Source organism: Mizuhopecten yessoensis, unplaced genomic scaffold, assembly GCF_002113885.1.
Source record: "Mizuhopecten yessoensis strain PY_sf001 unplaced genomic scaffold, ASM211388v2 scaffold10333, whole genome shotgun sequence".
NCBI classification, from domain to species: domain Eukaryota; kingdom Metazoa; phylum Mollusca; class Bivalvia; order Pectinida; family Pectinidae; genus Mizuhopecten; species Mizuhopecten yessoensis.
Genome location: NW_018408494.1, coordinates 232,859 through 304,947, shown reverse-complemented (window position 1 = coordinate 304,947; position 72,089 = coordinate 232,859). Strand labels below are relative to the sequence as shown.

At 36.7% G+C, this 72,089-nt stretch overlaps 6 protein-coding genes and 1 long non-coding RNA gene across 7 annotated transcripts in view; 4 read left to right on the top strand and 3 right to left on the bottom strand.

Moving 5' to 3' along the window:
• Positions 1–2,294: 2,294 nt before the first annotated feature.
• LOC110460246 (28S ribosomal protein S22, mitochondrial-like) lies at positions 2,295–13,953 on the bottom strand. Its single transcript, XM_021513060.1, has 8 exons — positions 13,831–13,953; positions 12,016–12,269; positions 11,271–11,435; positions 7,886–8,029; positions 7,183–7,272; positions 6,300–6,445; positions 4,649–4,763; positions 2,295–2,506 (listed from the first exon to the last, which is right to left on the bottom strand). The coding sequence occupies exons 1-8, from the start codon at positions 13,916–13,918 to the stop codon at positions 2,399–2,401; spliced, it is 1,110 nt and encodes a 369-aa protein (XP_021368735.1). The 5' UTR covers positions 13,919–13,953; the 3' UTR covers positions 2,295–2,398.
• Positions 13,954–14,156: 203 nt separating this feature from the next.
• LOC110460245 (bud site selection protein 21-like) lies at positions 14,157–27,986 on the top strand. The gene is made up of 6 exons (XM_021513059.1): positions 14,157–14,400; positions 18,669–18,943; positions 20,513–20,624; positions 21,157–21,253; positions 25,791–25,906; positions 26,208–27,986. The coding sequence occupies exons 1-6, from the start codon at positions 14,280–14,282 to the stop codon at positions 26,282–26,284; spliced, it is 798 nt and encodes a 265-aa protein (XP_021368734.1). The 5' UTR covers positions 14,157–14,279; the 3' UTR covers positions 26,285–27,986.
• A 2,387-nt stretch (positions 27,987–30,373) lies between these two features.
• On the top strand, positions 30,374–36,179 carry LOC110460249. Its single transcript, XM_021513063.1, has 5 exons — positions 30,374–30,382; positions 32,080–32,137; positions 33,004–33,063; positions 35,222–35,311; positions 35,692–36,179. Exons 2-5 carry the CDS (start codon positions 32,107–32,109, stop codon positions 35,892–35,894), a joined length of 384 nt encoding a protein of 127 aa, XP_021368738.1. The 5' UTR covers positions 30,374–30,382; positions 32,080–32,106; the 3' UTR covers positions 35,895–36,179.
• Positions 36,180–39,971: 3,792 nt separating this feature from the next.
• On the top strand, positions 39,972–41,457 carry LOC110460238. The gene is made up of 2 exons (XR_002463990.1): positions 39,972–40,766; positions 41,153–41,457. It is a non-coding gene; the product is annotated as an uncharacterized LOC110460238 (long non-coding RNA).
• Positions 41,458–46,803: 5,346 nt separating this feature from the next.
• Positions 46,804–62,046, bottom strand: LOC110460242 (F-box only protein 42-like). Its single transcript, XM_021513054.1, has 8 exons — positions 61,823–62,046; positions 58,925–59,161; positions 57,913–58,016; positions 56,945–57,111; positions 54,823–54,919; positions 54,339–54,395; positions 53,757–53,873; positions 46,804–51,036 (listed from the first exon to the last, which is right to left on the bottom strand). Exons 1-8 carry the CDS (start codon positions 62,007–62,009, stop codon positions 50,128–50,130), a joined length of 1,875 nt encoding a protein of 624 aa, XP_021368729.1. The 5' UTR covers positions 62,010–62,046; the 3' UTR covers positions 46,804–50,127.
• Positions 62,047–62,235: 189 nt separating this feature from the next.
• Positions 62,236–66,562, top strand: LOC110460237 (coiled-coil domain-containing protein 115-like). Its single transcript, XM_021513040.1, has 2 exons — positions 62,236–62,367; positions 65,617–66,562. The coding sequence occupies exon 2, from the start codon at positions 65,625–65,627 to the stop codon at positions 66,249–66,251; it is 627 nt and encodes a 208-aa protein (XP_021368715.1). The 5' UTR covers positions 62,236–62,367; positions 65,617–65,624; the 3' UTR covers positions 66,252–66,562.
• A 4,814-nt stretch (positions 66,563–71,376) lies between these two features.
• The window catches only part of LOC110460247 (ER membrane protein complex subunit 1-like), a 20,208-nt gene continuing 19,495 nt past the window's right edge, over positions 71,377–72,089 (bottom strand). Inside the window, exon 25 of the mRNA XM_021513061.1 lies at positions 71,377–72,058. Within this exon, the coding sequence (XP_021368736.1) occupies positions 71,898–72,058 (161 nt within the window). The 3' untranslated portion in view covers positions 71,377–71,897. The remainder of the gene's footprint in view (positions 72,059–72,089) is intronic.

Below are 72,089 nucleotides of genomic sequence, written 5' to 3'. Positions count from 1 at the left end.
TTTATTTCAGTATTTGAATTTTGTCCGGCAATCTCCTCCTACATTTTTCAACGGATCTCTTTGAAACTTGGTATACATTACAATCATGATATGAAGTTGTGTCTCCCTTAATGGAAATTTTGATTCGATGATATTTGCAAAAGTTATTGCCCTTAGTTCATTTCAGTATTTGATTTTTTTCATTTTTTTATAGCATGCCAGCTAACCACTCTTAGAATGATGCAGATCTTATTTCAATGAAAGAGTTTATAACACTATATGGCATTCGACGGGCATATATTGCTCATTTTGAGATAAATCAGAAAACAAGATGGCCACAATGCTGCCATCTTGGATTATGACTGTTCTAGTTTGTTATCACTGTTTCTCAATACTTCACATTTTTTTCTGTATGTATTTTTGTATGTAGAGACAGATGAGTAAACAGTTCACAGAACCAGCTAGAGCTATCGCCAGGGTGGCTGACTAATACCCCCACCTCCGCCAAGTTATGTTTATTTGAGAGTTATACTTTTAACATATTTAGCAGGATAAATACTATTTTTGTTAAAGGGACATAACTCCATCGTCAAAAAGGGTCAATATCCCAAATTAAAATGCCGGTGCACAACTACATAAGATACTGATCATTCATGCAAAGTTTCAATGAAATCCACCTGTTAATTAAGGAGGAATTGCGCAGACAAGTATTTCGCACAAAGGGGCATAACTCCATCAAAAAGGGTGGAAATCCCAAATAAAAATGCCTGTGCACAACTACATAAGATACTGATCATTCATGCAAAGTTTCAATGAAATCCACCTGTTAGTTAAGGAGGAGTTGTGCGGACAAGTATTTCACAAAAAGCGGCATAACTCCATCAAAAACCCAAATCAAAATGCCGGTGCACAACTACATAAGATACTGATCATTCATGCAAAGTTTCAATGAAATCCACCTGTTAATTAAGGAGGAGTTGCGCGTACTTGTATTTCGCACAAAGGGGCATAACTCCATCAAAAAGGGTCGAAATCCCAAATTAAAATGCCGGTGCACAACTACATAAGATACTGATCATTCATGCAAAGTTTCGATGAAATCCACCTATTAATTAAGGAGAAGTTGCGCGGACAAGTTACTGCGGACGACATCCAGACAGGGCGATTCCCGTATACCCTCCCCCCTAACTTCGTTGCGGGGGTATAATGAAGGTATTACAGAAGGTACCAAGATACCTCTTGGGGTACTGTGTCAACAGGTTGTTATTACATAAAGTGTTTGACACACCTTTCCCATATTTCAGTTGAAGGTTACCTGTGATCCTTTAGTTATATTATTTATCTCATCTCTAAACTGATTGGAAGAATAAGAATGCTGCTAGATATTGGTCTGGTATGTTGCTGTACAGAGCTCCACAAGAGCTAGTATACCAGTGCATTTACAGTATTGATTTTCTTGAGAAACACCAATTTGTAAAGTTGGCCAGAGAAAATGAACAAACTTGGAGGTGGGGAGTCATAATAAAGTAATCCTCAAAAATCCTGTATACACATATATTGTTGTCAAGCAGCATAAATCATTTTAGCCAACACAAATACTAGATTGTGAGCAGGCATAGCCTGTATGTGTGAATTATGTTTTCCATAAAAATTTGGGATGTTAGAGGTTCCCAAATACATGACTCTAGACTGTTATAGGCTCCAAAATCAATGACTAGGCTGTTATAGGCTCCAAAATCAATGACTAGGCTGTTATAGGCTCCAAAATCTATGACTAGGCTGTTATAGGCTCCAAAATCAATGACTAGGCTGTTATAGGCTCCAAAATCAATGACTAGGCTGTTATAGGCTCCAAAATCAATGACTCTATGCCGAGATAAGCACCAAAATTCATGACTCTATGCTGTTTTAGGCTCCGAAATCCATGACTATGCTGTTACAGGCTCTAAAATCAATTACTAGGCTGAACTCAACAACCTATGACTCTATGCTGTTATAGACTCCAAAATCTATGACTCTGGACCGTTTTTGGTGTCCTTTGTCCTCCAACTCAAAGCCATTATTCCGTCTTTGCGTATTGCAGAGTTATCTTTTTTTCTTCTTGTGAGCAGGTATTGATTGTAACGTCATTGGTTTGTGAGAGTAATTTCATCAATTTTTGAAAAAACGACGTAATTTTCTCACACAAACCAATGACGTAACAATCGATACCTGCTCACAAGAGGAGATAACTCTGCAATATGCAAAGACGGAGTAGGCTCTGACAGAAACTTAGTACTTCATTTTCACTATGACAAACAATTTCACCAATGATGCATCAATAAATCACTTTATTTCTCGCATATAAAATTCAGTCTCCTCTGGGTAACTTTCACTCACACACTTTCCATACATAAACACAGTTTGTTTTAGCCTGAAGTCAGGAAGCCGTGGCCCGGTCAGTCAGAGACAGTCGGTATGATCTGATTGCTGACTCTACTTCTGCCCAATTCTGTTGCTTCTGGTCACTATCGGTTTTACAGAATCTCTGAAAGTGAAAAGAACAGGTTGTCAGAACATTAACACAAGATATCATAAAAATCCTTGATGTTCACATTATACAGTCAAACATAATCAACTTGCGACAACAACTTCGGAAACTGAAACCTGACTGTATTGATGGTTGGGATCAGCTGTCCCCACTGCAACACTTGTGATCTTTTTCCGGTTTCCTATTTTTCCTGTCTTCTTTCTTTTCTATTTTCTTTCTGTTTCAGGCGGTGTCTACCCAGACACCTTATGACCCTGCCTGTTGCGAGGGCATTGAACCAAAAACAACAAGAGGCCCAGAGGGCCTGTATCGCCCACCTGAATATTTAAGCAGTCATAGCAAAATATTCTCATTTAATATTATATTGCACTACAGATATTTCCCTCGCAAACTTTGTTGAATCAATCTTTTGAAACTACCAGCCAAATAATATTATAAGAATCTATGCTTTTTGGTTCTTCTTCAGAAGTTGTTTGAGATATTTTCCCCTGTGACCTTGTAAGTAGGTCAATGTCATTTTCCTACCCAAACTTTGTTAGCTCTAACCCAAAAAGCTACCAGCCAAATCTTATGAATCCATTCCTTTAGGTTCTTCAGAACAAATCCTTTGAAATGTTGTTGACCTCTGTGACCTTTAAAGAAAGTTGAGGTCATTTTCATTTGCAAACTTTGGCAAGCTCTATCCCAGGAAGCCACCAGGCAAATGTTATAATTTTATGCCTTTTGATTATTCAGAAGAAGTAGTTTGATGTTTTTGACATATTTGACCCCTGTGACCTTGAAGTTGGTCAAGGTCATTTTCATTCTCAAACTTTGTCAGGCTCTATCCCAGGAAGCCACCAGCCAAATTTTAAGATTTATACCTTTCAGTTCTTCATAAGAAGTTGTTTGAAGTGTTTGACACATTTGACCCCTGTAACCTTGAAAGTAAGTCAAGGTCATTTTCATTCTCAAATTTTGTCCCGCTGTATCCCAGAAAAAGAGACCATCAGCCAAATATAAGGATTCTATACCTATTAGTTCTGCAGAAGAAGTTGTTTGAAGAGTGTCACATATTTGACCGCTGTGACCTTCACAGTAGGTCAAGGTCATTTTCATTCTTCAACTTTGTCTGACTCTATCCCAGGAAGACACCAGCCTAATTTGAAGATTCTATACCTTTTAGTTCTTCAGAAGTCGTTTGAAGTATTTGACCCCTGTGACCTTGAAACTAGGTCAAAGTCATTATCATTCTCAAACTTTGTCAAGATCTATCCTAGGAAGCCACAAGCCAAATATGAAGATTCTATACCTTTTAGTTCTTCAGGAGTCGTTTGAAGCGTTTGACATATTTGACCGCTGTGACCTTGAAAGTAGGTCAATGTCATTTTCATTCTCAAACTTTGTCTAGCTCTATCCCGGGAAGCCACCAGCCAAATATAAAGACTCTATAACTTTCAGTTCTTCAGAAGAAGTTGTTTGAAGAGTTTGACACATTTGACCCCCTTTGACCTTGAAAGTAGGTCAAGGGAATTTTCATTCTCAAACTTTGTCAGGTTCCACCCCAGGAAGCCATCAGCCAAATATGAAGATTCTATACCGTTTAGTTCTTCAGAAGAATTCGTTTGAAGTGTTTGACATATTTGACCGATGTGACCTTGAAGTAGGTCAATGTCATTTTCATTCTCAAACTTTGTCTGGCTCTACCCAAGGAAGCCACCAGCCAAATATAATGACTCTATACTTTTCAGTTCTTCAGAAGAAGTCATTTGAAGAGTTTGACCCCCTGTGACCTTGAAAGTAGGTCAAGGTCATTTTCATTCACAAACTTTGTTGGGCCCTATCCCAGGAAGCCACCAGCCAAATTTGAAGGTTCTATACCGTTCAGTTCTTCAGAAGAAGTCGTTTGAAGTGTTTGGCACATTGAACCCTGTGACCTAAAAAGTAAGTCAAGGTCATTTTCGTTCTCAAACTATGTCAGGCTCCTACCAACAAAGCTTTCAATCAAAAATCATGACTCTAGGCCTGTTCGTTCTTCAGAAGAAGTCGTTTAAAGGAAAAGTTGACGGATGACGACGGACGCCGCACCATGACATAAGCTCGCTTGCTCTTTGTGCAGGTGAGCTAAAAATCTAACCTATTTATTGTCTGAATACCTACCTGTATCGTAGACAACTGGGTCTCTTTGTTCTGTGATATTCCATATGGCGTAGGGATTTTCTCATTTTTGTAGATGTGTTTGTATAGGTGTATTAAACTGACAGCATCCGTCAGTCTAGAAAAAAATAAGTTCTGGTATTGAAACAGTAAACTGGAACACTATAATCATCCTTGTATCTAAGTAGTGTTTATTAGCTAGGAAAACAACTATTTTTTTATAGATGTAAAGGGCACTGCTACATTCATAAGAAGGGAGCAGTCTTTTTTCTGTTTGGCTTTAAATTTTCTCCTTTCTATAATATATATATATAGAAGCAGATATGCCTGCATTCAGAATAAACTAAGTTAAAAGCTATATATACTCCTATAACATACAAGGCCACTGGCTGGCTGTTATTTATCAGATATAAGTAATAATAATGATAATATACAACATCTATATAATTTGTAAAATTACTCTAAAGCGCTTTACAACATATGGATAATAGTATTAGTTATAATTGTGAAACAAAATCAAAGGCTTACAATCGCTTTTATACACAGGAAGGATATGATTATGATGACTGTGGCACAGCAATTGTCGAACGTAGCTTGCCGTGTTCAACCTCTAGCATTGGTGGAGTATCTTCTTTATAGAAGATAGAGCAACCGACAGGAGATTTTCAGGCTAAGAGTAACTTACCATAACGTGTTATGCATCTTTATAGTTTCTTGTTTATTTTTTTTCACAGGCTTTGCAGTCCATAAATTGGATAAATATTTTGATGCCAGGCATGAACAATCCTGAATAGCAACATTGGTAATGGGTGTATTTCTTTTTTGTATTATGCATCACGACATGTGATTTTCATATGCCTGTCGTATTATGGTATGGGGAGCATCTGTCCTTCTGTCCTTCTGCACTCTGGTTTCCGTAAGAAACTTGCCTTAATATTTTGATTTTGATGAAACTTGGCATACATGTACATTAATTACGTAAAGACTAAGGCATATTGTGCTCTGACTGGTCGACAGCCCTCACAAATATGACTGGATTCCGGGTAAACTTGGTCAATATTGACAATTTGTCAAAAAGCTAAATTGGACAGTAATTAATAAGTAATAGAAACAATCCTCTGTTTAATGGTTTAAGGCGAATTGATTATTGGCAAAATAAAAGCAATTTTTTATTTCTATTTTCATGAAAATGTATACATTCCTGAAATTGGTTAAGTATGTTTTCTCCTTTCACCACATTCCAGGAATAGTTCCCAACTTTACTGAGTTATACAGTACAAATGCTGTTTCTTCTCCTTATATTTCCATATTTTAACACATCTAGGTACAATAATGCAGACTTAAGTATGTCAGACTGGCATGGGATGGCGTATATTGTTCTGCCCTGCGGTACTTGTGTTATAGAGTACCTCTCCTCAAATGTATTGATTGTCTGTGTCATTGCAATGTGTTATAAGTTTGAATGTGAAATTAGCTATTCTTTGGAAAGCCTGGACAATATGACTAATTAATTAGTCAGAGTACAGACTGTATGGGTACTTTATGCAAGTTGTTAGCCAAGTCTTATTATTGCAAAGAAAGTGAAAATTTCCCACTAAGATCAAAATCATTTTTAGAATAGAACAAATATTATTAAAGACAGTCCAATACTTACAAATCGTGTTGTATCATGTCCACTAGCAGATATGTAATGTCCTTCTTTAAGATGAAATAGAAAGACATTGGGCCGAAGAATCGTGTGGACCCCAAATCATTAAAACATCTGTTCTTCCATACATACTCATAAATGGTACTTGTAACCTGTGGATGGATACAGAACATGTTGGTATCTTTCCCAAGAGCAATTAAGCTGTCCAGTGTTATGATGAATAGCAAAAAAGAATTACTATAGCTAGTTACCATGGTTACCTGACAGATGGCCTAACAGTACTAGTTGTTAAGGTTACATGACGATTCATGGGAAATATATTGTCTTTGTTATATGCTCAGCAATGACCGCTCTGTGATGATTTGCTCAGTCTATAAACTTGTGACTCAAAGCATTTAAAAGAATGCAATGGCATATTTCAAGGACATTTTAATGGTTATTTGTATATCAAGCATGCTTTTATCATTGGTAGAAATATATGCATCAGAAAATAATTGCAATATCAATAACTCATTGTAGAATTAATTATAACGATAATGCCATCTTATCACAATAGGTGCTTAAAGATGTGTCTTCAATAGTTTGATGGTCACAGATAAAAATACAAATGTGTCCCACTTTTAAGTACTTCAGGGGACAAATTTTGTCAAAAATCATCCTGAAGAATCCCACTGTTCAGGCGAAACCAAAAAATCAATTACTTGTATCTCAGTATCGGGCTAAGATTCTGTAACATCCCAACCTCGGCTTACGCCTCGGTTGGGATTTTGTTACAGAATCTTAACCCTCGACTAAGATATTCCGATCTCGCTCAGTTACAGGTAATAGATTTTATTAGCACGATTATTGTTAGGGAAAACAGATTCAGTTATTTTTTTAATGTTCTTACTCTGATGAAGTTCGGGTCATCTGGCTCAAACTGGGTACATGCTCGGTCCAGTATATATCTGATATCGGTCAATCTGTTCTCCAGCAAGTGCTACGACAAAACAACATCACATTAATATGCTATCTGGTTGATCTCATCCAGTTTTACTTTTCTTGTTTAAGTGCTTTTAATTGACTGAAATGAAGCCTGTCCAAGCTGAACACCATCAAAACATTACACTGTATACATGGTATTATTATTAAATATTTCAAATGGTATTATTTTGTTTTTGTTTTTCAATAAAATAATATGAAATATGAAAATTTCAAAACAGGAAAATTTAATTGTAAAAGCTCATATTTTTCAAGTAACTGTTAAATTAACAGAGTGAAAAGGACCATGTTAACAGATTTTGTTCATGTTGTTCAGAGAATGGTTACTTAATGACAATTTTATATAAAAGTTTTAATTTACAAAATGTTGAAAAATACACTAGTTTTAAACTAAAGTTACAAGAACAGGGATTTAAAATTGATGTTTGAAGTCAAAAGCACAGAAATATTTAAGATAAATTTTCATGCATTTTGTACAAAAACCTTATATATTTGACTCTTTTAACTAATCTGGCTTTGAGCTTGGATCAGGTTTAGAAAAGTTTCTTGAATAAATACTTAAGTTTTATGTTAGGTTGGCAATACTGTTGTAAAAACTGATTTATATGTACCTCTAACTGGTCTTGCTCAAACATTTTTGGCTGTACTATAGATACTCCAAATTTGGGGTAGTAAAGAAGGTTAGCCCGTCTTCGCTCATCAGGGATAGCTTTCCTCAGTTTGCCATCGTTATCCCGAACAACTATTATTCTATCCTGAAAAATAAGTCATAGAATCATGAACTGTTTGATCTCTCTTGATAAGAAGTATTCAAACATGTTGAACAAGGTCGACTTCAGATCGTCAGATACAAACATGACATAGCATTATGGTATTACATCTACATGTTGGACAAGGTCGACCTCAGATCGTCAGATACAACCATTACATAGCATTATGGTGTTATATATCTACATGTTGGCCAAGATCGACTTCAGATCGACAGATACAAACATAACACAGTATTATGGTATTATATATCTGTATGTTGGACAAGATCGATTTCAGATCGTCAGATACAGACATTACATAGCATTATGTTATTATATATCTATATGTTGGAAAAGATCGACTTCAGATCGACAGATACAAACATAACATCCCGAACAACTATTATTCTATCCTGAAAAATAAGTCATAGAATCATGAACTGTTTGGTCTCTCTTGATAAGAAGTATTCAGACATGTTGAACAAGGTCGACTTCAGATCGACAGATACAAACATAACATCGCATTATGGTATTATATAACTGCATGTTGGACAAGATCGCCTTCAGATCGTCAGATAAAAACATTACATAGCATTATGTTATTATATATCTATATGTTGGAAAAGATCGACTTCAGATCGGCAGATACAAACATTACACAGCATTAAGGAATTATATAAACATGTTGGACAAGGTCTACTTCAGATCGTGAGATACAAACATTACATAGCGTTAAGGTATTATATCTAAACGTTGGACAAGATCGACTCCAGATCGTCAGATACAACCATTACATAGCATTATGGTACTATATATCTGCATGTTGGACAAGGTCGACTTCAGATCGTCAGTTACAAACATTACATAGCGTTAAGGTATTATATCTATATGTTGGAAAAGATCGACTTCAGATCGTTAGATACAAACATAACATAGCATTATGGGATTATATATCTGCATGTTGGACAAGGTCGACCTCAGATCGTCAGATACAAGCATTACATAGCATTAAGGCATTATATCTACATGTTGGCCAAGATCGACTTCAGATCATCAGATACAAACATTACGTAGCATTAAGGTATTATTTCTACATGTTGGACAAGGTCGACTTCCGATCGTCAGATACAAACATGACATAGCATTATGGTATTATGTATCTGCATGTTGGACAAGGACGACTTCAGATCGTCAGTTACAAACATTACATAGCTTTATGGTATTATATATCGACATGTTGGAGAAGATCGACTTCAGATCATCAGATACAAACATTACGTAGCATTAAGGTATTATAGCTACATGTTGGACAAGATCTACTTCAGATCGTCAGATCCAAACATTACATAGCATAAAGGTATTATATCTACATATTGGACAAGATCGACTTAAGATCGTCAGATACAAAAATTATATAGCATTATGGTATTATATAACTGCATGTTGGACAAGATCGACTCCAGATCGTCAGATACACACATAACATAGCATTATGGTATTATGTAGCTGCATGTTGGACAAGGTCGACCTCAGATCGTCAGATACAAGCATTACATAGCATTAAGGAATTGTATCTACATGTTGTACAAGATCGATTTTAGATCGTCAGATAAAAACATTACATAGCATTATGGTGTTATATATCTACATGTTGGAAAAGATAGACTTCAGATCGTGAGATACAAACATAACATAGCATTAAGGTATTCTATCTACATGTTGTACAAGATAGACTTCGGATAGTCAGATACAAACATAACATAGAATAATGGTATTATATATCCACATGTTGGACAAGGTCGACTTCCGATCGTCAGATACAAACTTTACATAGCATTAAGGTAGTATATCTACATGTTGGAGAAGATCTACTTCACATCGTCAGATACAAACATGACATAGCATTATGGTATTACATCTACATGTTGGACAAGGTCGACCTCAGATCGTCAGATACAAGCATTACATAGCATTAAGGGATTATATCTACATATGGGACAAGATCGACTTCATATCGTCAGATACAAACATTAAATAGCATTAAGGTATTATATCTACACGTTGGGCAAGATCTACTTTACATCGTCAGATACAAACATACATAGCATTATGGTATATATATCTACATGTTGGAGAAGATCTACTTCACATCGTCAGATACAAACATGACATAGCATTATGGTATTATATATCTACATGTTGCCGACTATTTCCTAAGTGAAAGCAGGGTTAAAATTCACACAATACAAAATAAGTCTGAGGCAGTTTTTCCTTTCTTCCTTACAAGTCATTATACATAGAAAGCAAGGAGAAAAGTTTTTTGTTTATGTTCCTTAATCCCTGAAAAGTAGTTAACTACAGGCAAATTTGACCAAGCACTGCTCCATTGCACTCCTTCCCAAGTTTTCTTCTCACAGTTAGTGATCCCAGGTGACCTGATTAACAATGACAATCAAAGTTTCTGAAAGGACAGCGAGTCCTGTACTGTACACATAAAAGTTATTAATTAATGAGCTTATTGACATGATATTCAAAGTTCATACAATTTTAGTCCGACATCTCAAGTCAAAATGTTAAACCATACTACTACCTATCCAATGCCAAGTACCACTTTTCTGGTAGAAATGTTGAATACGATTGGTGTGGGCCTGTATACCTCATTGGTTCTGATATCACAGTGCTTGTCAAAAATATATACTATTTTTGCATGCAAAATAGAAATAGAAATTCTGGAACGGTTGTGTGGTGTACTGGCCTTCCTCATCACTGAAATCTTTTAAATGCATAGCTGGAGTTTTTTCTTTGATCAAATCAAATTATTTTTTCTGAAGTTATCGTACAGCTGATCCTTTCTACAGGTCTAAATGTTCACATGTAACACTTTCAAGATCTTGATGCATGAGAGTATGTTATTTTAGTGTATAATGTCCCCAAGGACGACTTTCTAATGCATATGTTCAGTAATTAGGGGTTTGTTTGTATTTCGGTCGTTGGGTGGCACTGTAGAAACCTCACTCGCCTTACCCCTAGCCAAAAGGTATGGGGTCACCTGCCCGACCACGTGGGTTTTCTCCGGGTACTCTGGTTTCCTCCCACACTTAGACCCCCAAGTGCTAATATCTGGGCCAACATAACTGATTAATATAAGTTGAAATAATTGTTGTTAAAGAAATAGAAGTTCAATTTCACAGTTATTATATTCCCTGCGCATTCGCTAATTTTGAATGTTATTGTTAGTTGTATTTACCCTATTGTGTACTCCGCTGGAGATGTCAACAAACACCCATTTTGATGTCAATGCTGGGGCAATCTCTGGATCATGTGACAACACTTCTACCTTTAGGTTTGGGGCTTTCATAAATGGTGGCATTTTCAGCATTTCTGTTGCCCTCTCCATTGCTTTCACTTCCATCTATGTATACAAAATAGAAGGTTATATATTCTACATACTGAAGAAGACAAAAGAAAGAAAGAAAAATAGGACACAGTAGCAGTTTTATCTTTTAAACTTTCCTTCAACTGAAGTATCATGAATGTTAACCAGTCACTGTCAGCCTCTTTGAAAATACATGTATCCGAGTTTGGAGAGACCCAAAGTAATGATACTGTCAGGAAATGAGAAATTCAAAGTATTAAAAGTAATGCTTTTTCACAAGAGATCCTTTAAGGATCTTAGCACCCATCATCAAAGGATCTTTATCAGATATACTAAAGATGATTTTTTACCTTGCTTGTTTTTTTTTTTTAAATCTGCTACATTGAGATAGAACTTCTGATATGAACATTGTAAATGTACCAGGTTACGCTGAAATCGACCAGGTGGAATTTGACAGGTAAAGAAGGAACCAATTCACCATTTTCTATAGAAAATTTCCCCACATTTGCCATCATGCTATTAAAAGATTGCTGGCTTATCAAAGCTCTACTGTGTGTTTTCCTTCATTGTAGGTAGTATTTTATATGTATTTGCACATGTGAAAACATATACCAACCCTTCGCAGCTCCACATCTGACATTAATTCGTAGCGAGGTTTCACATGGTGGTCTGTTTTACGGATTCTGACAAAATCATCCATATTAAGCCTGGATATCTTTAATAAAACTTCTTGAACTCTCCTCTGTAGAAATATTGGTAGAGGGTCTTGAGCAAAATGAGGCATTGTTGGCCCACCACCTGATGAGGGAGGTAATGTTGTTTGGGGATCTGACTTGTCCGTCTCAGATGAACTCAAGGATCCTTGACTGCCTGCAGTAAAAAGAACATTGTAATTGCATAATTAATAATCTGCTAACATGTAGTAATATCAGTATCAATTGAGACATCATAAGGTATATAACAGTGACATCACAAATTACCATTCCTTTGATTTTTCACTATCAGGTAAATGTGGGTTGAGATATCAAGATCACAAGGATTGGTCTGAAACTCATTCACATTCTATCTATAAGGTTGTTTCATAAAAACAATAATAAAAGAAACTTGTTTGAGACTGTCTTTTTATCTCTACGTCATTCATATATGGTACTGCCTTTAAGAAGGATTTTGAAATTTCATAGAAATTAACTAATTTTGATATATATGATATTATCATAATTTTTATTACGCATCTGGATACGACCTCTTCCGAGGTAGAATAGTTTACCATTAACATATACAGGTAATAATTATATAATCAGGCTATGAATGTGATCAGGCGATGTCTTGAGAAGTTACATGTCTGATAAAGATTGAGCAACGGCTGATTCAAAGGCAGCCGATCGCGCAATCTAATTAAAATTACCTAATGTAAGAGTATCGTAGAGGAACGGGATTTCGGATATGATTTTAACTAGATATGGATGATATTTGGCATGAAGGATGCATGCATTTAGTTTTTTTAATTTGGTGATTTCTTTGATATTTTTCCAACACATATGGTTTTCCATGATAAATCTGAAAGCTTGTCATTTTTCCCAGTAGCATAATTACAACAAAACGACCATTTTATTCCATTTGACATGATGACTGCACAGTAAACACCAAGTAAATTATAAGCGTGTGAGCTGTTGTTCTACTTATGAATAATTCATATCATCCTTGAGACTTTCTTGATAGGTTGGTAAATCAGTTGAATACCATATCACATTTAGTTTTTGTTTTTTCATGTTTTGGTGTTTTTACTCCTTTTGACCTTTCAGTTAAAAAAAAAACTCCATCAAGAAATATGTCCAAAAAAGAAACTTTTAGACCAAAATGTGTCATTTCAAAATATAGTTGCAAGACAGTCCGAAAGGTCAAAGAATTCCTAACATGATAACAGAAAAGGTTGTTGAAAACTCCAGGGTGCATGATATACAGACTTGATACTCCATGGGTTAACGTTACACTCTATACCCCCACCCCAACGCATCCAAAAGGTGGCACATATTGCCTTTGATTTTGTCATGACACAATCTTCCAGGGTGCAGAGAGCATAAGGGGACGTAAACCCTGGAGTATCGAGGATGCATGTCATATTGTCATCTACATGTACTTGACTTTATAAAGAGAAATTTAGTTTCAATTATTTTTATTTCCAACTCAACTCAATATTTTTTCCAATACATTACAGACTTGTCTGTAAAAAATATGGTAGTTTTGAACCATTATGAACAACATGGCGTTATACGTTCATTTTAAACTGACATATATTTAAATATCTCGTAGACAATCGCGGGTTTCTGTGATTATCTGCTCTTCCCGGCCTGTTCAAGAAGAGAAGGTCGAAGTGTTATTTTTGTCCAACTTATACAATTTTCGTTATGAGACAGATAGAAGCATATCTTACTATTTTGAGCATACGTTCGTGTTTGTAAACATGCTCTTCTTAAGTTAAATAATCGCCGAAATATCTTTAAATGATCTAAAGAGGCCATCTCATGTGTCTCTCTCTGCAACCGGAAGTTGAATGTTGCTCTCAGAACGGTGTGAGGATGTCCTAAAATTACAATAAACATAGATTTTTTTTTATTGTTAAACATGTTTTAATAAAGGTGTTTGTTAGTAATAAAACTTAATAATTGTGAATGTTTTTCTTAATCCTTTCTTTTTAACTTGAACTCAACGACATGCCGAAAACGCTACACTAAAATCTTAGTCATCAAGACTATTGAACTAAATGGGTCGAGAGGACAAGGGTGTAGATGATAGGGACTACCAGAACCCACGTGAATTGTAAACAAACTGCGTGAAATATTTTTTTCATATCAAACGAGAAGTTTTGCAAATAATCACAAAATGAGTCGAAGATATTCAACAGGAGAAGTAGAAGATGACGAATTTGAAAGCGATATTTTCAAAGATATAGAAAAGAAGACACAAGATGGTAATGGTACATCCGGATCAGAAAATGAATCTGGTAAATATCAACGGGGAAGATACATTGTACTCTGGAAGTTCTGTGTCAGCAAATATAGCATTTTTTTTGGACAAAGCTGTAATAAATTGTTTTTTTTAGATCTGCAAACGTCAAAGTTTACTTGGCACGAGGTATAGTCAACAAACATAGAATAGCTTTAGCTAAACATACATTTCAACAAAAATCATCAATATCATGACTGCAAAAAGAATAAGCCCACTAGATGCTTCTTGTTCATAATACATTTAATTCATGTAATTTTACAATACAACATATAACTATTATGATTGATTGTACACAACAAATATTCTTGAGTAATTAATCATACAAGTAAGTAGCACATACATATTCTATAGAGACTGACTTAAAGTAAAGTAATACATTATGTAGACTAAGATATATCTGTTAAATTTATTATATTAAAAGAATGAGTCATTGACAGCAAGTTTCTGATTTGTGTGTTATATGTAACATCTATAAGAAAGATGATAGTATTTGTTATTTGAGGTAATGACTGTAGTGCATATAACACAAGGATTTTGGTCCAGATTGCATAATAGAGCACATTTTTTTTCATCAAATATAATATGCCAGTAGGTTTCTGAATTCGCCAGTTTAGTTTTACCCCACTCGCAACAAATTGCAAGTTGCTGCAAAAGTTAAATTCTATCCCTGTGTTAAGTCTCTCTACGTTTTACCCCACACATGAAAATTATTTTATATGCAATAGGAACTTTAATGTTTAAATTTAATACTTTCAACTTTGTAGTTAGTTGCATACAAAATATCTGAGTTAATGCTAGGTTCCCACTATCAGGATTCGTGGCACAATCGATGTAAATCGTTGTCTTAATTGTTAATTGTAAAAACTTTTTGAATGGTTCAAAATTTCTCTACGATCAACAAGATCAATTGTCAATCGTGATCATCGTATCAGATCGTTTTGCATCACTATGGTGTGAAATGAAATAGTTGTCGATGTAAGCTGATCCAGCTTCTTGAGACACATCTTGATACTGTTCTATAGTTGTGTCCGGTTGTGAGAACCATGTAGGTACACAAAACAATCATCCAATCAGAAACACTAGCAGAATTCAGGACAGGCATATAACATAATCGAACTTAATACAAAACCTACAACATAACTAACACTCACTGCTTTAAACCTGTTTTTTGTATCCTATAGCAAATTAGAAAAAAAACAAACAAAAAAAACCTACATAACAAACGCACTACATGTACACAGCACAAGACCAAAAATAATTCCATAATCGTCAATATTGACTGAGGAAGGAATAAATATGAAGATGAAGTGTATTTTACTCTTCACTTAACATTTCTCCAAATGAGATCCAAGGGAATATGTAGCATATCTGTATTAGATTTTTCATGCCCAGCAGTTTTATGTATGGTTATGGGGTGGGGATCTCAACTGATTCCAAGCTGTGACTCAGAAACTAGGTCCCTAGGCCTAGGTTGTGACCAGACCCCAGGATCAATTCAAATATCATGACTGCATTCGTCTCTTTTTGCCCATCATTTGTATTTATAGTTTTGGGGTGGGGATCTAGACCATTTCTAAGTTATGACCAAGGGGTTAAGTCTCCAAGGGTGGGGCAGACCCCAAGGCCATCCTGGAAGCATATGTGCATTCATCTCTTTACACTCAGCAATTGTATATATGGTTATAGGGTGGGAATCTCAACTGTTTCAAAGCTGTGACTAAGAAACTAGGTCCATAGGGTTTCAGTCAGACCCCAGGGTCTATTCTAATATCATGACTGCATTTGTCTCTTTATGCCGAGCATTTGTATACATAGTTTTGGGGTGGGGATCTCAACCGTTTCAAAGTTATGACCCAGGGACTATGTCTCCAAGGGGGGGGCTAGACCCTAGGGCCATTCTGGAAGCAAATGTGCATTCTTGTCTTTATACTCAACAATTGTATATATGGTTATACAGTGGGGATCTCAACCAAGTAATACACTTTTTTGGATCCCACTCCTTAGCCTGGGGGTTGAGCCACACCATTTGTACATTTTTTTTTTTTTTATATCCCTGCCTCCCATGAATGCTTCCGACCAAATATGATTGATATCCATGGCAAAGTTCTGCGGAAGAAGTTGTTTGTAGCAATATAGCTGATTTGCCATCTTTTGGCCCTGCCCCCTCAGCACCCTGGGGAGTCAGCCCCACCATTTGTGGAATTGTGATCAACACCACCTCAGGGATGCTTCCAGTCCAATATGGTTGATATCCATCACTTAGTTTAAGAGAAGAAGTCGCTTAAAGCAATATAGCCAAATTGCCCACTTTTGGCCCCGCTCCTCAGCCCCTTAGGAGGTCAGCCCCACCATTTGTACAATTTTGAATCCCCACCACCTAGGGATGCTTCAAGTCAAATTTAGTTAAATTCCAATCAGAGGTTAAGAAGAAGAAGTCGTTTAAAGAAATTGTTGACGTACAGACGCCGAACGCCACAGTCTGGCATGAGCTCACCTTGGTCCTTCGGACCAGGTGAGCTAAAATTGTTCGCTTAAGATTAAACTGTCCTTTGTACAGTAATGATGTAATTTAATATGATCAAGCAGCACAATAAGTGAAAACTTTTTTAGTATAAACTCGTCTGATATGTTATACATCTTATGAATGGACCTGAGTTGTAGCATTTTTAGCCAATTCAGCATATTCTGTGTTTTAAAGAAGGCAATTATCATAATAATGGTTTTTTCACATAATACAATAATTGTGTCTTGTATTTAAGTATATGCCTGTCATAGACCAATAGTGTCTATATTTAATCCAACACTTGAAAAAGTTGGGGCAAAATGGTTTCGGGTGTGACGGTTTGGGGTGAATTGTGTGTTATTCATTATGGCCATTGTAGGTTTAATAGACTAGGAGATGTCTCGCGGACAATGTAGCACACAGAACTACAAATTTAGAGCCATGCATGTAGGATGTAATATAACTGTCTATAGATTGGCATTCACACAAGTTGTCATTGGATGATTGACTTATCACAAGATTTATACTAGAATAACTCAATTTAGCCGACATATTCTGGTCACTTCACCTTAATAAGAAAACCCTGTAACATAAATTAATGGAAACCATTTAATACCAGGTAATCCCCCGTATTAGTGTGACTTATTTTGATTCCTTAGTACTGTTTCTTCTGCCTGATATATCTGGTAAGAGTGAAGGAGACACATAGATAGCTTTCTCTCATTTCCGTGTGTGTAAGATAGAGCTGTCCAGGGTAAGAAAAGTGTGTTAGAAATTTCTATCTTACACCACATTTCACGTGACGTGACATCACAATGGCTTGACAATGATGTGACGTCACGAATTATAAAATTCTGATGCGGCAATGCGGAAAAGGCTATTTGATGTAATTAAAACCTATAATGATATATTTACCGTACACGTTAGAAAGATGAGATAAATTTTTCTGTGCAAACTTTGTTAATATGGGGTATGATAAATCTTGTTGACTGATTAATTTTCGTCAAAGAAAATCTGGGGAAAAGTTATTTTCAAAATGGTAGCCAGTCCAAACGCATTTTCATGGTTTCTAAGCTTATTCTGGTAGTGGGAATGAGAGAAAAATAAATTTTCAAATTAAAAAACCCCTTGGGTGAAATTTCCCTATCCTTCACCCCTGGGCATGAAAGAGTTTTATAATATTAATTGGCTCAAAACTTCAATACTATTTAAATGACGCAAGCAAAAAGCTATAGCAAATATTTAGAATTTTGCATAGAAATAAAATTATGAAAGAATCCTTAATCTTGCCTTCTGTATTTATCAACTGGTCTGCATTCTTGTGGCATTTTCAAGTGACAAAATTGGAAAATAGATTGATATTTTTTAAGCATGATGCATTCCAGTTTTGTGTTAATCGGACAATTCAACAACATATGGTGTCTGTTTTATATATATCAGGAGGTAGAAAACTCCAAAATTCATTATTTTTTCTTTGATACAATATATCAAGATATTGCTGTATTTAAACAGGACAATATATAAAGGCTTTGTTGTATGTAAACAATTCATGGCAATGCATCAAGTTTTTACAGTATATAATTAAAGGGAGGAAAAAATATCAGGGTTTCACAAAGGCAGTATATCAAGGTTTTGCTGTAGGTGCATTGCATGAGAATGTCGGGTTAATCTACAAAAAACGTAGCCATTTTCAGATGGATTTTGAATTGCTTAAGTTTTGAACTTTTTACTTACAACATTTATGTTCTGAATATTTGCAGATGAACCAGAATCCTCTGAAAATGAAGACTTATTGGTGGAAAGTGACGAAGAATATGACGAGGACAATGTTGCCACAAAGGTGAAAACAACTGACATTGCTTATGACAATGAGGAGGATAGTGATCAGGATGATGCTCCTGAGGCTGTTTCTTTTCAGTCAGGGAAGGAAAATGCCATACAGAGAATGAGGCAAGTCATGAAACAGATTGACACGGAAAAGATGACCCTCAAAAACAAGCGGAGACATCTTGATCAACAGTACAAGGACCAGAAGGTATTAATACTTAGGCATCCGTAGTTACTTACCCGGTATGTGTAATTGAGATCTGTAGTTACTTACCCGGTATGTGTAATTGAGATCTGTAGTTATTTACCTGGTATGTGTAATTGAGATCTGTCGTTACTTACCCGGTATGTGTAATTGAGATCTGTAGTTATTTACCGGGTAAATGTGTAATTGAGATCTGTAGTTACTTACCCGGTATGTGTAATTGAGATCTGTAGTTACTTACCCGGTATGTGTAATTGAGATCTGTAGTTACTTACCCGGTATGTGTAATTGAGATCTGTAGGTATTTACCCGATATGTGTAATTGAGATCTGTAGTTACTTACCCGGTATGTGTAATTGAGATCTGTAGTTACTTACCCAGCATTGAAGTCTGGTGTAGATATATCTATCTGTTAAAATACCAAAGTCTGGTTTCAGGGCCAGAGGAAACTCGGGCTAATGGACATCAGCGTTACCTATTTAACTTATTCCTTGGCTCTGCATCGGCTAAGAATCAAACCTGGGACTACAGATTACTAGTTGCTCTTCTGATCATGATTATGCTGAAGGGAAATTCCCACTGTTTGAGCCAGTAACAAACAAATGACTGCTTCACTATGTGTCATATATATCTACCATAAAACAAATACTGTGGCTTTATCATCCCCTAACAATAAAAGGGATATAGCATTCTTCCCATAATTACTCAGGTTATATCCTTTAGCTGGCATTGATAGTCATAACTTCATTTCTTACCTAATGGAATTTAATGAAACTTAAGGACTTGTTATGACATGCAGTAAGGAATAAGTTTGTGCTTCAGGGTGCTAAAGTAGGTCAAGTTCACAGTTAGAAAATAAATTTCAGTGCATTTTTAACACTCTTCATTGATCACAATTCACAAGTCAATTTAATATTTGTTGATATGTAACTACTGTATTTTACCCCCCTTTCCCTTACTTTAAATTTCCATGCACAGGGTGGGTACCCGGTTGTAAGCCCTTTCTTCAATTTTGTCAGCGTCAGTAAAAATAGTTTTTGCATAGTTGTATGATGTATCAATATCCAGGAATAAGCCCGCCCCTATATATGACATATTTTCATGCACAGGCCCTCTGGGCTTATCACCAGTAAAATATGGTAGTACTTTACCACGTACTATGTATCAGTATAACTGTTTTTGTATATACCAGTTGAAACAGTATGTTATAGGGCACAGAAATATTCTGTGATAGTTGAGCATACTTGATCTGTAAGTGTGCCAACCTAATATGCAGAATGTACAGTTTTCCTGCCAATCGTAGAAATCTCATCACCAGCTTGTATCCCAGATTGAATTATTAACAAGACAACACTCACAGTCACTCAAATCTACTTAAAGCCATTGTAATGTATAGATATGCATTATAAATTTGGATAGAAACCATAAATATTGATTCATGAAATTTAAAAAAATGTTGAAATAACATAATATGCCTTCTTACCTACTACATCTTTTCCTGATATGTAACCTGAAACACAAGTATTTTTTATTTTGCCCTAATCTCTAACGTTTGTTTATCAAACTGTTCAGAAAAAGAAGTTGGAAGAACTCTCTAAGAGAAAGCTACCTGAGGATTTCTTTGATGACCTGCCAGAGGAGACAAATGATGTGAAGTCCAAATTATCATCAAAGAAAAAGAAAGGTTTGTATATCCAAGTCAAAGTGTACCTGTCTGTTTGTATATTAATTTTCATTTCAACACATTTTATAGATAAATCCATCAGATAATTAGGGTATACATATGTATGTAAGTGTCAATGTAAAAAATATTATTCAAGGTGTAGACTATGGAGAACTGTAAGTTTCAATTTTGTTAATTAATATTCTATTGTAATATGTTAAATGGGGTGTATTAAAAATGATGGTAAAATACAAGGGTTCACTTTTTGATATATCATTGTGTGTGCTAAATAATGTCAATGTAGTTTTTTGAATGTTGAGAACTGAAACTACAAGAATGCAAAATATATTTCTTGTCATTGTTTACTGAACTTTAGAGGAGATGAAGATTTCAGTGGACAATATAGGGTTTGTGGACAATAGAAAGCTAAGAGAAAACGCTATGACAATGTGTTGGTGTTTCTGTTTAGTGAGATGTGTAGAGGATGTAGGGTTTGTGGACAATAGAAAGCTAAGAGAGAACGCTATGACAATGTATTGGTGTTTCTGTTTAGTGAGCAGTGTAGCAGATGAAGAGGAAGGGAGTTTGGCTGATACAGAGGAAGACTTCCAGGTTTCAAAACAAGATTTTATTTCCTTCGACAACAACAGGTGATGATGACAAATATTTTGTTCCCTGTTGACTGCTATAACACATTCATGCTAGTACAGTTGTATTTCTATTTTATTTAATGTTTTTGTCAATCATTAATCTGCCCATCTGACAAAAGCTTTTCCTTTTAAAAGCCTACTTCTTCTGTAAGGATGATTAACATTCAAATAAACTTGGCCTGAGCTGCAGTTTCATAGGGCCAACGTGCAGTGGGACTTATTATTGTTATATATAAAAAGAATGTCACCCCCTCCCCTCTAGAAAAACTGATGAGGCACAATAGGAAAAAAGAAGTAAGACTTTACTTAAAGATAAATCATTGAGTTAGTTTGGCGGGAATTTGACCAACTTTGGACTGAAGTATCACAGGGACAAGGACACACAATGCTTTATAAAAGATAGGTTTCAACTCCTTGGGGTCGAGAGCAGTTCTGACAGTAGTGACAAAAGTTCCTCTCATGGACCTGAACAAGATTTGATATTTTCCTAAATAATTTACATTCAAAGATGGCCAACTGTTCCTTGATTTTCTCATTCATTTTCAACTACAACCAGGTAAATGGCATCAAAACTTGATCTGAACAGTGCTCTCGAGGTTTAGAACAGGTGCTATTATTTTCTGGGTTGATTCCAAAAATCAAATAGAAAATTGCTACCCTATTATGCTGATTTAAGAAAGAAAAAAGGCTACACTGCCCTCAGATCTAGTTGAATAATTTGCAATTCCAACAGATCAATTTTAAACAAACATGTTACAAATGCTCCATGATTGTCCTTTCCAAGTTTCGTTATTTTTCTTCTTTATGTCTGTAACAAAACCTTGTTGCCATTATGATAGCAAGTTAGTTTAAACTATTTCTCGACTAGTTAACATAGTGAAAGCAAAATATCTGAGTGTTACAGACCCATTTGACCTATTGTTAGAATTTGTAACCAATTCATGTTTATTTTGTGTATTACCGGGTACCAGTATAAAACTGTCAACAAATCTCTCTGTGATGAAGGACAGACATTATAACATCTGTTACAGCATGTTAACATTCTGTGATAAAGGACAGAACATTTGTTGTGTAACATCTGTTACAGCATGTAAACATTCTGTGATAAAGAACAGAACATTTGTTGTGTAACATCTGTTACAACATGTAAACATTCTGTGATAAAGAACAGAACATTTGTTGTGTTACATCTGTTACAACATGTAAACATTCTGTGATAAAGAACAGAACATTTGTTGTGTAACATCTGTTACAGCATGTAAACATTCTGTGATAAAGGACAGAACATTTGTTGTGTAACATCTGTTACAGCATGTAAACATTCTGTGATAAAGGACAGAACATTTGTTGTGTAACATCTGTTACAGCATGTAAACATTCTGTGATAAAGGACAGAACATTTGTTGTGTAACATCTGTTACAGCATGTAAACATTCTGTGATAAAGGACAGAACATTTGTTGTGTAACATCTGTTACAGCATGTAAACATTCTGTGATAAAGGACAGAACATTTGTTGTGTAACATCTGTTACAGCATGTAAACATTCTGTGATAAAGGACAGAACATTTGTTGTGTAACATCTGTTACAGCATGTAAACATTCTGTGATAAAGGACAGAACATTTGTTGTGTAACATCTGTTACAGCATGTAAACATTCTGTGATAAAGAACAGAACATTTGTTGTGTGACATCTGTTACAACATGTAAACATTCTGTGATAAAGAACAGAACATTTGTTGTGTGACATCTGTTACAACATGTAAACATTCTGTGATAAAGGACAGAACATTTGTTGTGTAACATCTGTTACAGCATGTAAACATTCTGTGATAAAGGACAGAACATTTGTTGTGTAACATCTGTTACAGCATGTAAACATTCTGTGATAAAGGACAGAACATTTGTTGTGTAACATCTGTTACAGCATGTAAACATTCTGTGATAAAGGACAGAACATTTGTTGTGTAACATCTGTTACAACATGTAAACATTCTGTGATAAAGGACAGAACATTTGTTGTGTAACATCTGTTACAGCATGTAAACATTCTGTGATAAAGGACAGAACATTTGTTGTGTAACATCTGTTACAGCATGTAAACATTCTGTGATAAAGGACAGAACATTTGTTGTGTAACATCTGTTACAGCATGTAAACATTCTGTGATAAAGGACAGAACATTTGTTGTGTAACATCTGTTACAGCATGTAAACATTCTGTGATAAAGGACAGAACATTTGTTGTGTAACATCTGTTACAGCATGTAAACATTCTGTGATAAAGGACAGAACATTTGTTGTGTAACATCTGTTACAGCATGTAAACATTCTGTGATAAAGGACAGAACATTTGTTGTGTAACATCTGTTACAGCATGTAAACATTCTGTGATAAAGGACAGAACATTTGTTGTGTAACATCTGTTACAGCATGTAAACATTCTGTGATAAAGGACAGAACATTTGTTGTGTAACATCTGTTACAGCATGTAAACATTCTGTGATAAAGGACAGAACATTTGTTGTGTAACATCTGTTACAGCATGTAAACATTCTGTGATAAAGGACAGAACATTTGTTGTGTAACATCTGTTACAACATGTAAACATTCTGTGATAAAGAACAGAACATTTGTTGTGTTACATCTGTTACAACATGTTAACATTCTGTGATAAAGAACAGAACATTTGTTGTGTAACATCTGTTACAGCATGTAAACATTCTGTGATAAAGGACAGAACATTTGTTGTGTAACATCTGTTACAGCATGTAAACATTCTGTGATAAAGGACAGAACATTTGTTGTGTAACATCTGTTACAACATGTAAACATTCTGTGATAAAGGACAGAACATTTGTTGTGTAACATCTGTTACAGCATGTAAACATTCTGTGATAAAGGACAGAACATTTGTTGTGTAACATCTGTTACAGCATGTAAACATTCTGTGATAAAGGACAGAACATTTGTTGTGTAACATCTGTTACAGCATGTAAACATTCTGTGATAAAGGACAGAACATTTGTTGTGTAACATCTGTTACAGCATGTAAACATTCTGTGATAAAGGACAGAACATTTGTTGTGTAACATCTGTTACAACATGTAAACATTCTGTGATAAAGGACAGAACATTTGTTGTGTAACATCTGTTACAGCATGTAAACATTCTGTGATAAAGGACAGAACATTTGTTGTGTAACATCTGTTACAGCATGTAAACATTCTGTGATAAAGGACAGAACATTTGTTGTGTAACATCTGTTACAGCATGTAAACATTCTGTGATAAAGGACAGAACATTTGTTGTGTAACATCTGTTACAGCATGTAAACATTCTGTGATAAAGGACAGAACATTTGTTGTGTAACATCTGTTACAGCATGTTAACATTCTGTGATAAAGGACAGAACATTTGTTGTGTAACATCTGTTACAGCATGTAAACATTCTGTGATAAAGGACAGAACATTTGTTGTGTAACATCTGTTACAGCATGTAAACATTCTGTGATAAAGGACAGAACATTTGTTGTGTAACATCTGTTACAGCATGTAAACATTCTGTGATAAAGGACAGAACATTTGTTGTGTAACATCTGTTACAGCATGTAAACATTCTGTGATAAAGGACAGAACATTTGTTGTGTAACATCTGTTACAGCATGTAAACATTCTGTGATAAAGGACAGAACATTTGTTGTGTAACATCTGTTACAGCATGTAAACATTCTGTGATAAAGGACAGAACATTTGTTGTGTAACATCTGTTACAGCATGTAAACATTCTGTGATAAAGGACAGAACATTTGTTGTGTAACATCTGTTACAGCATGTAAACATTCTGTGATAAAGGACAGAACATTTGTTGTGTAACATCTGTTACAACATGTAAACATTCTGTGATAAAGGACAGAACATTTGTTGTGTAACATCTGTTACAGCATGTAAACATTCTGTGATAAAGGACAGAACATTTGTTGTGTAACATCTGTTACAGCATGTAAACATTCTGTGATAAAGGACAGAACATTTGTTGTGTAACATCTGTTACAGCATGTAAACATTCTGTGATAAAGGACAGAACATTTGTTGTGTAACATCTGTTACAACATGTAAACATTCTGTGATAAAGGACAGAACATTTGTTGTGTAACATCTGTTACAGCATGTTAACATTCTGTGATAAAGGACTGAACATTTGTTGTGTAACATCTGTTACAACATGTAAACATTCTGTGATAAAGAACAGAACATTTGTTGTGTTACATCTGTTACAGCATGTAAACATTCTGTGATAAAGAACAGAACATTTGTTGTGTAACATCTGTTACAGCATGTACACATTCTGTGATAAAGGACAGAACATTTGTTGTGTAACATCTGTTACAACATGTTAACATTCTGTGATAAAGGACTGAACATTTGTTGTGTAACATCTGTTACAACATGTAAACATTCTGTGATAAAGGACAGAACATTTGTTGTGATGTTTACACTGATAAAGTATGTCACCACAGATCTTATTCTCATTACAGATTGAGTGGTGTAGAAGTGTCGACAATACAGAACCATAAACAGAAAACGATGTCCTCCAGGTGTAAAGCGGCCAATTTCAGGGTAGCTCGGCTCAGCAATGTTCCTCGACACACAAGTGAGTTGCCTTACATTCAGTACTTTTGAAAGGGACATTTGGTATGACAAAATATATTGGGGGGAAAAAAGAAAGAACATACAAACTGAATTGAAATTATGCTTTTTTAAAAAGGCATGGTTGATCACTTGTATCAGTTGTGAAATTGTACAAATCATATTATTCAAGATAGAAATACCTGGTAAAGTAAACATACCGAGGTATTGTCACTTAGAACTTAGACCTATATACCACTACCACCACTATTTATGTAGCTATGTGTCGGAATACATTGGTACATTTATTTTCACTTTTTTTGTAGGTAAAACTTACTTTGCCAAGCTGGAAAAGAAGAAAGCATTGAAGACCGGATTGGAGAAAGAATTCATGATTAAATGATATGAGAGAAAAGGGATTTTTAAATATGTACACATATGTATATTTATATAAAAGTATCAGCAAAAACGGTGAAAAAAGTACAAGGGAAGTAACTCTGTTATATCCTGCCAGTTGATTGACTGATGTCCTGATTACAATAATTTCGAACATGGATTAATGTGGTACATTTTGTATTTACATGTAAATCGTGAAAGATTACTGCTGCCATTTCAAATTAAAATATAAAGTCTTCTTCAATAAGATATGTGAAGGAAAGATTTTGTTATAATTATACATGTTTGTGTATGAATGAGAGTGTGAGATTCTGTTTATCATATATGTACATGGTTTCACAAGTTTTAGTTGCACTAAGACTCATTGTATGTTAATAAGTAAAACATTCTGTATATGCAAACATTTAAGATCCTGTTCATCATATGAGTCTGTTATACAGTCTGTTAAGTTCGGAGTTGTGTAAGATTATGTATATCATAGCATGTGCATAAGAGTGTAAATATCTGTCTTACGACTTGTTATGGAATGAAGATTTCTGTTTATCTACAGAAGTATAAAATTCTGTTTATTCACATGAGTACAAAGATTATTTGTACAAGTATCACTAGAGTTCATGTATACTTTTCAGAGTATACTTATGTTGGTGTATGTGACAATAAGATTCTTGTAATGTACACGAGTAGGAAATTCTCTTCCAGAATTCATGTAGGGGAGGAGGGGTGGGAGGCACTTTCATACTTTTAATAGCCCATTTCATATAACACTGAATTTATATGCATCCGAGAAAATTCAAATAGAAATACCTTTATTGCAAAGTTAACCTTTATATTTGTCCAATAAACTCCCTACTGATGAGTTTTCTGTGTCGTCTAGTAGCCTTCTTTAGCTCTAATGAAAGGGGACAGTCGGAGGGGAGTAAGTCATAAGAGTCGGGGATTAACCCTGTTATGTGACTCAAAAAGACTGGCATATCAGTAGCAGGTACTTCGTGTCACCTTCTGTTTTGTCTCAGCTCTAGTAAAGCTGATGAAGTGGAGTCTGTGTTAATGACAAATTTCCTGAAAGCATAATCATATCTTTGGCACCAAGAACTAAGTGTTGGATAGTGAAACAGAGTGACAGTAGTTGGTATTGTTGGGGTCCATGTCGTCTCGCCATTTGTTTCAAGCCTCATCACTTCTCTGTCTTGTTTCTTTATTGACTCTTCTTCAGCAGAATTAGCTGTCCTCCAGACAAGACCGGAGACAGGACAGAGAGTGAGACACACTTCCAGCTTCTGATCATGATCATGATATGGCAGCCTTGTTCAGTCACTTCGATTAATTAGGGTTATGGTTTGAGTTAGGGTTAACCATTGAGTCAATTGAAATTGACAGACTCCCCTTAGGCAGTACCAGTTTTGACTCCAAGCTGTTGATCATTGAGTGTAATTAAATGGTTAACATTTGGTCATGGTTGCTTTCTGGTAACTTTACTAAAGATACATTATCATGATCATATTTAGAATGTAAGGCCAACATGATTGGAGTACCTAAGAATATCAATTAAACATTTAATCAGTATTCTCAGAATCAGTTGTAATTTATCATTGTTTTGAAACTGAAACACCAAAACTTTCAAACTTCCAAAACTATATGAACTTATGTAAAACATAAATCATGTGGTGCTCAACTAGCCAATGTTTGTGCTATTAAATATTGTCTTCACATTTTGTTTTGTGTTTTTTGTACTATTATTTTAGCAATAATGTCAAGTGATATTCTGCTCTTGGGCTGTACATGTGCAAGCGGAACTGGACTTGACTGGAGTCATCGGCGACCTGTGAGGTAGCTCAATTGGTAGAGCGTCGGTCTAGAGTTCGGAGGGTCCTAGGTTTGAACCCCGGTCTGGTCGTTACATTTTCTCTTCTTCTGTTACAAAATTGGCAAGCTTGCCGACCCTTGTTTCTGCATTGCAAGTACACTTAACAAAAGGATACTCTAACTTGGGTATCTCTTTCTCCTGTTACACATGAATGCTAAATACCTACAAAATCCCTCTCATCAGAGGGAGCTGCATGGCGATTTATTCGTTTTTGTTTGGGTGACGGTTGAGGCAATTTTAAGGCGGTAGGGTTCAACTTTTAAAATTCAACAATTTCAAAAACTTCTTCCATAGGCCTGTAAGGGCTAGATTAATGAGATTTGTCTTAAATGTGTTAAAATGAATTATAATTTTCCTGTAGCTTGTAAGGATGAATTGCTATCATCCAGCTTGACCCACATTCAAGATCACAAAAGGCTTATGTGAAACAGTTTTTTTCTAAAGCTTTTAAATTAAGGTAGAAAGTCCTAGTCATCTGTGAGTTATCTCCAAAGAAAGAAGAGTTCCAATTTATCAGGTATTTTACTGTGCTAACTGTCTTTTTTCATCGGCAGTTAACAATTGAACATTTTCTACTCAAGGACCACTCAAAAAATTACCCTGGCTGCTAATTGCACTCACTTAGACATGTTCAACTTCTCAAAAACCACTGAAGTTTTGAACTCAAAACTCGTTACAAATGAATGTTCTTTATTAGGTCACTTCTAGATATTGTTAAATTTAGCCAACTTGATACAAGAAACAAGAAAAGATGCTGGCAGAGACATTAATCACTTAATGACTTCAAAATTGTCCATGGAACTCACAAAAGCATTCAGGCCCAATGGGAATTATTATGATTATTTCTGCTCTAACTTTTAGAATTTTCTTACACTTGTAGTATTGATGAAAAGTTAAGATTTTATTGGATGCAAAGAATAAACATATAATACTATTTTATATTATGATTAGTAGAAGATTAAAAAAATAGTGGGAAGTCACTCTGCCCTCCCTGTTCCCACACACCATCTCCCCATCCTGTAAATATTGTACATTTTATCATACATTGTATCTTGACCATATGTAAGATGAGCTTCATGCTCAATATGTTATCAAGAATAGATAAAGCCTTTAATATTATTATCCTAAATCCTCCACACATTTTACAATTAAATGAAAGATATTGGCATACTGCAATATTGTATTAAAAGCTTGAATCCTTTACAACCCTGATACAACTATTTTCATTATTTGTTTTGATAATATGTTAATAATAATAATAATTTTATTCAGGTAAAAGGCATGTGTTACAGGGTTAAAATGCATTTTTACACCATTTGGAATCACAGATAGTTTTGAATCACATGTAGTTATAGTTATAGTTATATTTATCATCAATTGTTTACAAATGAATGAGTACAATACATTTTGGCACCAATCGTTTACAAATGAATGAGAACAATCAAACATGAATAAAATTTATGACAGTTATAATATAAAAGTTTTGAGTTTCAAATTTCAAATTTCCAGAAAAAGTTTAACTGATTAGGGCTACATTCGCGTTACCGGTTGAAACGGTTGAACCGGTTGAACCTGTAAAGAAAACGACAGGTACAGATTTGGACCGAGGCTGACCTCAGGAAAATTTGGTACGTGTAGATTGAGGGGTCCAGACGTACCTGGCCGAAACTAAACTGCTGAATATTGCTAGTTTGCGTTATTTCTTTCTAAAACAATGTCAAGCCACATGTAGTTTTTAAGATACGATATGTAATTTAGTGGACGCGTGAGAGAAGGGCATAATATTCTTGATACATTGTTTTTTATTCTCCGAAACTGTGCATTTTTAGCTCTGCTTATAGAACGGTCCAAGTGTGTTCGTTTATCGTGGAAAATTTCTGCGCCACACGTACCGTTTCAACCGGTAACGCGAATGTAGCCTAGCCTTTACCCAGATGACCCATAAAAGCTGATAAAAACAACTTATTTCCAATGGGGTCCTTAGTTAGTTTTGATAATATGTGTTTACTTTAAGTACAATTCATATATATTTATTCAACTTGTGTTTCTGACAAAGAAAGCAAACAAAATAAGTAGAATTATGAACGTATAATATGCCTAAAATTGGTTGCGATCCTGTAATAAATCCGTCTCCGGATCCGTCTCCAGATCTTATAACCAACCCGGAAGTAAACGTTAGCTATTTTTAGATTGGGAAATTCCGAGGAAGGAAAGGTAGGTTGTGTCGTATGATTGATTGTTGTATGTATGTTATGTGGAAAATCAAGCACATCATCTAATACTGCTGTCTATGTTTTAAATGGATCATTATAATATGTAACATTATGGGGAATATTCCTAAATTTAGGCAAAAGTACCGTCTGAACCGGCTCACTACTTATTTTCTGGATTTCCAAGAAATACCTTTTTGATAGATTTTTATGATACTTTACTTATTTTGTTCATCTCCAAAAATGGCACGAGAAAATATGTATTGGCTACACTACATCCTAGTTTAAAAAAAAAGACAAAAGCTGTTTCTATTTCACATTACTTCTACAAGGGAGATAACTTTTACCAGTTGGGCAAATCAAAGAGGAGGTTACAGTTTGTACACACAATTACAGTGAAATATCTTGTTGTTTCCCTGCAGTGGCGACTGGATCCTTAAGTAAAACATTTAGTGTCAATATTCAGTGCAGGGTCTTCAACTGATATTAGCAAGATTATAAGTTAGAATTTATATACACCTATACTATTATATTATAGGTTTATTGACAGACGAGGCTAGTACCTGTGCTAGCACCATATGTGACAACAACATCTGTGAACTTGCAGTATTTACAGTGTAAATTTCATTGAGTGAACTTTGAAGGGATTGAAGGGCACCCGTGAAGTACAAATTGAAAGCAGCATGAAATGGATGGAACACAGGGCCACGTTACAATCACACATATGCTATACTGATATGGGTCACAACACACATAAAGAGTGTATGTTTATGTGTGTTGTGCCCCATATCAGTATAGCATATGTGTGATTGTAACGTGGCCCTGTGGATGGAATGAAAGAAAATAGAACAAACTGAAAATAACAAAAATATGAATTAGAAAGAACAATATGACAACTTCAGTCTCTTTTTGTATAAGTTCTGATTTAATATCTTTTTCTCTTTTATTTGTTGCGAAAAAAGACGTCGCACATTACGACCCTCTTATTTTATTTCAAAAGAGGGTCAACACCCTCTTTCAGTATATCCGGGGTTGGCAGGTATGCTCAGATGAAATGGTAACATGTTAAAAAAGTAAATATATGTAGATATATTATTTTCCGTGTTGTAGACAATCAGAGCCTTAAGTTCTATATATGGCTTTATATGTCCCTGACACAATGTAGCTGTATGCCCTCCTGACCAGGATCTTCCTGTGTCCACTGATACTGAAAACTTGTATCTGAACCACATGTCTGGATCACATTCACAACTGTCACATTACAAAGTAGTGGTTTTAGATTGTGAAATCAGTAACCTAGAGTTTTCTTTAATGTTTCTTCCCTTTGACTTGATACCTCGATTACATCTGGGGAAGATTTTATTAATACATGTACATATATAGCCCTTCCTTGATACTCCAGGGTTATGTTCACTTTCACTCTCTGTACCCTTGGAATAGTTCATAGCAAAATTGAAGGCAGTGTGCGCCACACAGTGGATGAAACAAGAAGACTAGTATATTACATATATATACATCAAAAGAATCTTGCTGCCTCATAACGGTAAAATTGACTCTCTTTGAAGTTTGGTGTCGCTACTCTAGATCTGTAATCTTCAAAAGACAGGTGTCAGCATAGCAATTGGTCAAGTATTTTTACCTGAGACCAATCAAATACCTAGCTGGATGGTATATAGCCATGATGAACTGAAATTGATCATATGTAACATTACTTCATTTGTATTTTAGGTTTTCAGAAAGATAGAACCAATAAAAATGGTGCGAGAAACGAAGACTCTAGGAGAAGGTATGAAAAGAACGTTTTTATAATTGAAATTGGACCCTATTGGGGAATTCAAAATGTTGGCATTACTAGTAAGTTTGTTTGTTTGTTTGTTTGATTTTGTTTAACGTCCTATTAACAGCTTAGGTCATTTAAGGACGGCCTCCCAAGTGTGCAAGATGCATGCGTGTAGTGTATGTGTGTGTATTTTGGGAGGCTGCCATATGTTCGTGTTTGTCTCCTTGTGATAGCGCGGAACTGATGCCGACTTTATAGTGCTACCTCACTGAAACATACTGCCGAAGACACCTAGCAGGACGCCCCACCCGGTCACATTATACTGACAACGGGCGAACCAGTCGTCCCACTCCTAATTTGCTGAGCGTTAAGCAGGAGTATAAACTACCATTTTTTAAGGCTTTGGTATGTCTCGGCCAGGGGACAGAACCCAAAGCCTTCCTCACAGGTGCGAACGCTCAACAAATGGCCAAAAGTGAGGCATTGTCAAGGGAGACATTAGGAAGAAGAAAGTTATTTAGAAAGAAGAGAAGAGATAAGGTCCCAAATTTAGTCGCCTCTTAGGATCATGCAATTGGGGGCAGCAGGTACAATTCTTACGCCCTACCTGCAGGGTTGCATTACTAGTAAGAGATACAGGTACACACCAACCCCTTACAATGATGTGAACCAAAATCCCTCTGTGACTTTTTTATGGAGACTAGTTATCAGTTATCAAGCCTATAATTACATAATTAATTTACCTGTGGCAAGAAATAAAACATGATTTGACTTTTGACCTCTCTCATTGAAAACATTTGTCAAAAGTACTGTAGTAGTCGCATGTTTATCTTGATAACAAATTATAGTTATTTACTGAATTCCTGTTTCAGGTATCCCTGCCACCGCAGACCCTACAAAATTACCTAACGTCAAAAATATAGCTAATCATGGTAAGTACGATGCTAAGCAAATACCAACATCAAAAATATAGCTAAACATGGTAAATACGATGCTAAACAAATACCAACCGTCAAAAATATAGTTAATCTTGGTAAATACGATGCTAAACAAATACCAACCGTCAAAAATATAGCTAATCATGGTAAGTACGATGCTAAACAAATACCAACCGTCAAAAATATAGTTAATTTTGGTAAGTATACGATGCTAAACAAATACCAACCATCAAAATATAGCTTATCTTGGTAAGTACGATGCTAAAAAAATACCAACCTTCAAAAATATAGTTAATCATGGTAAGTACGATGCTAAACAAATACCAACCATCAAAATATAGTTAATCATGGTAAGTACGATGCTACACAAATACCAACCGTCAAAAATATAGTTAATTTTGGTAAGTATACGATGCTAAACAAATACCAACCATCAAAATATAGTTAATCATGGTAAGTACGATGCTAACCAAATACCAATCGTCAAAAATATAGTTAATCATGGTAAGTACGATGCTAAACAAATACCAACCGTCAAAAATATAGTTAATCTCGGTAAGTACGATGCTAAACAAATACCAACCATCAAAAATATAGTTAATCTTTGTAAGTACGATGCTAAACAAATACCAACAATCAAAAATATAGTTAATCATGGTGAGTACGATGCTAAACAAAACCCAACCTTCAAAAATATAGTTAATCTTGGAAAGTACGATGCTAAAAAAATCCCACCCATCAAAATATAGTTAATCATGGTAAGTACGATGCTAACCAAATACCAATCGTCACAAATATAGTTAATCATGGTAAGTACGATGCTAACCAAATACCAATCGTCACAAATATAGTTAATCATGGTAAGTACGATGCTAAACAAATACCAACAATCAAAAATATAGTTAATCATGGTGAGTACGATGCTAAACAAAAACCAACCGTCAAAAATATAGTTAATCTTGGTAAGTACGATGCTTAACAAATACTAACCGTCAAAAATATAGTTAATCATGGTAAGTACGATGCTAAACAAATACCAACCATCAAAAATATAGTTAATCTTGGTAAGTATACGATGCTAAACAAATACCAACCATCAAAATATAGCTTATCTTGGTAAGTACGATGCTAAACAAATACCAACCGTCAAAATATAGTTAATCATGGTAAGTAAGATGCTAAACAAATACCAACCGTCAAAATTATAGCTAATCATGGTAAGTACGATGCTAAACAAATACCAACCATCAAAAATATGGTTAATCTTGGTTAGTATACGATGCTAAACAAATACCAACCGTCAAAAATATAGTTAATCATGGTAAGTACGATGCTAAACAAATACCAACCGTCAAAAATATAGCCAATCTTGGTAAGTACGATGCTAAACAAATACCAACCGTCAAAAATATAGCTAATCTTGGTAAGTACGATGCTAAACAAATACCAACCGCAAAAATATAGTTAATCTTGGTAAGTATACGATGCTAAACAAATACCAACCATCAAAAATATAGCAAGTCATGGTAAGTACGATGCTAAACAAATACCAACCATCAAAAATATAGCTAATCTTGGTAAGTATGAAGCTAAACAGATACCAACCGCAAAAATATAGTTAATCTTTGTAAGTATACGATGCTAAACAAATACCAACCATCAAAAATATAGCAAGTCATGGTTTGTATTAATCTACAGAAATATCCAATATCCAAAATAAATATAAATTATAGTAAGTATAGCCCTACAAATTACCCACTGTCAAAACTATCGCTTACTATGGTAAATTTGATGCAACAGTCAAAAGAAATATTATGTAAATTACTTTATGGTAAATAAAACCATATACAATTACCAGATTTAATTTTTTGATAAGCCCATGTGACCACCACATAATCTTTGACTCAAAGTGAATTGATGTTACCTGGTAGTGTGATAATTTTCTTAAAACCTACAACTGTTCTTGTTGAACTTTCCTTCTTTGCTTACATGTATGTGTGTACTCTAAGAATAATATCCCATCAATCGGTGTTATAAATCTTCAGTACTGTTGTAAATCACATAAGTTGATTATTGTGTAAATTGACACATTGAATATATCTGAGCTACTGATGTTTTATCAGGTAAAGGATAGAGAATATATGTTTTGCAGATTCTACAAGACAAATAACCGACTTAGAGCTTGCAGATATTGTGGAGAAGGTGGCGTGTCAATCAAACAGTCATTTGTTTTATCATAAAAGTAAGTGTGTATTTAATCTGGGATTTGCTAAAATATATGATGGGAATCCCTGCTATGTAACTGTAACAGGAGAGGAAAAATGCAAGGCCAGACCGGGGTTCGAACCTGGGACCTTCCGAACTCTAGATGGACGCTCTACCAATTGAGCTATCTGGTCACTGATGATCGCCCCAGTCCAGTTCCGCTACATAGCTATATATTCTTATATGCTAGTTAATTGTATACTTTAATAAAGTACCAATGTAAATGTAATAAAATATGACATAAGTAAACAATATTGACATTACTTGGCTATGCATGTTGGCCTGCTGTTTATACATGAGTAATTTTCTGTAACATAATAATTTACGTCAATTTTATACGCTATCCCTTTTGTTTAGTGCAAACTCTCCTGGGTCGTGATGTAGCCAACACGTTAGACACCAAGGGTAACCGACTGGAACAGCCGAGGTCAAAAACCTTCTACCACATGATCATGACCTACAGAGGGCGAAAACAATTTGGATTGTTAGAAGTGGGGGAAGTGGTTAAAATGTTACATTCAATAAATATGTCGAAGATTGCAGAGAAGATAGAACCTTGAAAGAAATCCTGGAATTTTAACAAAACTCAATTTATCGCACATTTTAAAAACATTTCATACTAAACTCATCAATGTAACTTGTGCAGAAGCACAAGATTTGTAGATCAACATGGACTAACTTATAAATGTAATGGAGCGATCAACATTAATGTGTACACAATATTTTTTTAATGTTATGGCAATGTAATCGATTGACATGTATGAATTTTTTTTGGTAACTTGTCATTTGCTTTTGTCCTATGATTTGTGTATAAAGTGGTAATAAAACAATGTTTGAGTATAAAACTGGTATCTGTTTATAATATGGCATCATGGGTCTCAGGGAGAAGTCATTATACTTACCACTACTTACGCTTATGTAATTCCCCCATGGGAATGAGGATGATAATATAGTAGCTTGTCTGTGTATACCTGTATACGAAGGTAGCTTGTCTGTGTATACCTGTATATGAAGGTAGCTTGTCTGTGTATACATGTATACGAAGGTAGCTTGTCTGTGTATACCTGTATACGAAGGTAGCTTGTCTGTGTATACATGTATACAAAGGTAGCTTGTCTGTGTATACCTGTATATGAAGGTAGCTTGTCTGTGTATACCTGTATACGAAGGTAGCTTGTCTGTGTATACCTGCATACAAAGGTAGCTTGTTTGTTTGTATTCCTTGTTGATTACAGTGTAGTGTATGCACAATCTGCAACAAAGAGACAAAACTATCTCTAATTTTATGTAGGATAATGAAGCTAGGACGAGTAGTGACTGCTCGGCTCTGCAGTAGAATCTCTAGAACTGACTAAATGATCCCTGGTTTGACCACTGGTGCTAGCACATTTATTTTGTCTTTGAAACAACACCTTTATATTGATTTTTTAAGCCAACCTTGCTGTAGAAATTAAAAACAGCATGCTTAATTTGGCATTTAATATTTCTCTCAATACTATTTGTGTCCCCGCGAGGATTTGTCCCCCAATAGCAACTTTAACTGATAAATAAGTTATCTTTTTACTGACAGGTAAATTGTACGCGGTTTCTATAAGATAGAGAAACACAAAAATAAGAAAAGGAGAAATTCTTTAAAGCAAAGTTGAATTTATTACTGTTTTTTGCTGAAAAAATTGTTTAATTATATATGTCACAGTAATAATGCCACATCATTAAATCATACATATACGGGTAGGTAATCTCGTCTAAGATAGCTTTGATGTACAAGCACATTAAATGATAGTTTGATATTTTAATATTAAACTATAGTTTATATACAATGAGTTTGCCTTGCTGCCTATGTTTTCTGTTTTCTGTAATGTAGGTCGTATGTATTTATGTAGTTGCCAATTAGCATGTATGTTAATGAGAGTAGAGGGATGCTGCTGATTGACCAATCAGCGTCTGCCTGAGGGAAGGGATTTGGAGCCCCCACAGCATAGTTTTCTGAATCGTTGAAGGATATTTTTGTGCATTATTTCTCGGCTTTTCACGTTTAAAATTCCTTGAAAAACTAAGGAACATCCTTGGATTTACCTGTGTAATATAGTCACTAACGATATTTGGCTAAAAAGGACACCCTACTAGCTACAGTTAAGGTCTATCTTGGTTACCGTAACCTCTTTGGACTTTCCTCCCGAGGAGTTAGAAGCGTTATCGCCATCTTGGAACGTACTTTGTAACATGATTTCTCAAGTGTTTCTGTTCGTACTAGCCTCCCCGCAACTGTTTATGTGACGTGTTTCCTTTAAACCACGCCTGAGTGCTTCGTATAGACCTACCGACGTTGTGTACGCTGTGCCTTCGTGATTAAACTTTGTGCTGTTTACGTAACTGTACAGAATACTTTGTTACTATCGTCGAAGACGTTTTGTTTACAATGGGCAGGAATACGAGGCCTGTGCCGTACGACCCTGGATTATTCTCTCAACGTTCCGTTTATGTTTTGATCTCGGCGTATGGGGTTAGTTAAGAAGTTACGGGAAGCGAGAACTTCTGCCCCAGTCGCACATCACAGGAGAGTTGCGGTATACCATAATGCATCGCGGCAAGATGGCGGACAGGAAGTTTCACGATAGTCTGTAACAACAAACACCACTGCATATCAACACGAATCCGAGTCGTCGAGTAGGAATAACCATTTACTCTTTGGTACAAGCTTAACAGATAGTGTAGCTACACTACAGGAGTGCTATCAGCGACTGGAAATAGAATAGAATCCCAATCCAGGCTTCCAGTGGCAGCAGCCGCCGGTAGCGCGAGAGGGACTGATGGCCACATCAGTGAACCACAACAGGAGTACACTCCGGGTGCGGCATACAGACGTTTCGAGGACGAATTCACGCAACCACAAGGCTACTATGGAGAGTATCTACTTGACGGCTTCACATTCCTGCCAACCCTAGTCTGACGTGGAGGTATCTCCCTGGAATACTGGGAGCTACTCTAATCTCAGTGTCTATCTACTTCATCACTCCACTCTACCTCATCACACGTGCACACATACTTCCATTTTCAGTATTTCTTCTCCTCTGATTTCCGATCATAGTGCATTTTCTGTCAAGTGCAGCTTCTCCTAGTTTCCCATGTACAACTCAAACGCCGATTGTAATGATAAATTTATTATAACTCGGTCATTTTTTCAAATATCGAGCTGAAATTTGGAAGGTATATCAATAAAAGCCTTACTAATAACACATCTTCTGATGTCGCTTACTTTAGCAGGTAATTGTAACGATATTATCTGGCGACGCTTTCTTCACTTTACATGCTAATACACACATGTGCCACGCCGCGATCGTAAAAATTCAATTCATTTGTTCATTTTCTGCTGGTAAGCCCACTTAATATCTAGAGGACATGACAACTCACGACCCAACATAACTAGGTTTGGACTACATTCAGTACTACTATGCCTAGTGGCACTATACGCATACGCCATCATCACATAGGGTAAGTGATCATTCCTATTTTCATTGACGAAGGCCGATAGCATTTGAATTAGGGTACGATTCAACCTTTCCACAAGTCCATCGGATTGTAGGGGGTTGTACTAGTTTTATCTATCCCTAACTTCTCTCAATAGCTTTGAATAGGTCAGTTTCGAACTCACGACCTTGATCTGTATGGATACCGACAGGTGCACCAAATCATGCAGATACACTCTGTGGCTAATTTGTCAGCTACTGTTTGTGCGGTGTGATTTCATATGCTTCCGCCCACTTGTAGAAACAATCTCCCACCACTATAATGTAATGATTTCCATTCTCCATAGTTTGAAGCCCACCTAGGGTGTACATTTTATATAGCAATTCGCTCTAATGGAGCCCTCACTGGAACCGAAGAGGACAGAGGGGCTCGGCCTCTTGTAGGACCAGACTTCCTGCGGGCACATGAGTCACAGGCCTTACACCAGTTCTTAACATCCTTTACTAGACCGGGCCAATAAAACCATTTCTGGTTGCAGCTTTTCTGGTTTCACAGGAGTCTAGCTGCTCTCATCCTGCATGGCTTCTCTAGTGGTTTTCACGATCAGAGTCTAGTCACTCCTCTGGAGACTTTTTCAGAGTCCAGCTGTTTACTTCTCTGGGCTGTGTAGTCGCTTCTCTGAAGACATTTTCAGTGTCTAGCAGCATGGCTGCTCTAGGGGTGTTCACAATCAGAGTCTAGTCGCTTCTCTGGAGACATTTTCAGAGTCTAGCTGTTCACTTCTCTGGGCTTGGTAGTCGCTTCTCTGAAGACATTTTAAGAGTTTAGCATCATGGCTTCTCTAGGGTTGTTCACAATCAGTATAATCGCTTCTCTGGCGACATTTTCAGAGTCTAGCGGTTCACTTCTCTGAGTTGTGTAGTCGCTTCTCTGAAGACATTTTCAGAGTCTAGCATCATGGCTTCTCTAGGAGTGTTCACAATTAGAGTCTAGTCGCTTCTCTGGAGACATTTTCAGAGTCTAGCATCATGGCTTCTCTATATCTAGGAGTGTTCACAATTAGAGTCTAGTCGCTTCTCTGGAGACATTTTCAGAGTCTAGCATCATGGCTTCTCTAGGGGTGTTCACAATCAGAGTCTAGTCGCTTCTCTGGAGACATTTTCAGAGTCTAGCATCATGGCTTCTCTAGGGGTGTTCACAAGCAGAGTCTTGTCGCTTCTCTGGAGACATTTTCAGAGTCTAGCTGTTCACTTCTCTGGGCTTGGTAGTCGCTTCTCTAAAGACATTTTCAGAGTCTAGCATCATGGCTTCTCTAGGGGTGTTCACAATCAGTCTAGTCGCTTCTCTGGAGACATTTTCAGAGTCTAGCTGTTCACTTCTCTGGGCTGTGTAGTCGCTTCTCTGAAGACATTTTCAGAGTCTAGCATCATGGCTTCTCTAGGGGTGTTCACAATCAGAGTCTTGTCGCTTCTCTGGAGACATTTTCAGAGTCTAGCTGTTCACTTCTCTGGGCTTGGTAGTCGCTTCTCTGAAGACATTTTCAGAGTCTAGCATCATGGCTTCTCTAGGGGTGTTCACAATCAGAGTTTTAATCGCTTCTCTGAAGACATTTTCAGAGTCCAGCATCATGGCTTCTCTAGGAGTGTTCACAACCAGAGTCTAGTCGCTTCTCTGGAGTGGAGACATTTTCAGAGTCTAGCTGTTGGAGGGAGTAGCCCCGGATGCGCAACTTTGTTACACATTGTCAGAAGGCTTTGCATCTCAAATTTAACACCATTAAATTGTACCAGGCTGGTATCAGGTTTCATTACATTAAAAAGAAATTGGGTGACCCTACTGCCAACACCCTTAGACTGTCGTACATTTTGCGTGCTATCAAGAAGACGCAAGTGAATACTGCTTTTTAAACGTCTTCCTATAACATGTACATTAGTAACTAAATGTGGATGCTATTACACAGCATGGTATGTTTAACCCTCTTTTTTTTTTTGATCTCATGTTATCATGTATTTTAAAGCAGCTTTTTATGGTTTTTAGAATGTGGCAAGTTTTCATGTAATCAATATGTGATACCAATTTCATTCGTATTTGCGATATTTGTGTTTAACCAGATTTGTCCTGCTATACTCTCACCTTGAGGTCGTCTTAAGACAGACCCATGTAGGCCATTCGGCAGAGGAGTAGATATTAATATTTATGAAAAGAGTGTCTTAAAACCTGTGTTTACTATATGAGTAAATACTTGAATCTCAGGTTATCGTAAGGTGCTGTTCCTCCAGCTCCTTTGATTGTAGACTAGGTTCACCTTGCTAGACCTCTTATGCGTCATACGTTTATATCATGTTTATAGGTGACATTGTCTCGGATTGGCATTGATAATCAGCCCTTTAATAGTCATTCTTTTCGTATCGGAGCCAGTACCTCAGCCGCAGCAGCTGGGGTGGAAGATCACGTTATACAGACCCTTAGTAGGTGGTCATCTGATTGTTTCATACGTTACATTCGCATAGATCCTGCTACCATCTGCCGAGCTCAGCAGAAGATGTCCTCCCGATCTTAGAACAGCATGGTTGGGTTTTCTTTTTTCTTTTTCGGCCTGGGACAGATATTTATGATTTCCAGTTTTTATTGGGTTTTGGATATCAAAAAAAAAAATACTTAGGGTATTGACTACCAACTGTTTCAGTTGTTTTTAAGATCCTTTATAAATTCTATTATTATTTATTGGGGGCTCTCACTCTATGTTGAAACATATAGTTCAATTTTGGCATTTAATTCTTGGGGAATTCTACCCCCAATCTTATAATAATATTATACATGTAGTATTTTACGACAGTATGTTTCAGCTTCTCTCATATCGTTGAGGGTCTAGCTAACATATTCAGCTTCTCTCATATCGTTGAGGGTCTAGCCGTAGTCGTTGAATATTCCATTTCTCATGCAGCTTCTCCAGGGTCGCTCGCAGAGTCTAGTAGCTTCTCTGGAATCGTCCAGGGTCTAGTTGCTTCTCTGTATCTTTGGAGTCTTGCTCGATCATGTAGCTAGCTACTCTGGGACACCTCAGAGTCCAGATTCTTTAAATTTTAAATATCCTATTAGTAAGTTTAATCGTTTTGGTATAGAGTGAGTAGCCCCTGATACGCCAAACTTGTAGCTTGTATGTATTATAACTGTAGTAATAAACAGGTTAAACTGTTCTTGCGTGTTTAGTTGTATATAAAATGATAGTTTGATATTTTAATATTAAACTATAGTTTATATACAATGAGTTTGCCTTGCTGCCTATGTTTTCTGTTTTCTGTAATGTAGGTCGTATGTATTTATGTAGTTGCCAATTAGCATGTATGTTAATGAGAGTAGAGGGATGCTGCTGATTGACCAATCAGCGTCTGCCTGAGGGAATGCCCTGTTAGGGATTTGGAGCCCCCACAGCATAGTTTTCTGAATCATTGAAGGAGATTGTTGTGCATTCCCACCCGCCATCCCCTTCAGCACCTGTAATGGTACTGTTTATTCATGTAATATATATACATAATCTGTACTTTATATATGATTGTAATACCATATACGTATGCTATAACATTACTTTGGTGCTTTGGTTTTGCTATACCCTTAAACTGTCATATGAATGTCATCTCAGTTGGTCTCCTGATTTTGTTTTAATTGTTTGGGCTACTCACTCTTAATTTTAAAACATATAGTTTAATTTTGGCATTTAATTCTTGGGGAATTCTACCCCCAATCTTATAATAATATTATACATGTAGTATTTTACGACAGTATGTTTCAGCTTCTCTCATATCGTTGAGGGTCTAGCTAACATATTCAGCTTCTCTCATATCGTTGAGGGTCTAGCCGTAGTCGTTGAATATTCCATTTCTCATGCAGCTTCTCCAGGGTCGCTCGCAGAGTCTAGTAGCTTCTCTGGAATCGTCCAGGGTCTAGTTGCTTCTCTGTATCTTTGGAGTCTTGCTCGATCATGTAGCTAGCTACTCTGGGACACCTCAGAGTCCAGATTCTTTAAATTTTAAATATCCTATTAGTAAGTTTAATCGTTTTGGTATAGAGTGAGTAGCCCCTGATACGCCAAACTTGTAGCTTGTATGTATTATAACTGTAGTAATAAACAGGTTAAACTGTTCTTGCGTGTTTAGTTGTATATAAAACAGATAATGCAGAAATAAACCCTCTTCTCTTCCTAAAGAATTCTGTAAATCATTTCATTTTGTCAACTATTCCTGTAATTTTCCTTGCAAATATTTGACTGTTCTCAATTATAGTGTTGCCATTTCAATAGTAAACGTAATGATATAAATAGAATTCATAGAAAATTTCATTCACAAATGAATTTTCTCACAAATTGTTGAGAAAGTTTTAATATCTTGCAATTCAAATTACTTATTGGTGCTATTACTGCCAGGGATCTCTGTCTCAAAGTATGCATTTGACCTTATGACTTAGACCTTTGATCTTCCATCGTGAAGCCTTTAAATGTACTCCTACTGATGTTTTGTTATATTCTGTTTATTGCATGAAGACCATTTATGTACATATTCTTGTGCTCTGTATCTTTGATTTGTAGTCTTTCAAGTCTCAGTACATTCTATCTATGAATTTCAGAGATAAAAGGACACAAATCCAATATAGAAAAGGCATTATGGTTATTAAGTGACTGAGAAGTCTTCGACAAACTGGATTTTATTATTCCACAGAAACCTGGTAATAATGATTTTTGTTAATTCTTGGACAGAGCTTATAGCAACCTGTACAAAAAATGTTGTCATTGCCTTTCCCTTGACACTATCCTGTACAAGTAGCTTGTTTCATTGCCTTCCCTTGATAATATCCTGTACAAGTAGCTTGTGTCATTGCCTTTCCCTTGATAAGATCCTGTACGAGTAGCTTGTGTCATTGCCTTTCCCTTGATAATATCCTGTACAAGTAGCTTGTTTCATTGCCTTTCCATTGATAAGATCCTGTACAAGTAGCTTGTTACATTGCCTTTCCCTTGATAATATCCTGTACAAGTAGCTTGTTTCATTGCCTTCCCTTGATAATATCCTGTACAAGTAGCTTGTGTCATTGCCTTTCCTCTTGATAAGATCCTGTACCAAGATTAGTGCTACATTCGCATATCCGGTTGAACCTGTAAAGAGGTACAGATTTGGACTGAGGCTGACCTCAGGAAAATTTGGCACGTGTAGAGTGAGGGGTCCAGACGTACCTGGCCGAAACTAAAATGCTAACTATTGCCAGTTTGCGTTATTTATTTCTAAAACAATGTCAAGTCACACATAGTTTTTAAGATACGTTATATGATTCAGTGGACGGATGAAAAAAGGTCATAATATTCTTGAAACACTGTTTTTTATTCTCCAAAACTGTGCATTTTTAGCTCTGCTTATAGCACGGTCCAAGTGTGTTCGTTTATCGTGGAAAATTTCTGTGCCACACGTACCGTTTCAACTAGGATACGGGAATTTAACCTATGTGTCATTGTCATTCCCTTGATAGTCTTATATCAAGAGCCTGTGTCATTGCTTTTCCCTTGACAAGATCCTGTACAAAGAGCTGTTGTCATTGCTTTTCCCCTTTATAAGATCCTGTACCAAGATTATGTGTCAGTCTTTTCCCTTGATAAGATCCTGTACCAAGAACCTGTGCCATTGCTTTTCCCTTGACAAGATCCTGTACAAAGAGCTGTTGTCATTGCTTTTTCCCTTGATAAGACATGAACCAAGATTATGTGTCATTGTCTTTTCCCTTGATAAGATCCTGTACCAAGAGCCTGTGTCATTGCTTTTCCCTTGACAAGATCCTGTACAAGTAGCTGTTGTCATTGCTTTTCTCCTTGATAAGATGATGTGCCATTGTCTTTTCCCTTGATAAGATTCTGTACCAAGAGCCTGTGTCATTGTCTTTACCCTTATTAAGATCCTGTACCAAGAGCCTGTGTCATGGTCTTTCCCCTTATTACTAAGATCTTGTACCAGGAGCCAATGTCATGGCCTTTCCCCTTGACAGGATCCTGTACCAAGAGCCTGTGTCATTGTGTTTCCCCTTGACAAGATCCTGTACCAAGAGCCTGTGTCATGGCCTTCCACCTTGACAAGATCCTGTACCAAAAGCATATGACATTGTTTTACCCATGGCATGGCAAGATCCTGTACCAAGAGTCTGTGTCATTAGCGTTCCCCTTGAGTATAAGATCCTGTACCAAGAGTCTGTGTCATTAGCTTTCCCCATGATTATAAGATCCTGTACGAAGAGTCTGTTTTATATTGTCTTTCCCCTTGACAAGATCCTGTCATGGCCTTTACCCTTATCAAGATCCTGTACCAGGAGCCTGTGTCATGGCCTTTCCCCTTGACAAAATCCTGTAACTAGATTATGTGTCATTGTCTTTCCCCTTGACAAGATCCTGTACCAAGAGCCTGTGTCATGGCCTTTCCCCTTGACAAGATCCTTTATTACTGCCTTTCCCATCATTAAGGTCCTGTACAAAGAACGTTAGACCCTTTACTAAGATAAGATCCTGTTTCTGCCTTGGCCACCCAATAAGATCCTGTACCAAGAGTCTGTGTTACTGTCTTTCCCCTCGATAAGATAAAGTCAAATTACACACAGCATGGGTCTATAGGAAATTGTCATAATTTTATTTTGATAAGCATACATTTGTACATTCCTCAGTATTTACCAAAACAGACCCAAAAATATAAATAACAGCAATAACTGTTTCTGATTTGCAAGAAATTTTATTTCAATATTTTGGTAATACAGTGTACTCACTAATGGGCGTTTTTCATATACCGGATACAGCTGTGTATATTTTAATTAGAAACATTAACATTTCTCAAACATTGTCTCAATCAGTTCTATTTTTAAAATCAAGACATATATTTTCATAATTACAATAAAATCTTTCTTGAAGTGAAAACATTACACTTTGATTTCCAACATGGTATCCAGAAAGAAAGAAAAAAAAAGAAACAGTTTCCAAAATTTCCAGAACAAAATTGGTACCTGATTATTGAAAGTTCATTACAGTGTGGTTCTACAGTACTGAAGATGTAAAAAATTATATTATTATGTTGGACTGCAGTGTGCTAAATATCTCAAATGATATGTCATAGTAAATAGTGACTACTTTTATGAATGAAAAGTTTGATAGTGCAGTAGTTTACGTTACATCATGATAGCTCTACTGATATGATACATAAAATCTTGGACTAGATGAATGTCCCTCCTGAGTAGATGGAAATGCCACAAGTATTGTAAACTCGCATATTATGCAGTAAATAGCCTTATCTCATTTTTGTCATTTGTTAGTACTGCTAAAAACAGGTAGGTTTACAGAAACATTTCTAACGTTGACAGGTACAGATATATATGGAGTATCATCTCTATAACAAGTCATGGTAGATATCATCTGCGATTCTCCAGAGGGTTACGCTCACTTACGCCCTCTGTATCCCTGGAATATGTCCGAAAATTGAAGGCTCAGTGTGTGCCACCTTGTGGATGAGACGACTAAATTGATTCTTCGATGTACATGTATATCAAAAGAATCTTGTGGTCGCAGTGAAACTGAGTGGATTTGTGGTGCAGAGAATGAAAGTGAGCGTAACCCCTTGAGTATTGCGGATGGGTAGATATCTCTAACATCGATAAATAATATCTGTGTAAGGTGACCATAGTGAAACACTAACTGATTTCATTGTACGAGGGTCCCTTAAACAGCCTATACACAATATACAATATAAACAGCTACCAGTATAATAGTGTTTCTTTTCAAAGACAAAAGAGAGAATTGTATTGTGGCCAATTTACTTTTTATTTTTTTTATCATAAATTCCAATTTCAGGGAAAATTTATCAAATGATATTCCGTCTTTGTGTATTGCAGAGTTATCTTCTCTTGAGAACAGGGATTGATTGTTACGTCATTGGTCTGTGTGTGAAAATTACGTCGTTTTCTCAAAAATTGATGACGTTTCTCTCACAAACAATTGACGTAACAATCAATCCCTGCTCCCAAGAAAAGATAACTCTGCAATACGCAAAGACGGAATAGTGGAAACCTGTTTCTAGTTTCAGCTTTTCCGATAAACGTCATGGTGTATGAAACCTAAGAGTCAACGGGATCAAATTTTAATAATTAATGGAAATATCAAAAGGTTAGCAAGTACTATCTAATTACACAATTACAGGTCATAATGACCCTTGATGTAAACTTAGCAGTAACATGTACATCAATGACAGAACTATAATTCATTTATCAGCACATTTATATGTATTCATATTATGGTTGTGTGTAAAGTTACATTATATCAAGTATAAGTTATCATACTTGCTAAGTCCGCATACTGTATAGTGCTTTAAATTTGCGGAGTCAATTATTTGCGGGGGTTAAATTTCGCTGCATGTGCAAGCGAATCCCATGTGTTGTGCAAAGAATTTTGTTTAGTGTTTAGAATTCGCGGATATTAGTCCAAGTGCGAATATAGCGAAATCAAAACCCACACAAAATATAACCACTATACAGTACTTCAGAGGGATTTTTTCACCATCATTTTTCTCTTTTTGACACGAGCAGAACTCTGACTACATCTTGCTCTTTGCTCAAATTCAATCAAGTCAATCTATAAAACAGATAAAACTATGGCATTTTATTTTACCAAATTGAATCGTTTTGAGTACTTTTTCCAAATATGTATACACAGTTTCTCCGATACGAAAGTTTGAAAGGTTGAATTTGCAACTCCGTGTTATATCAAGATCAGAATAGTAATTCATTTGATGTTTATCAACAAATGTGATCCTTAGTCATTCTGATGACTTGATGTGAGCTTTGGTTGAATCTATTCAACTTTATGTCAGTTGCACAGTACAATGTTACAGTACTGACATCATAGCCAGTGGGTGTGATGGTACCATGAAGTTATAAACCGGGGTATGTGTATAAACATAGGGGTTCATTACAAATGTCTGAAATACACATATACTATATACTGATATGGGTCACAGCACACTTGAAAATGCCTGTGATATAACCATCCGAGTCCGAATAGCCATTTTTTTGTCAGATTTCACCATAAAAAGTGCAGTACATATACCGGGCAGAAGTTGCTATAACTGTTCCTTTTTAATGTGTCAGTCCAAGTACCTATCAAAACTTAGATGTGTCAGTCCAAGTACCTATCAAAACTTAGATGTGTCAGTCCAAGTACCTATCAAAACTTAGATGTGTCAGTCCAAGTACCTATCAAAACTTAGATGTGTCAGTCCAAGTACCTATCAAAACTTAGATGTGTCAGTCCAAGTACCTATCAAAACTTAGATGTGTCAGTCCAAGTACCTATCAAAACTTAGATGTGTCAGTCCAAGTACCTATCAAAACTTAGATGTGTCAGTCCAAGTACCTATCAAAATTTAAATGTGTCAGTCCAAGTATCTATCAAAACTTAAATGAAGAAGTTGGCATGCTCCCTTTCTGTGTTCAATCACAAACATAAAGGTTGTAATGATGATAGTTGTAATTGATTGGATTAGATATACTATACTCCCATGTCCACGAGTCTTTTAACTATGAAAGTTGGATGAGGTATTAAATACTGACCAGCTTGATAATAAAGTACATGTATGTCTGTTATGAATGTGTTATGAACATAACGGTGTCACTTATCAGGACAAGCGTCGATAGAACATGTCAACAAAATGATTAAGATATATTCACCGACTACAAACATCAACAATAGACATTATATCAAAACCCAGTAACATAATTATATTTCACCGATTATCGTATAATAGGGCCATACATGCATCAAGCACTTTGTCTGGAAAATATTGGCCTATCGTTACCCAAACAAATATGCACATGATACCAAAAATTCTATCTGAACGTTTGGATATTAGTCGCAGGGGATTATCCTGGGTACATCTGTATATCCCTTTCATGATTGACTGATACCACTCTTCAAAAAGTCGTGAAATTTAAATGAGGAAGCGTATTTGTGAAACTTCTTATATGGCACTTACTAGGTAACTGGAAATAAGTGATATTACACCTGAAGTTAGACATTAAAAATAATCAGCTATTTTTAGCCAAAAGACTTAAAACCTTACATCAATTAGAGTAGCTTTGTTTGACTTTTTGTGTCTACACACATGCACCAGTATCTAAATGATGACACACAATTTTAATTTTTATCAAATTGAACTGTGTACACTAATGATACGAAATATTTTTTTCAAAACACAAAAAGTGTTTTGCTGTGAGTATATATACCAATTATAGCAATGTATCATAATCAATATTCCTGCAGAAAACATAGCCAACAATTTACAAATGACAATGTTGCTATTTTAAGAAAAGCTGTTGACTACATACATTTACTTGCTCTTGTAAAATATAAATAATCAATTAACATTTGGCATAAAGTAAAACAATTAAATTCTAAAAACAATAATTGTAATTGTTCATAATAACACTCCAGGCTTCTTAACCAGACAAAACACAAAACTTAGGACTAGCTATTATAGACGCTAGGACTAGGCATGTATCATATCTACTATAAGGATGTATGGTTAATATCACACTTTCCTCTGACAAATGAGAAGTGACATTAAGCAAAATCTACTGTACATTGTCGGTACAAAATTTACCTACTTTAGCCACAGTGTTCCATGCACAGGGAGAGTTACTAAATCAAGAGAATCTTACATAAATCATAAAATTGGGACATCTATTATACAAATACCTGCTGTCATTTTTGTGAAAAATTGGTGACCTCATAAAAGATTTGTATCATCATGTTAAACACAAAAAAAACCCTTCTTAAAATTTAAGCTAAATTAATTTCAGTATGGATATGCTTTTAACAAGTAAGACTGGGAGATTGTTTATTCTCACTTCTTGTGTCACAAAACGGTAAAATATTGTACATATCAATGAATGCTGTCAAAAAATTATGAACGCATTGGAAGCATAACAATACAATAATTTACAAATGACTTATGTCAGAATAATCTGATCAAGAAAATCAAGAATTAAGGTTGCATTTATATATCTGGCGCAGAAACATTCCATGATAAACGAACACACTTGGACCGCACTGAAGGCAGAGCTTATAAATGAACACTAGTAACAAGCCCCAACTCAGTTTGAAGGGTAAGCACACAGTTGCAAATTTCTTTTTTTGCTGTAGAACATCTGTGGTTCAGCTAGTAACTCTAATCAAATCAGAATTGCCCCGGTGTCAGAATTCCGCAGTATAGTCTGGCGGTATGTAATGTTAGCGAGACGATAAACACTTTCCTCTAGTTATAAATACAGCTTACGAGGAGAAACGATATAGAGACTGTTACTAACAACTTGTGGTTTAACATCCATACCACGCTGCATGGACTGGATGTCCCGCTGAATACCACCGAAGACAATCAGTTCTCCTCGACCTTTTACCAGCGAGTAGAATATTGTTTCCTCGGGAGCATTAACAGAAATGTTTTCATTGATAGGCCGCCATGTGGCTGACTTTGTCTTGATCACATCACTTATGTCCAGAACATGTAAATGCATGGCAACACGATTATCACGAGAGTTAGCGGTGCTGCCTCCCCCTACGCCTGAAGACACATTCCCTTGTCCCCTTCCAGATGAGGATGACTGTCCAATGCGACTCTCTCGCAATTTTTCCTCAAACTTCCTCAGTGCCTCTAATTGTCTTTGTCTATTTTTCATAGCATTAGGACGTACCGAGGGCTCCCCTGGCCTCAGACTAGATGTGCCTCCACATGCCCCCTCCTCTGAAGGCCCAGGCTCAGCAGCATCTCCTATCATTCCGCTTGGAATAGGTCCCTGACCTTGAAGTCTGTTAGGTGACAAGTGACCCCCTTTTGCTCTAGGAGATTGATTCAGCTGACCTCTTGACCTTGATGACCTTAGCTGTAAATATGAGGGATGTTTGAACTCTGGTCTTTGACCTCCCTGACTTGGCATGTTATCCTCACTCTCTGCACCAGAACTATCATCACTGTCTGATACAAGCATGGGCCGGGCCCTATTGCGATTTTCTGAGGGTGAGGCTTGTTGTGAATTATCTCCCCTTGGAGGGACCCACACTCGGTTTCCCCTGAAGGTAGGACGCATTGTGGCCTGATTTTCCCGGGTATTATCCTTGGAGGACTGTAGCGGTTTATTGGGCTTACTCAGGACTACTATCATATCTCCAACCTACAACAAACACAACACATTTAAAGAAACAATCACTGTATACAGAAAATGAATCATCAACCTAATTTAATTTTATATGCAAATATTTTTTACCCGGTTCAATAGAACATACAAGAATGTTGGGCATAATCAATAAATAATCACAAACACAGTCTCTTATCTTTGTAACAAGTACATTGTGACATTATTATCGTCTGCAGCATACTGTATAATAACATGACAGATTTGTTGAGCATAATCATTCATGGTTTTCATGATTGCTATTAAATGAATTCAATGAATTTAATTGACATATTTGACTGAAATCAGTATTTTCTGGCTGTACTGACCTCAAGAACAGGCTGGGTGACACCACAGTTGGGGAGCAGTATTTTCTGTCTGTACTGACCTACCTTACAGGCTGGGTGACACCACATTTGGGGAGCAGTATTTTCTGTCTGTACCGACTTACCTTACAGGCTGGGTGACACGACAGTTGGGGAGCAGTATTTTCTGGCTGTACCGACTTACCTTACAGGCTGGGTGACACCACAGTTGGGGAGCAGTATTTTCTGGCTGTACTGACTTATCTTACAGGCTGGGTGACACCACAGTTGGGGAACAGTATTTTCTGTCTGTACTGACCTACCTTACAGGCTGGGGGACACCCCAGTTGGGGAGCAGCATTTTCTGTCCGTACTTGGGGAGCAGTATTTTCTGGCTGTACCGACTTACCTTACAGGCTGGGTGGCACCACAGTTGGGGAGCAGTATTTTCTGTTCGTACTGACATACCTTACAGGCTGGGTGACACCACAGTTGGGGAACAGCATTTTCTGTCTGTACTGACTGACCTTACAGGCTGGGTGACACCACAGTTGGGTAGCAGTATTTTCTGTCCGTACTGACATTCCTTACAGGCTTGGTGACACGACAGTTGGGGAGCAGGATTTTCTGTCCGTACTGACATACCTTACAGGCTGGGGGACACCACAGTTAGGGAGCAGTATTTTCTGTCTGTACAGACTTAACTTACAGGCTGGTTGACACGACAGTTGGGGAGCAGTATTTTCTGTCTGTACAGACTTACCTTACAGGCTGGGTGACACCGCAGTTGGGGAGCAGAATTTTCTGTCCGTACTGACATACCTTACAGGCTGGGGGACACCACAGTTAGGGAGCAGTATTTTCTGTCTGTACAGACTTACCTTACAGGCTGGGTGACACCCCAGTTGGGGAACAGTATTTTCTGTCTGTACTGGCCTACCTTACAGGCTGGGGGACACCACAGTTAGGGAGCAGTATTTTCTGTCTGTACAGACTTAACTTACAGGCTGGGGGACACGACAGTTGGGGAGCAGTATTTTCTGTCCGTACTGACATACCTTACAGGCTGGATGACTCCACAGTTGGGGAGCAGTATTTTCTGTCTGTAATGACTTACCTTACAGGCTGGGTGACACCACAGCTGGGGAGCAGTATTTTCTGTCCGTACTGACATTCCTTACAGGCTTGGTGACACGACAGTTGGGGAGCAGTATTTTCTGTCCGTACTGACCTACCTTACAGGCTGGGGGACACCACAGTTGGGGGGCAGTATTTTCTGGCTGTACTGACTTATCTTACAGGCTGGGTGACACCACAGTTTGGGAGCAGTATTTTCTGTCTGTACAGACTTAACTTACAGGCTGGGGGACACGACAGTTGGGGAGCAGTATTTTCTGTCTGTAATGACTTACCTTACAGGCTGGGTGACACCACATTTGGGGAGCAGCATTTTCTGTCCGTACTGACATACCTTACAGGCTGGGGGACACCACAGTTAGGGAGCAGTATTTTCTGTCCTTACTGACCTTCCTTACAGGCTGGGTGACACCACAGTTGGGGAGCAGTATTTTCTGTCTGTACAGACTTAACTTACAGGCTGGGTGACACGACAGTTGGGGAGCAGTATTTTCTGTCTGTACTGACCTACCTTACAGGCTGGGGGACACCACAGTTGGGGAGCAGTATTTTCTGTCTGTAATGACTTACCTTACAGGCTGGGGGACACCACAGTTAGGGAGCAGTATTTTCTGTCCCTACTGACTTACCTTACAGGATGGGTGACACCACAGTTAGGGAGCAGTATTTTCTGTCCGTACTGACTTACCTTACAGGATGGGTGACACCACAGTTGGGGAGCAGCATTTTCTGTCTGTACTGACTTACCTTACAGGCTGGGTGACACCACAGTTGGGGAGCATTATTTTCTGTCTGTACTGACTTACCTTACAGGATGGGTGACACCACATTTGGGGAGCAGTATTTTCTGTCTGTACTGACTTACCTTACAGGCCGGGTGACACCACAGTTGGGGAGCAGTATTTTCTGGCTGTACTGACCTGCCTTACAGGCTGGGTGACACCACATTTGGGGAGCAGTATTTTCTGTCTGTGCTGACCTACCTTACAGGCTGGGTGACACCACAGTTGGGGGGCAGTATTTTCTGGCTGTACTGACTTACCTTACAGGCTGGGTGACCCCACAGGTGGGGAGCAGAATTTTCTGTCTGTAATGACTTACCTTACAGGCTGGGTGACACCACAGTTGGGGGGCACCATTTTCTGTCCGTACTGACATACCTTACAGGCTGGGTGACACCACACTTGGGGAGCAGCATTTTCTGTCCGTACTGACATACCTTACAGGCTGGGTGACACCACACTTGGGGAGCAGCATTTTCTGTCCGTACTGACATACCTTACAGGCTGGGTGACACCACAGTTGGGGAGCAGCATTTTCTGGCTGTATCACATAAATCTGCTGCCATTGCCAGGGTTCACAGTCAAGGGAGAGAAGCCAGACATCACTGAAGATCTAGAAATAACAGACAACAGAAATCAATCACTAAAGATCTAAAAATAACAGACAACAGAAATCAATCACTAAAGATCTATTCACTAAAGATCTAAAAATAACAGACAACAGAAATCAATCACCAAAGATCTGAAATAACAGACAACAGAAATCAATCACTAAAGATCTGAAATAACAGACAACAGAAATCATTCTTTCTATCTCAGAGTTAAAGTTATGACAAAACTATTGTGCACATATAGTGCTTATTTTAACAGATGCTTTTTTTCTTCATTTGAGGCTGGAAAAAACAAAAACAAAATCAAAACAAGTTGTTTGCCAGATATAAAGTGTCATTATTATTGGTGTCTTGACAATTTTACAACCCACTGGAGCATGAAAAAACACTACAATATTGAGAAAAGGAAATACTATAATATTAAGAAAATTACATCAGGAAAGTATCATAAGTAAATTGGCCAGTACCTGGTTTGGTCCGCCACATCCTCCAATGATCAGAATGTGTGAGTCATCTATGGTCATCTGAAAACATATAAATGTCCAAAGTCTGTTTCAAACATGTTTGAGGCATTTAAAACTGCAGTACCTTTTTTTTTGGTACTGAACGAAAACATGTTTATTGTGGGCATGACTAATAATTCAAATTTGTAAGTAAACTCATAATTAAATGTAAGACATTTGTTAACACATGAATTGAAATATTCAAATTGATAGCTGAATTTAAATCAATAACTAGATAAAATTAAACACTGCTCCAGAAAATTCTATTTCTAGACCTAATAATTAGAAGAACTGAAACAGGAAACTAGATTTCTAGACTTTAACTTTAGAACAGGTATTGAAATCTCTATGTTTAAACCTGAACCTAAGAACTTGTTTCAATAACAACACTATAATATGAGCAATTACAGCAATACTTTGTTATTAGGAACTGTGTCCAAAGTCTTACTTGAGTTTGGCCATATCGTGGACTAGGTTTTTTACTCCCAGTCTGCTTCTTTTTCCACAATATTTCAACGAAGTCAAACACCCACACTTCATTCGTCCTACAAAAAAAGTCCTTTTTTTATAATGTTTCAACTAAAATTTTAATCAAATCAACATTTTTACAAAATTTTCACAAAGTGCCAGGTAAACCTCATTTGTTCATACTGGTACTAAGATTTTTTTTTCTATTTAAATGAGCTTATTTAGATATGATTAACTGTGAGGGTGAGGACAGTGAGGCCCAGAGGGATAATAAAGCAACCATGGTTAATTATTCTTATTACAAAAAATCCCTCCAATGGTACTGAACAAGGAGGGTTTTAAAGAATTTAACCTCAAATTTCCCTATTGGATCTTGCAACTCTGCACCAAGAGGGTCCACACCCTCTCTTTATACAAAATTAAGTTCCCTTTGCCCAAGGAGGTTCCGAGCCAACTGTTGATGAAATCCCTTCAATGGTACAGAGGAAGAAGGATTTAAAAGACTTAAACCTCAAATTCCAGTTTTAGGCCCCACCCCTCTTCACCCAGAGGGGCAACACCCTCTGTTTATACAAAATTTAGTCCCCTTTTATAAAGGATACTCCAGGAAAAATTTGGATAAAATCCCTCCAATAGTATAGAAGGAAAAGGATTTTAAAGATTTATAGTTTTGGGGTGGGGATCTTAACCATTTCAAAGTTATGACCCAGGGGTTAAGTCTCCAAGGCCATCCTGGAAGCATATGTGCATTCATCTCTTTATACTCAGCAATTGTATATATGGTTATAGGGTGGGGATCTCAACTGTTTCCAAGCTGTGACTAAGAAACTAGGTCCCTAGGGGTTCGGTCAGACCCCAGGGTCTATTATAATATCAGGACTGCATTCGTCTCTTTATGCCCAGCATTTGTATATATAAATTTGGGGTGGGGATCTCAACCGTTTTAAAGTTATTGCCCAGGGACTATGTCTCCAAGGGTGGGGCCAGACCCTAGTGCCATCCTAGAAGCAAATGTGCATTCTTCTCTTTATACCCAGCAATTGTATATATGGTTATATGGTGGGGATCTCAACCATTTCCAAGAAATAAACTTTTTTTGGCCCCACCAGTTGTACAATTTTGAATCCCTGCCTCCCATAAATGCTTCCGACCAAATATGATCGATATCCATGGCATAGTTCTACAGAAGAAGTCATTTATAGCAATATAGCCAAATTGCCCCCTTTTGGCCCCGCCCTTAGCCCCCTGGGCTGTCAGCCCCACCATTTGTACAATTTTGATTCCCCACCACCTAGGGATGCTTCCAGTCAAATATGGTTGATATCCATCACTTAGTTCCAGAGAAGAAGTCGCTTAAAGCAATATAGCCAAATAACCTTTTTTGGCCCCACCCCTCAGCTCCCATGAATGCTTTTGATTAAATATGATCGATATCCAGTGTATAGTTCTACAGAAGAAGTTGTTTGTAGCAATATAGCCAAATTGCCCCCTTTTTGCCCCGCCCTTTAGCCCCCTGGGGGGTCAACCCCACCATTTGTACAATTTTGAATCCCCGCCACCTAGGGATGCTTCCATTCAAATTTAGTTAAATTCCAATCAGTGGTTAAGGAGAAGAAGTCGTTTAAAGAAACTATTGACGGACGGATGTTGGATGCCTTGGTATGGCATAAGCTCACCTTGGTCCTTCGGACCCGGTGAGCTAATAAATAATGAGGTAATGCTTTATGCAAGATGTTCATTTCAATCTGTCAAAATTATCATCTATTGAAATCAGTCACCAACAAATGAAATCAACACTAGACAGTCTTACAAATACTGTTTCAAGTCACCTTTTCAATGAATGCGGCTGGTTAACACCCCTCGATTAACATCAACAAAGCCAAAATGACAGTAATTGTTGGCAGATAAAAACATGATATTTTCTCAGAATCAAATTTCTATTGGAACTAATTATTCTTTAAGGTTGATATAAATAAATTAATTCATTCTCATTCAGTTCTAATGTGTATAAAGTTGAAACATCTTGGCACATACACAGTATGTCGGATTCAGAGAGAAATGACGCTTCTAATCAAAGATTTGTTGTTTAAAGAACAACTTACCCAGCTCCAGGAACATGTGAGCCTCCGAACACGACCATGGTGTCGCTAACTACAGATGCTGAGTGACCAGCCGTCGGCTTTGGACTAGTAGGGGACATGGTTGTGATGTGAAACCACCTGTTTGTCTCCGGCTTGTACATGTGCAGCTCAGAGAAAAACCGTGCAGCCTGGAGATCAAAACATAAACTTTCAACAACAAACTCTACGGTTCCATTACAAAACCATGAAGAACACCATAATTTGATGTAGGGTTGTCTATTACATAAAAGAAAATCAACAATATTTTCTATGTTTGAAATATATCGAACGCATCAATAAACTCGGTAGTGAATGGAGGGCATGATGATTTTGAGATTTAGGTCCAAATTGAACTTGAGTGGGTAATTGATACTGCAGGTATTTGTAGAAATTTCAAGGTCTATAGCACGGAAATCGTTTGTGCAGATGCCGCCACAGAATGATCCCAACATGTCACTTTTAATTTGCTTTGCAAGCGACCAAAAAAAGCCTAAGGTTTAACATTGGAACTTTTTCACACTAACATGCTCTTCACTTCTGTGTAATGGTTTAAAGAATTTAAGTGGGATGGCCTCAGTACTAGGTAATGGACCATCTTCGTTAGCCAAGGGTTACGAACTGGTCTACATGCTCTTCGTAACCCTCGGCTTGAGAAGACGAATATGAACCTGATGCAGGGGATAAGAAGAGGGTTGGCTCAAGTCTCTAAAACACAGGGCTACTCACCAGATGCAGGGACTAAGGAGTGGGGTCACACCAGTTACTAAGACAGAGAATATTGGAGGATTAAGGTACAGACTTTATTAAGGGGATAAGGAGAAAAGCGGCTAAGTGGCTTAAACAGAGGAAGTTGGGACGGCTACAGATAGGATTTTTAATGTAGGGGATAGGAGTTGGGAGGGGTGGGGGCAGCAGCTATGAAACACAGAAAAGACTGGGAAATTACAGACCTGATGCAAAGGATAAGGAGTAGGATGGCTCCAGCCACCAAAGAGAACTAGGCTGTCTTTGTAGACTGTCATGCTGGAACATGCCTTTGGTGACGGATATGTGCCTGAAACATTAAGTAACATTTTGGCTGTAAACCTATATAACACCGGGTACCTTCCTTGATTTACATAAATCAATGTACATACCAGTAACTATTAAAATATTCATCAAACACATTGACCATATTATCTACTATTTGGTGAAATTCATATTTGAAGATATCTTTTTCACTTTTCTCTGCAGTTCACCACTAAATGAACTATATACAAATGAATAACACAGTACAGTTGTAAGTTGGTAATAATCCAGCCAGTTCAATAAAGTGAGTCCCTTGATATATATATATACATATTTCAGCAAAGTTGGTCATTGCACTAATTAACTTATTAAGTAATGCTGATAGGTTTTGGGAATATATGTATTGCCCTCTAATTTTACTTAAATTTACATAAATAAAGATCAAATCTTTCAAACTTTGCATTCATTCAATAATATATTTTATTTTACTGATATACGTACATTGTACCAACATTTTGTGAGATGCAACATAAGATAATCATATAAATCCAGGTAGGTTTCAATCACAACACGCTCAAGCGTTACCAATGCGTGGGTTTTTATTACGGTCAACTAGTTTCGACTCTATGTTGATGACGTCATGTAATAACTAACAATGTAAAACTGCACCCCATTTTTAGTACTTCAGGGGCTGAAATATCTTGAAAAAATGTCCTGATGAAGACTCGCACATAGAGTCGAAACTAGTTGACCGTAATAAAAACCCACGCATTGGTAACGCTTGAGCGTGTTGTGATTGAAACCTACCTGGATTTATATGCAACTTTTTATTCAATCGCCCTGCATACCTTTCGGTATCCACACTCACAGCGAAGTACCCCGCCTACTCACCCAACCTACTCAACATTGACGTTGGCTCTATCTCGCATGATAAGATAATCATATAACACAAACCTATGGCTAGTGGCCGAACCCATTGTCTGGTTGAAAGGTCAAACCTCCAAAGGTCATTGAAGGTAGTATTTGTAGAAGTACAGCCACCAAAGATGTAGGCTGATTTGTCGTAGTAGCAAGCACAGTGTGAGTAGCGCTCTGTGATGTTGGAGCCGACCTCGGGGAGGATCTCCGTCCAGCTGACCTTACAGTCCCACAGACTGTGTAGGAAGTCCTGGTACATCTGGTGCAGCACACCTACAGTTTACAGACAGATATCAAAGTCAGCCTTCGGCCTGTGTAATGATGAACAACACGTTGGGGATATATTACATGTAGATCAGATTATTTACATATATATAAAGACTATGAACACCCGATGACAAACAAAGGGAATCCATTCAGGCCTTCCATTTTTTGTTTAATTGGTCATGATTATTTCCATGGCATGCAAGCAAGAAGAAAAACATGCTATATTTTGATGAAAGTGAAAGAGATATTGATATTACAAAACTATCACAAGAATAGAACAATATTCAACGTAAACCCATCCATCAAATACAATCTATACATTCAAACTTGGTTTGTTATTTACATGTATCCTATTTCTATTACCGGCATGTAGCTATGACATTATGGTGATTTAAGGACGTGTCAGGTTTTTGTGGTGGAGGAAAACTGGAGTAAAGAGAGAAAAACCACTGACCTGAGGCCAGTACCTAGCGACTGCCCAACCTAGGCCTTGAACCTGCGACCCAGTGATGGAGGGCTTAATTTTTGTGATAATAGATGTCAAGACACCTAAACCACTCGGCCACCACTTACATTCAAACTAGTTACATGTAGGAAATTGTTTATATAGAAGTTCCAATCAAGGCATGGTTGACTTGCCTTGACTCAGTTCTTAATTTCAAGTATAAATCTGTTTCAGATTCAGATTAATTGGATTTTACTTAAGTATTTATGAGGAAAGTCAATGACTAAATATTTCATACATACAATGTACATAGAATTAAAACAGAAATATTTTCAAAAACAAGGCTTATTTAATATGACTGCTTGATTCAGGTAGCAAGCCACTGCCCATGCCAGTGTAACATATAATTATCTAATCAAGCAAAGCACTTTCATGTGCAGCTGCTGAGCTTTACATGGCCTTCCTATAGCTATTGATTGGACGTTAAACAATACTAAACCAAACAAAACCAATCCCTGCTATTTGTCACTTAAGTCAGATTTTCTTTTTGCACCACAATGTTGCTGCTTTTTTTTTTAAATTCCCATAATTAACATTTATCATAATACAGTTATTTTAAAACTATTTTACAAGATCTATCCATTTGGGTAGCCAGAGTATCCTCTTTACCCTGCAGACACCAGACTCGGACATTTTGAAAGATAGGACTAGGTGTTCGTCCACATCTGACATTCACAACCATCTGTCAAAGTATCAGAAAGTCTTTTCTCTTAACCTGGATAGGTGTATCTGCACTTTTACCGGTGTGAGATTTCCTTGTCTCACCCTAGGGTTGAGACGGGGGATTCCCCTTTTCATAACAATGGCATGACGTCACTTCAACAATACAATGATGTCACGTCAACAATCCATCAACGTCACATCAACCCTGAATTTAGCATGTAACGTTATCATTACATTGTGTATATGATACACAATGGGAGAACAGGGAAAGAGAAAAAGAATCATTCAACCCCTTGTGGGTGAGATAGGGGAATCTCAACCCTCGGGGAAAGATTCTTAAGTTGCCAAACAACTTAAGAATCTGCCCCCTCGGGTTGAGATTCTCCTATCTCACCCCCAAGGGGGTGAAAGATTCTATTAGTCTTTAAGTCATGTCTTCTTGTAGAGCACTGCTACAGCAGCTTCACCGACGACTGTGATGTAATGATGGGATGTTTAGAGCTAGTCTTTCCTGCTGTTCATTCACACCAATAATCCTGAAGGCTTTAACCTGGATGGATTCGAGAAGCTTAAGATTGATGGCTGAGGCATTCATCCAACACAGTGAGGCATACTCCATGACACTACGAACCTGGGCCTTGTAAACAGCAGTTCTCCCTTTGACATTCAGTTTGTTTGCAACTTTCCTAAGGGCTCCAAGCTTCTGTCTGTAATGTTGGAAATGTGCTTATTCCAGGTGAGCTTCCAAACTACAGTGACACCCAAGATCTCTGCCAATTTGATGGTTCCAAAGAAAATGTCAGACCTGGTTGGATTCCTCTTTCTTGAGATGGTCATGATCAGGGCTTTGCATTTTGATGTCACTTTCCATTTGTCTACCCAGTTCCTCATTCTTTCCAGGTCCCTGTTTAGTCTTGTGTGTCTTCCGGGTTGAAAACTATGTTTAAAGGAGGGAGGAATGTAAAGGGACTGGACTTGGTCAATCGACGGTGCCCTGGTAGCTCAATTGGTTAGAGTGACGTCCATTTATGAGTTCAGAGGGTCCCGGGTTCGAATCCTGATATGGCCGTGCATTTTTCTGCTCCTATTACATATTCAATGACATTGGTACCGTTGTATCATCGTTATCTATATACTTATGGGAGTAAAACAGTTGCATGTTTTGTCAAATTTAAATGAAACTAGATGTAAGAATTCACATATTTGTACACTAATGTGTAGTGTTGTATTAAATATGTGAATGTGTTTCAAGGAGGTAATTTATTGACAGTTGCTACAATGCAGTTTATGTGTTTTCATTCCAGATTGTAAGGGAGGATCCCCCATGTCACTTCATGCACGTGTTTATTTATACGTTGCACGTATATTATAGTAGCAAATGAGAAATACAAACGTTAATTAAGTATGAAAGCGTGATACAAAATAAAATGCTCCATGTCATGCATCGTTTTTCTTCTGCAAGTTCTAAATTAAAAGCCGAGAAATGAGTCACAATGTACCTTGAACTAGTCGATGCCACTGGTGACAAACCAGCATTGCTGATTTTAAATCCTTATACGGAGATAAATATCGTAGCATGTATTCTAAAATCTCCTCTGGAAGGTCTCTGATATTAACAAATTGTGAATTTGAATCCATGTCCATGTTTTGTCGTTCCATGATCGCTTGAGTCGGCGAAATGTCCATGCTGTTGCCTCTTAATCAAATGACAGCCGCCATAATGTTTAAACACCGGAAGTGAATATGCTGATATGTCGAAAAGTATAGATAAAAATCTAGAATCAAACGAATTTTTTCATTGTTTACATATCATAAATATCTTTATTAAATTTCAACTCTTCATAAGGTCTAATATGTATATTTATCATAGACATAGGTATCACAATAACGACACATACTTTTTGGCAGCAAATCTAATTTATAAAACGAAGACCGGAAAAATTGAGAAAAGGCACCATAATCAGCTGATGAAACGTCACATGTCAGCATTGAGAATTTTATCTATCTGAAGAACTGGAGTTAGCTTATTTGAATACAACAAAGTGTAAGTGTTCCATGTACTTTATTGTCAATTTGTATTTGGAATAAAAAAACACCCCAAAAACACCCAATTTCAACCATTTGCAGCTGATATGTGCCTTAGATTTTCAGGAATGGACCCGGTGGGGACATACCCAAAGTCATTTATGCTAGTACATCCCCCCCCCCCCCCCCCCCCCCCATTAAATTATATACGAGGTTTTATATATTCTACTAATTTGGTGGTTTTATCTATATCAAGTTCAGTTTTCATGTCTTTGTTTGATGTAAAACCCACATATCAAATTTGAGAAAATACAAAGACACCAAAAAAAACCACCACAAGAATATTTAAAAATGTTTTTGGTGGCCTGCTGGTATATAGCTACTACCACGGACTTCTAATTCCGTGCAACTACCTACCAAATTCCAAGATTCAATCCAATGCAAAAAAAACCAAGAGGCCCAATGGGCCTGCATCGCTCACCTGGTATAAATCTCACACTTGTAACCTTAAAAGTGATCATAAATAAAGCTACAGGCAAAATATCAGTATTTATGATTAAATTCATTCAAAAGACCCTGTTATTTTTTTTTTAAACATTTCACCCCTGTGATTGAAAGTCGAACAAATTATATAGCCTTTCATCTCAGTATGCAACTTGCAACATCATGGGACCCATGGTTATTCAGAAGAGGTCGTTTAAAGATTTTAAACAAATTTGACCCCTGTGACCTTGAATATAATTGAAGGTCATTCATTTGAACAAACTGTGTAGCCCTTCATCTCAGCATGATAAATGATAAATATCAACATCCTGAGCCTTTTGGTTATTAGCTCCCCTGGCACGAAGTGCTAAGTGAGCTTATGCCGTGGGGCGGCGTCCGTCGCCCGTCGTCGTCCGTCCGGCGTACGGCGTCAATATTTTACTTTAAACGACTTCTTCTTAATAACCGAAAGGCCCAGGGTGATGATATTTGGCCAGTAGCATGCTGAGATGCCAGTAGCATGCTGAGACGTCGTCCGTCGTCCGTCCGTCCGTCCGTCCTCGTCGGTCAACTTTTCCTTTAAACAACTTCTTCTGAAGAACGGATAGGCCTAGAGTCATGATATTTGGCTGAAAGCTTTGTTGGTAGGAGCCCTACAAAGTTTGAGAACGAAAATGACCTTGACCTACTTTAAAGGTCACAGGGGTCAAATATGTCAAAAACTTCAAACGACTTCTTCTGAAGAACTAAAAGGTATAGAATCTTCATATTTGGCTGATGGCTTCCTGGGATGGAGCTTAACAAAGTTTGAGAATGAAAATGACTTTGACCTACTTTCAAGGTCACAGGGGTCAAATGTGTCAAACACTTCAAACAACTTCTTCTGAAGAACTGAAAGGTATAGAATCTTTATATTTGGCTGGTGGCTTCCTGGGATAGAGCCCAACAAAGTTTGCGAATGAAAATTAGTTTGACCTACTTTCAAGGTCACAGGGGTCAAATATGTCAAAAACTTCAAACGACTTCTTCTGAAGAACTAAAAGGTATTGAATCTTCATATTTGGCTGATTGGTTCCTGGGATGGAGCCCAACAAAGTTTGAGAAAGAAAATTACCTTGACCTATTCTCAAGGTCACAGGGGTCAAATATGTCAAAAAGCTTCTAATGACTTCTTCTGAAGAACTGAAGGATATAGAATCTTTATATTTGGCTGGTGGCCGCCTGGGATAGAGCCCAACAAAGTTTGAGGAAGAAAATTAGTTTGACCTACTTTCAAGGTCACAGGGGTCAAATATGTCAAAAACTTCAAACGACTTCTTCTGAAGAACTAAAAGGTATAGAATCTTCATATTTGGCTGATTGGTTCCTGGGATGGAGCCCAACAAAGTTTTAGAATGAAAATTGCCTTGCTCTACTTTCAAGGTCACAGGGGTCAAATGTGTCAAAATTTCAAATTAATTCTTCTGAAGAACTGAGAGGTATAGAATCTTTATATTTGATTGATGGCTTTCTGGGATAGAGCCCGGCAGAGTTTGAGGAAGAAAATGACCTTGACCTTCTTTCAAGGTCACAGGGGTCAAATGTGTCAGACACTTCAAACGACTTCTTCTGAACAACTGAAAGGTATAGAATCTTTATATTTGGCTTGTAGCTTCCTAGGAAAGAGCCCAACAAAGTTTGAGAATGAAAGTGACCTTGACCTACTTTCAAGGTCACAGAGGTCAACAACATTTTAATGGATTTGTTCTTAAGAACTAAAAGGAATGGATTCATAAGATTTGGCTGGTAGCTTTTGGAATAGAGCTTACCAATTTGAGAAGGAAAATGACATTGACCTACTTCGTGCCAGGTGAGCTGAAAATGAAATGCTTAATAAAATTTCCAGAATAAAGGTGCAAAAATATTGCTTGTGAATAAAATATATTTGTAAGTGGGTTTAATTCATCTATGTAAAAGTTTCTGATTAGATTGAGTGGATCACCTGGCAAATAGTTGTTGTGTTTCCCTGTCAATTACTCAAATTTCCCCAGTGATATTTCATACAAGAGGAACCTCAGAGTTTGACATTTTGTGGGCAAACATGATTCTTTGTTACCACATCAATTAGTATAGGATCCCTGTCCCTGTATAGCCTCCCCTTAACTTACGTTTGGATATACATGTAACTGAAGCACAGTTCGGCAAAGTAACTAACGTTGATTTTTTGTTGTTGTGTTTTACATCCTATTAACAGCTATGGTCATTTAAAGGACATGCAACTAGGTTTTGGTTGTGGAGGAAAGCTGGAGTTCCCGGATTAAAACCATGGACCTTCGGCCAGTACCTGGCGACTGCCCCACATAGATTTCAAAGCCGCGACCCAGTGGTGGTGGTGGTGAAAGGCTATTGGTTGCAGAATGTCTGTCGCCTTAACCACTTTATTCAGGCCAACACCCCCAATCCCCACCCCCCAAACACACACTTCTGTTGACCAGGTAGCTCAATCTGTTAGAGCGATGGTATAATTATCTGAAGTCCAGGGTACAATTCCAAGTTGAGCCCCGTTGAACTTTTACACTTGGAACACTGTTGTTGACTTATAATTTGTTGATTATTTCATATCTATATTTCTCATATAAGTCGGCCCAAAAGCCACAAGGTAGGCTTTTCTTATCAGAAATGGTTCAGCAAAGCTATGGTCATTTTGGAAAAACAGTTTCCAAAACTTATAAGTATTAAGTTACAGTTTTGGGTAGTGGTACGTATACAGGGATCTGTAATCTTGCACAAATTTGTTCTTTTCCAGGTGTAGTGATGGATTCAACAGGTGAGACTGAGGAAAAGCTAGACTCAATCCTACTAGAGTTCTTCAGCACACTGGATGACCTGTACAAGACACAGTCATGCCTTAATGAAGATATGAAAAACGGATTCCTACAGATGTCTCGAGCTCGTTACAACATGGGTGCTAAAGCAATAGGTCCCTCACAATATGATGAGAACAAAATGGCAGCATCTGTTAAAATAACCGTTGGGGATGACAACAAAGGAAGCAATGTACTAATCATTAATAATGTGTCATCAGTAAAAACTGAAACTTCTGCTAAAGACATTCCGGTGGATACTGTTGGACTGAGAAAACGTAATGTACAAAAATCGGAACAAGATGAGGAAGAACCTGTCAGTCATGATCAGAAGGAATTAAGTCCAAAGGAAGAGACAGTCAGTGTAAATAAAAAACTGTTTCCTAATCCACTGAACTGGTTTGGTGTACTTGTGCCACAGAGCTTAAGGCATAGTCAGACAAGCTTTAAACAAGCTGTAGAACACTCTGTAAAAATTGCAAATCTGAAATTGAAAATTGAGGGGTTGCGTCAAGATTACATTAATTGTATGGGACTAAATTTTAAAGAAAAATTGAAGTTAGTAAATGATGAATAAACTACATGTTTACAAATATAAAGAAATCAAAATTTGAAGAGTTGGTGAATGGTTACCTAATTATGTATGAAATGGATGTAAAAGAAAAATTTAAACTTCACAATGAATATAGTATACATACACACACAAAAAAATGTGTTTAAAAGTGTCATATGTATTTAATTCAAATGCATTTTTGTGTGGCAATATTAATTGTTGGACATTTATACATGTAATTTCATTTTGTAGGATGACGTTTTGATGTCTAATTATAGTTAATATATGTATTTAAAATATATATACATTGTTATTACTTTTCAAAAACTTTTTCATTTTAGACCTATTAAAAACAAAAATGAAATATTTGTGACAGATTTGATGTTTTTTGTTCATGTTCATCATCTGCAGGTCAAGTTTGATCAAGGTTCGATTCAGGTCGTGTTTGGTCTGGGTGACAATTGTAAACCATCCATCGTATGTATGCAGCTTTGGAGCCTGTAGCAAATGTATGTTCTGCCCGTGTAAACAAATACTAAGGCTTTGTCCTCAATCTTGAAAAGAAAATCTGTTGAGAAATGTAGGTGGTAGAGTCGTGACAAAGAATTGCGACAGGATTTAATTAGACAGGTATAATGCTATGTTTTATGCCCTACATAAACTGCAGGGCATACAAGTTTCAAGTCATTAAGAAGTTCTTGCCTGGATTGGAGGATGGATGGATAGAGCAGTTAGATAGTCCCCTATCGTCACTAGTAGGAAACTAAAAAATCATTTAAATAAAAACAACGAAGTCATATTGATTCTTAATAGCAAGTGCTCATTTTATTAACCATATATAAACCTGATGGTAAATATGGAATGGGTTCTGGGATAACTTCATGAACACAATGCAAATCAGGTACTCCACATACATGTATATACACCTTTCCTTACACAACATCAAGTATACCTTCCACTCATTCTCCTTCCTCTTTGTGGACACAGTATGTATATCAATGAAAAAACTCATCAAAAACCAGAGGGCTTAGAATTCTGTATATATAAGAAGTAACATCTGTACAAATAGAATGAAAACTGCTAAATTTCTAATTATTTCTTACCTACCTAATTACAATCCGATCGTAACTATCATTCCTCTATGATCCGTTTACAATAGGAAAGAGAACAGCATTGATGATTAAATTTCAATGAGGTTGATTTCTTTATTTGTTAAAAGAAAGGTAAACAAGGTTTTGGCTGGGTGTTTTCACTGCACAAGATTCAAAATTGAACTACACACAACATTTTTTTTTTTTTATTACAATGTTATCTAATATTCTACTTGAAAAGAAAATATTCATATTTTTTTTTATCAACCAAATTAAAATTAGCTCCAATTCTGCTATATATGTTACGTAGGTTTTTTTAGGATATAATATTAGAATTTTTTCTGGTTTGTCTCATCCAGCCTTCTGTGTTAACGCAGATTTGTCTTGGACAAATGTCCAAATTTGAAACAAACAAAAATGTGGTAAATCAAAATTTATTCATAATCCCTCGTCTTGAAGTAAGAAGCAATATTATGTTTTATCAATCAAAAGGGATTTAATTGGTAGATATATGCTACCTTACACATTATTCTAGTGATTGATTTAAAAAAAAAAAAAAATTAATCAATATCTTAATTCATTATTTAAACAAGCATTATCAGTGCATGCATTCTTGTATTACTTGTCCATCAATTAAATAATGAAGTCCAATTAATCACTTGTAGATGAGTAATAACTTTCACACTTTCGAACTTTTTTGGAAGATTTCTATTATACGTACATGTTAGCACTGTCCTTAAAAGTTCAAAAAGCTGAAAATAATCCACAGTTCATAAAAGTACTAATATCAAGCTTACATCTGAACACTATTCAAGTAAAGGAGCCATCCTCGATACTCGCTCACTTACTCTTTCTGCACCCCTGGAATATGTCATGACGAAACTGAAGGCTCTGAACTCGCCACCTTGGTGTGCACTACCTTGTGGATGAAACAAGAAGATTAGTTTGATCCTTTGATGTACATCAAAAGAATCTTGCGAATGCACAATGGTATAATATACTGGCTATGAAGTCGAGTGTCGCTCCCCTATAATCGTCAAAGGACAGGTAACAGCCTAACGATTGGTCAGTTTTTTTTGTACCTGAGACCAATCAAATAGTTATCTTCGTGCCTTCAATTTTGCTATGACATATTCCAGGGGTGCAGAGAGTGTACGTAAGCATAACCCCTGGATATCGAGGATGTAAAGGATCTTAGTACAACTACATCTACAACTGACTCAAGACTTACACTCATATCACAAAGTAAAAATGAACACACCATCATTACAACACCTTGTAATAAGTTGACATATCTGATGTACAATTTCACACATGATTATCAGTGGTGAATCCTTTGAAATCCAAGGATTACACTCGCAATGTAACTTTTCTGCACCCTTGCATTTTTACCTGACAGATAGGAGGTTCATGTTTTAGCTATTTGACAGGTTACAGACATCTAATCTAACTAAACGTAAAACTGATGGACAACAGTACTCGTAATTTGATTCCTATCAAAGACCTATTCTGAGGTCAAAGCTGGAGAATTTTTATATAATAACCTTGCCTCATGGTTCACTTTTGATCTTTAATCAAAGCGTTACTCCGAGATTACAGGTGTTTAGAATTCTGTAACAGTTTTCAGACTAATCAATCCATATCATCTTCAAGTTGTCATACAGGGACTTTGATTCTGTCAGGAAAAACTCTAAGGGTGCAGTTTAGATACGCTACATGGAATATTGGGAATAGAATCCTTGAATTCTGAGGAGGTGGTAAACTACCAAATGCAAAAAATGCTGAAGCACACACAATATTTTCTAAACGTTTTGGTTTGTTCAAAATAACATTAGATTTCTAATATGATGCCAATGGGCCTTAACAGTCGCCTGGCAACAAGAAATTTAAACATGTTTCATAGGTGCAATGTTTAATGGGTTTAGGAGAACTTTAAAGAACAGAAAATGACACCAGGTTGGCCATCTTGGATTTAGCATGATTCCTGGCAAGTTTCAAATAAATCAATGGACATTCTGCCAAGTTGGCCATCTTGGATTTCAGACCAATTAAAAAAATAAAAATACTTAGCATCACCCAGTGACTCTGATCACCCAGTAACTCTGCCTGGTAGGTCTCCAATAAATCCATGGGGAAGATTCCGAAAACTTCAAAATGTTGATTTTGATACAAAACAAATTAATGCACAATGTTTCAAGATGGCTGCCAAAGCGGCCATGTTGAATTTCAAATAAAAAATGGCCGCTAATTTGTTGGTTTTCTTTCCTGATAATTATTTCACCAAGTTTGTCTTACCATACAGGCATTTCTGGAATATTTAGATTATCTATGTACATAAAAAAATGTTAACTCATTCACCCCTGAAATTTCATAATGAACTATTTCAACCTTTGAATTGGAGGAGCTCAAATGTGTCTTCAAGGGTGAATGAGTTGACTGTATATAACCCATCAATGTTTGGATACATAAATAACACTTACTACACTTTTATCATTGCACATTTATCTCATTTATACATCAACAGTGCACTCTCTCATAACCATCACAATAAATGTAGAGAAAACTGTAAATAACAAAACATTACCCTTTTACTTTTACTGTGGCAACAACAACATACTCTCTTACTTCTAATGTTGGTTAATAAATCCCAAATGAACATGTCAACGTCAATGCCATCATTAGAATTAAATTACTGTTACACCATTTCAAAATGTAAGCCAATTGTGTAAAAATAACGAGTTTACAGTTAAAGATTTCCCTGCAGTTGAAGTAAAAGGGTTTATCTCAAATTTATCCAAACCTAGCTTTAACAACTAAATTAAGAAATTTTCTTACTGTGTTCATACTTAACCTAATTTTCACTTTTACACCTATACTTCACTCTTACAAAAAATTACAATAGAAATTAATTTACACAGAATATATGTACATCTTTTCAAAAAAAGGCAGTGTAATTGTTGTATAATATTAAAATGCCCAAAGACCTATTACTTCAAAAAGGTATTTAAATAAAAACTGCCTTGTAAATAATGTATTAATAGTTAATCATGTATAGTCTATGAATAATTACAACTGATTGTGTGTCATACTTGCATTATACTGTATCAACCATTCTCAGTAATAACTTCCACACGCACAGTTTAATCTTTACAGTATATTTGTAGTACAACTTGTTCTTCACCTGATATCACTACATTTGTACATGACTGATGTATGACAGAGTATGTACCGAACACCCATCTACTGACAAAGCGGCAGTGGGTGCTCTGGAAAAATTCAAGGTGAAAAAACTCAAAAAACAATGGGAAACACTTCCATTTTGCCAGATAACTTCTCCTTTACAGATATACCTGTATTCTGTGGGCACTTGAACAAATGGGCCTAGGATTTGATCATTACTCTGTCAGATATACACCAAGTAAAATTTAAAGTCCAATGTTAAGTTTTGAGAATGCTGTATAACAAAAAGATATTTTCAAAATAGCACTTTCGTCTTTTTGGAACACATTGAACCGAGGTATATTTAGATAGAAATCAGTGAGACATGAGAACGACACTTTTTGAGATACTTTTAGCCTGCTTGCATTTTATAATTATTATATTTAGGGCAGTAAAGTTTGCCTATCAATTTCCTACAGTATACTGGGATATTTCTGTGAAGTCAAATATTTCACCTTTACCAGTAAAATTCATACAAGACTCGTGTTAGCTTTGCCCTTCACAGTGGAATTACTTTGCATGGTATGCTTACAATCATGCATCAACATGATAAATTTCCCTTCAATAAAGAGAAAGAAAATGGTGAAAGTGAAGCTGTGGAGCACATTTCCTAGGACATATACTATAGTTTGCTTGGTGAGAGATGCATGACCAAGTGACTTGTTATAAATTTATATTTTTCAGTCTCCCACTCAAAAACACACTGTAGGACATCTTTGCTGCAGTTTAATTTTCGCCTTCCTTAACCCTTTCACCACTGTAGACCATAATGGACCCCTCCATATCAATGCATGGTAGAGTCAACTAAAGTTACATAGGGGAGAAAGGGTTAATGAGGGCAAATTTATCATCGAGGGAGACATAATAAAAAACATACCGATAACATGCATACTTATTAAATGTGAAGGGTGAAATAACAGGGGGCGATTATGGATTTTACCAGCAGAAGGGGAAAGTTTGACTGAGCGAATATTTCTCTGTATACAGTATTCACATATTTGTCATCCTTTAGAGCTTAATTTTTACTATGACTTCTGCCAGATGTTAAGTCAGGTCACCCATATAACCTTAGTTTATCTGTGATAAAAGTTCTATGTTCAACTATTCAGGTCACTCTCAGGCCTGTTAAAACATTTAATTACATCCTTGAGACAGGAATTGAGTCTAAAACATACAGGCCAAAAATAGTATGAGAATAAAATTTAAAGATTCTATTCTGAAAGATGACAAAGCATGATATCTTAATATGTAAGAATAATCCTTGGAGAGTGAATGATAAAGGAAAAAAAGAGAGATTTTTTTTGTTCCTTCTGTTCTTAATTAAATTTGATTTTACAAGCCTTATCTATCTATGAGATCATTATTTCCAGGCACGACTTAGAGCTTTTCTGGAGGCTAATTTTTGTGTGAAAAATGTGACTAGAAACATCCCTAGAAGGACAAGGGATATAAAATAAAAGTCAAAATCTTCTTTGAGAACATCAAACATCCTGGAGGGAGTCACTCGGGTGTAAAACAGATCTGTGAAAAAACAACAACAGAAGATTAGATT

Coding starts and splice junctions, on each gene's coding strand:
- LOC110460246 (XM_021513060.1), bottom strand. CDS start 13,918: ATGGCCTCTTTAGATCATTTAAAGATATTTCGGCGATTATTTAACTTA. Junction 7,273..7,885: donor TTGAGCAAGACCAGTTAGAG/GTACATATAAAT, acceptor GTTTTGTCGTAG/CACTTGCTGGAGAACAGATT. Junction 2,507..4,648: donor CCCAGTTGTCTACGATACAG/GTAGGTATTCAG, acceptor TTTCACTTTCAG/AGATTCTGTAAAACCGATAG.
- LOC110460245 (XM_021513059.1), top strand. CDS start 14,280: ATGAGTCGAAGATATTCAACAGGAGAAGTAGAAGATGACGAATTTGAA. Junction 20,625..21,156: donor ATCATCAAAGAAAAAGAAAG/GTTTGTATATCC, acceptor GTTTCTGTTTAG/TGAGCAGTGTAGCAGATGAA. Junction 25,907..26,207: donor CAATGTTCCTCGACACACAA/GTGAGTTGCCTT, acceptor CTTTTTTTGTAG/GTAAAACTTACTTTGCCAAG.
- LOC110460249 (XM_021513063.1), top strand. CDS start 32,107: ATGGTGCGAGAAACGAAGACTCTAGGAGAAG. Junction 33,064..35,221: donor CAAAAATATAGCTAATCATG/GTAAGTACGATG, acceptor TATGTTTTGCAG/ATTCTACAAGACAAATAACC. Junction 35,312..35,691: donor TCATTTGTTTTATCATAAAA/GTAAGTGTGTAT, acceptor CCTTTTGTTTAG/TGCAAACTCTCCTGGGTCGT.
- LOC110460242 (XM_021513054.1), bottom strand. CDS start 62,009: ATGGACATTTCGCCGACTCAAGCGATCATGGAACGACAAAACATGGAC. Junction 58,017..58,924: donor GGTTCGGCCACTAGCCATAG/GTTTGTGTTATA, acceptor TTAATGTTTCAG/GCACATATCCGTCACCAAAG. Junction 51,037..53,756: donor GGTGTCACCCAGCCTGTAAG/GTATGTCAGTAC, acceptor TGTTTGTTGTAG/GTTGGAGATATGATAGTAGT.
- LOC110460237 (XM_021513040.1), top strand. CDS start 65,625: ATGGATTCAACAGGTGAGACTGAGGAAAAGCTAGACTCAATCCTACTA.